Source organism: Rattus norvegicus, chromosome 1, assembly GCF_021556685.1.
Source record: "Rattus norvegicus strain SHRSP/BbbUtx chromosome 1, alternate assembly SHRSP_T2T, whole genome shotgun sequence".
Lineage (NCBI taxonomy): Eukaryota > Metazoa > Chordata > Mammalia > Rodentia > Muridae > Rattus > Rattus norvegicus.
In genome coordinates, this window is record NC_141534.1 from 70,454,333 (window position 1) to 70,526,421 (window position 72,089).

A 72,089-nucleotide genomic window follows, 5' to 3' on the forward strand; every position below is an offset into this window, starting at 1 on the left:
CAGATGGAGCCCTACCGAATTCCTTCTACGAAGCCACAATTACTCTTATACCTAAACCACACAAAGACACAACAAAGAAAGAGAACTTCAGACCAATTTCCCTTATGAATATCGACGCAAAAATACTCAATAAAATTCTGGCAAACCGAATTCAATAGCACATCAAAACAATCATCCACCATGATCAAGTAGGCTTCATCCCAGGCATGCAGGGATGGTTTAATATACGGAAAACCATCAACGTCATCCATTATATAAACAAATTGAAAGAACAGAACCACATGATCATTTCATTAGATGCTGAGAAAGCATTTGACAAAATTCAACACGCCTTCATGATAAAAGTCCTGGAAAGAATAGGAATTCAAGGCCCATACCTAAACATAGTAAAAGCCATATACAGCAAACCAGTTGCTAACATTAAACTAAATGGAGAGAAACTTGAAGCAATCCCACTAAAATCAGGGACTAGACAAGGCTGCCCACTCTCTCCCTACTTATTCAATATAGTTCTTGAAGTTCTAGCCAGAGCAATCAGACAACAAAAGGAGATCAAGGGGATAAAGATCGGAAATGAAGAAGTCAAAATATCACTATTTGCAGATGATATGATAGTTTACTTAAGTGATCCCAAAAGTTCCACCAGAGAACTACTAAAGCTGATAAACAACTTCAGCAAAGTGGCTGGGTATAAAATTAACTCAAATAAATCAGTTGCCTTCCTCTATACAAAAGAGAAACAAGCCGAGAAAGAAATTAGGGAAACGACACCCTTCATAATAGACCCAAATAATATAAAGTACCTCGGTGTGACTTTAACCAAGCAAGTAAAAGATCTGTACAATAAGAACTTCAAGACACTGAAGAAAGAAACTGAAGAAGACCTCAGAAGATGGAAAGATCTCCCATGCTCATGGATTGGCAGGATTAATATAGTAAAAATGGCCATTTTACCAAAAGCGATCTAAAGATTCAATGCAATCCCCATCAAAATACCAATCCAATTCTTCAAAGAGTTAGACAGAACAATTTGCAAATTCATCTGGAATAACAAAAAACCCAGGATAGCTAAAACTATCCTCAACAATAAAAGGACTTCAAGGGGGAATCACTATCCCTGACCTCAAGCAGTATTACAGAGCAATAGTGATAAAAACTGCATGGTATTGGTACAGAGACAGACAGATAGACCAATGGAATAGAATTGAAGACCCAGAAATGAACCCACACACCTATGGTCACTTGATTTTTGACAAAGCAGCCAAAACCATCCAATGGAAAAAAGATAGCATTTTCAGCAAATGGTGCTGGTTCAACTGGAGGGCAACATGTAGAAGAGTGCAGATTGATCCATGCTTATCACCCTGTACAAAGCTTAAGTCCAAGTGGATCAAGGACCTCCACATCAAACCAGACACACTCAAACTAATAGAAGAAAAACTAGGGAAGCATCTTGAACACATGGGCACTGGAAAAAAATTCCTGAACAAAACACCAATGGCTTATGCTCTAAGATCAAGAATCGACAAATGGGATCTCATAAAACTGCAAAGCTCCTGTAAGGCAAAGGACACTGTGGTTAGGACAAAACGGTAACCAAAAGATTGGGAAAAGACCTTTACCAATCCTACAACAGATAGAGGCCTTATATCCAAAATATACACAGAACTCAAGAAGTTAGACCGCAGGGAAACAAATAACCCTATTAAAAATGGGGTTCAGAGCTAAACAAAGAATTCACAGCTGAGGAATGCAGAATGGCTGAGAAACACCTAAAAAAATGTTCAACATCTTTAGTCATAAGGGAAATGCAAATCAAAACAACCCTGAGATTTCACCTCACACCAGTCAGAATGGCTAAGATCAAAAACTCAGGTGACAGCAGATGCTGGCGAGGATGTGGAGAAAGAGGAACACTCCTCCATTGTTGGTGGGATTGCTGACTGGTAAAACCATTCTGGAAATCAGTCTGGAGGTTCCTCAGAAAATTGGACATTGAACTGCCTGAGGATCCAGCTATACCTCTCTTGGGCATATACCCAAAAGATTCCTCAACATACAAAAGAGACACGTGCTCCACTATGTTCATCGCAGCCTTATTTATAATAGCCAGAAACTGGAAAGAACCCAGATGCCCTTCAACAGAGGAATGGATACAGAAAATGTGGTACATCTACACAATGGAATATTGCTCAGCTATCAAAAACGAGTTTATGAAATTCGTAGGCAAATGGTTGGAACTGGAAAATATCATCCTGAGTGAGTTAACCCATTCACAGAAAGACATACATGGTATGCACTCATTGATAAGTGGCTATTAGCCCAAATGCTTGAATTACCCTAGATCCCTAGAACAAACGAAACTCAAGACGGATGATCAAAATGTGAATGCTTTACTCCTTCTTTAAATGAGGAAAAAGAATACCCTTGGCAGGGAAGGGAGAGGCAAAGATTAAAACAGAGACTGAAGGAATACCCATTCAGAGCCTGCCGCACATGTGGCCCATACATATACAGCCACCCAATTAGACAAGATGGATGAAGCAAAGAAGTGCAGACCGACAGGAGCCGGATGTAGATCGCTCCTGAGAGACACAGCCAGAATACAGCAAATACAGAGGCGAATGCCAGCAGCAAACCACTGAACTGAGAATAGGTCCCCCGTTGAAGGAATCAGAGAAAGAACTGGAAGAGCTTGAAGGGGCTCGAGACCCCAAAAGTACAACAATGTCAAGCAACCAGAGCTTCCAGGGACTAAGCCACTACCTAAAGACTATACATGGACTGACCCTGGACTCTGACCCCATAGGTAGCAATGAATATCCTAGTAAGAGCACCAGTGGAAGGGGAAGCCCTGGGTCCTGCTAAGACTGAACCCCCAGTGAACTAGACTATGGGGGGAGGGTGGCAATGGGGGGAGGGTTGGGAGGGGAACACCCATAAGGAAGGGGAGGGGGGAGGGGGATGTTTGCCCGGAAACCGGGAAAGGGAATAACACTTTAAATGTATATAAGAAATACTCAAGTTAATAAAAAAAGAAAAGAAAAGAAAAGAAAATACAATGTCCTAAACATGGTGGCATACCTTTAATCCAAGCACTTATGCAAAAGGGCCTGGTGGTTCTTTGTGAGTTTAATGTCAGCCTGGTCTACATGGAGAATTCTAGGCCAAAGTCATAGTTTGACCTCCTCTATAAGAGAACCAATGGAGACAAAGGGAGAGGTGATGATAGGGCAGAGGCAGAGGAGTGAGAGGCAAATTAATCAGCAGAGGCTGAATGCCTCACTGATTAAGAGATGTCTGCTTTTATATGTCATTTTGACTTTGTTCTTAGCATCTGTATCAGGCAGCCCCCCATCTCCTACACTTGAGTTCCTTGAGTGTCTGATGGTCCTTGGATTCTGCAGGTATGTGCTGTCATATGATGCAGAGAACTCTGACAAACATAAAAACATATATAAGAAAATAATAAATACACGTAAAAGTTAAGAAAAGAATGGATGGTAACTATTTGAGACATAGAGCATGGAATGTAAAGCAAGTTAAAGAAATGAGATTCAGTTGTCCCAGTCTAGATTTAAAGAGGGAATTTGATGTCCATACCTCTAAGAGTAATTTCTAATAATTATCTTGAGGGACTTACTACATATTGCAGCAGGCAAGAATCTTTCTACAGGGGAAGCAATGAATGAGAAGAGACAAAAACCAAGAATTTATGTTATCTCGTTCAAATCAGAAATACCTGGAGAGCAATAGTGGTCATAGGGAGTTGATGAAACATATGTGTTTATGGACAGACATAAACATGTTATTGCATAGATTGGCATTCCTTATAATAGAGGAAGAGGATTTCAGGATGAATGGAGGTGGGCTCATAGATTAATTAGTATGTTTTCTGTAACTGTGAGTTAATTGAATTTTGCAAAGAAATTTATCATGAAAAAATTAACAAATACCTATATGTAAACGACATAATGATCTAGATGGACATCATGAAAAAGTCAGTTTTGCTTTAACCATAGAACAATTCTGGAGAAAAACAAACTGTAAAAATCATGAAAACACACACACAATTAATCAATCAATTTGTCTTATTTGTGGCTAGGGCTGTAGCTCAATAATGAGCAAATTCTTGCATAGTCTTCTGTTTTTAAACTGGGTGTTAGTTGTTGTCAATTTGAGATTACCTATGGACGTCTGGTAAGAAATTACTGTAATTGAGCATATAGTTTTAATAAATTTACTGGAAAAGACTGATGCATTTTCTTTATGGATTTTTAAGGCAAGACAAACTAGCCCTCTGTTGGTGATATAATCTCATGGCAAGGTTGTAAAAACAAACAAAATGAGGATACCATGAAGTGCAGTCAAGTAATAAGTACACCTAGCAGTGAGCAGTTATAGTGCAGTGTTTCTGTTGATTACACAAACATTTGTCATTACTTAAATTCATATATATATATATATATACATATATATATATATATACATGAAACAAGAATAAGAAGTTATGTTATCTCTTTGAATTCAGAAATACCCGGAGAGAAATAATTGTGGTCATAGGGAGTTGATGAGACATGTGTGTGTATGCACAGTCATAAACATATAATCGTATGTGTATGTATATGTATATATACTCTCTGTATTACTTTTAACCTAATGTCATTGCTACATTCCTATCATCTTATGTAAACAATTTTGAAAACTGGAGCCTTCTGACTCAGGACATCTGGAAAATCATTAATTTAATATCATCATTACCAAAATACAAGAATGCATTCAATATATTTGATAAAACTAGTTGAATCAGGATAGCAACAATATATAAAATGACATCAATGGTAACAGCCCATAAGGCTTCTATTCATAAGGAACCCTAAGATCTAGAAAAAATTTTCTTTTCAAAGATAAGATGCTTCCAACTGTTTATCCAGTACTAAATAGTTCAGTCCTAAAAATGCATATTCAATAGATATTATATAGACTGAGCAGGGGGCAGTCAGTTATATACATATATATATATATGAATGCAATGCATATTAATGAAAACAGAGACCATTAATTTGATAGCAAATGAGAGGTAATATGGGAGTGGTTGGAATTAAGAAAGAAATGATATGTTTATATTATAATCTCAAATATGAAATATATTAATATTCAGTTAGCAAGATAATTACAATATTATTTAATAAGCAACGAGTACCACCAAGTCTTTTTACCTTCTCCTAATGTAAATAAATCTAATAGTACAGAAGAGAGAAGAATAACCCACAAAAAGTATCATTTTGCTACATGTAGAATGTTTGACTTTCAGAACTACTGTATGTAATCCTAATTTGGCATGCTATACTTATTTACCATAATCATAAATAGGCACTTCTTTCCCCTTCGAAGGAGGCTGCAATACACAGAAAGATGGAAAAAGAGAAGTGATTCTATAAAGTTGTCTTATGTCCCTCATCTGTGTACTAATGTATGCATTTACCCACCCCACCCATAATTCTACCTCTGAGTACTCATTTGAATCACTACAAATTTTTACCTATTTTTCTCTGTGTATGGTTCTGTATTGCATATACACAAAATAATTAATTAATTAATTAATTAATTAAAAAACTCAATAAGTGATAATTATTCAGTGCCTGATTTGCACATTCAAATGTATCTACTTCACATGAATAAATATCCTATCTTGTATAAGGAGGGGGTCTTATGATTTTGTGTGTAGTATTTTCATATCAGAGACTGTACCTTGAATCAGTTACACCTACCTTACCTAAGTCCTAGAATAAGTAGCTTACAAACAACAGAAAATCCCTCAGTGCTGAAAGTTGGTGCAGGAAATGAAAATAGCTTTGAGTACTGGGTGAGAGGGGTGGTTGAGTGATGGGATATCATCTCTCTTGAGGAATCTTCAAGATTTTCACTCTCAAATACTCACTCCTTCCTGTCATGATAGAAACTAGAATAAGACACCTCTCTGAGATCCATTTTAGGACATTAACTCTACCCAGGAGGCATCATTTAAGGAAGCATTACTGTGTTCCCAATAAAGAAAAAGTAAACACAAAAGCAGGAATTTTAACTAGAATTGCTCCTGTGTAAAAAGTTGTAAATACAAACCTTCAAGAATCTTCTAGAGAACCAAATTGGCTAAAGATTCCAATTCTCATTTTAATGTGACAATTGATAGGAATGTCACATGGAAAGCTAAAATAAGACACTGATTCACTCAAAGTAATACAGCTATGTGCTAATTGACAATGGAATTTAACTTAGCATTGCCTTGCAAATTTCTGTCTCTCTGTCTCTCCATCTCTCTGTCTCTCCATCTCTCTCTCTCTCTCTCTCTCTCTCTCACACACACACACAAACACACACACACACACACACACACACACACACACACACACACCAGGATTCTTCAAACCATTCTTTCAGCTGGATTTGATATTTTCCAGCTGTTTTCCCATAGTTTTCTCTATGGAAAAGAAAAACAAGATCAGTAACAAAATGAGGCAAAACAAGTCAGCATGGAAACTTGAGACCTGTGAAGTGTTGCAGTTAATGAGTACACAAAGAGATAACAGTAAACCAGAATTATACAGAGACATACTAGAACAAGAGAGCAGACATTCAGACTTAAATGTAAGGTTTGCCTATGTATTTTAAAGGGTCTTGGGATAGGAATCAGGAGGTAGATTACATACAATTTTTACATAGCATGTATGAATGCCTTGGTTGAGTTGCCAGCACTACATTGATGGGGTATCTAAAATCACATCAGTTAAGATATAGACTAAACAGAAGATCCACATCATCATAAGCTCCATCGTAACACTGAGGTCAGATTATGTTATGTAATACCAACTTAAAACCAAATTGATCAAACAAACAAAAAACAAAAAACACATGCCACAATGCACAACATTTGTATTTTGCAGCCTTTTCCTCAATAAATTATCTTAACTTCATTTCAGTGAACAAGAAAGTTTTATTTCATCTATGTTGGATTTTGCATCTGAGTACAGAACTCTCATGCTGATCCATACTGAATGTCCATGTCAAGTAAGACACTTGAGAGATTTTCACTTTTTACATTTATTTTAATTGTGTCTCTATGTGTTTGAATAGGTGACCCTGTGCAAGTGTATGTGTCATGTGAGAAGGCAAATGATGTTATAAGATTCCCTTAATCTGCAGTTATTGGCAGCTGGCTTGTGCCAAACAGGAGTCATGTGGACACAGGTTAGACCTTCTGAAAGACCAGGAAAACTCTTAAATGCTGACCCATCTCTTCACTTTTCCTTATCCTAATTTACACAGGTCAAAAGGGAAGTATAGTTGTGAAAAAATGGCTCGGTGGTCAAAAGTACTTGTTACTCAATCAGTACCTAAGTTCAGTTTCCAGCTTTCATAGTAGACAGAAAAAAATTCCTGTAGATTCAGAATCAGGGTATGTGACAACTTTTACAATTTTATGTCTCCAAAAGTGTGGAACTCTCACACACACATACGAACACATACAAAAACATGCAAGCATGCAGAAAGAGAGAGGGGAAGATGAGCGAGGAAGGGAAGAGGAGAGATGAAGATAGGATGAGGAAGAACATAATATAGATAGGAGTAGAGATAGAGATATCAGAGCAAGTATTTTGCAGCTAAGAAAGCATATAGTGCAGTGCAGTTTCCATGCAACTATATAACCCTACTGATGAACTTCGCTTTTTTTTTATCTTGGTTTTGATAATTGCTGATACTTTGTAAGCGTATTTTGGTATCTATATGTACATTTGTATACATTCGCAAACACATACACACACACACACACACACACACACACACTATAGAGACATAAAGAAGCTCACTATATGCCTTGTGTCTGAGTGAGGCCAACAGAGCAAGTGTATTATATGACAGTAAGAAAATGGACAGGATTTGTAGCTATGTTCATAATTTTAGCTGTGATACCTGTTAAGTATAAGTAATGGCTGATTACTTATACTTCAAAAAAGTCTTGTCACTAATTAAATATGCAAAACAAAATATGAATGGCAAGTTCTTAGATTATGGGGTACATTTGTCTATACCAACGAGCATACTGGGTCTGATATGTCCATAATGACAGGTTACTGTGGTATGACCTGTCAGCTGGTGGTTTCTTGTGCTTACAGTTCCTGGAGTAAGCTATTCATCCCTTATTGTATACAAGAGTATAGTTTATATTTCTCCTATCTTTGTTCACCTGTGTCTCACTAACTGAAGATCATGTAGATCTCTAATGTAGAACCTCTAAAATAACAGCAAACAGGGATGAACATTAGGGGTTATGTAGTTGCATGGAAGCTATAGTGAACTCTCTGGCTCTTGAATCTTGCCAGAGGAACACACATGATAGTTTTCAAGATGCTAGCTGTGTACATGAATTTGTACCTTTGTATCATTGATTTAGTATATATGACACCCAAATTATTAAGAGCCTCTATGCCTTTAATTCATTCGAACTGTGTCAGGAATTACAAACTCTTTTCCTGGCTTCAGAAGCTGGGTTTTTTTTCAGTGTCAGGTATAAACTGTGTATTTCAGTACTGAAATGATTGGGGTAAAATTAAGTTACTCCATATTTACTTACAACAGCTAAATATAAGTAAACCCAAGATATGTGTGACTATGTGTTTTCTATGTGTTATTGTTTGTCTATATTTGTGTGTGTGTGTATTTACACATCTGTGGATGAGAGTATAGATCAGGTACCATCGTTTTATAGTCTGTACAAACACCCAAGACTCTAATTTATGAGTATGTTCTGCATACATGGAGCCCCTGAAGAACAGCTGTATTAAGTGTGAAACGCAACTAGAATATTGAAACATTCTGATCCAGCATGACCCCTCAGGGCAGATATCCTGACATCCTTATACCTTGCCTTCTGTACTTCACATTCTTGCACATTTCTACTACCACAGACCACAGTCTTTCACAGGACAACCTCTCCCGAAGCTGGTGAGAAAACTTCTACCCTTTACAATTCTATTCATGTACTCCTTTTGTAATCATCCACATACCTAACTTGAAATGAACCAAATAAATCACTCACCAGGGCTGAGCTCTGAGGCTGGAATGGAGTCAGGAATGTGGCCTAAGTATACTTGGTCTATTTGCAGCCAGTGAGTGCAGTTATAAGTCCTGAAGCTCTCTAATTTCACCTCTGGACCTGAACTACAATTTCCTTGTCAGCAGCTGAGCAGTGACACCTTCATCAAAGGGACCTTGAGGCCATCATGCACCTGAGAATTAGATATAAATTCAGTTCCAGAACAAGTCAGTAGGTCCTGGGGAATATTAAGAGCTGAGTCAATTAACATCATTGAAGACTTCCCTAAGTCTATGGCAATGAGCTGTCTTACAAATACAGAAAATATTTAGTAAGTGGGTTAGCTATGCTTTTGGTCTGACCCCCTCAGCAGGTGTTAATGTTTCAAACTATGTATAAGGAGACTGTCCTGACAATATATGTGTGAATACTAGCAAGGATTATACATACACTCACAATTTTAAAATTGTGAGGCTCACAATTTTAAAATCTTTCAGAAATCCTACTACACTAAGATACTCAAATTTCTGCTTCTAGAATGTCATGGAACTAGAGCAGCAGGAACAACAAAGGACCTCATATTCTACTTCTGGAAATATTTCAGCCTTCTTATACTGATATTTTATAACTCATAGCCAGAACAACTTGTACTGAGGAAAAGGTGTAGTGGGCAAATGCTCTTACAATGCAAACATGAGGACCTATGTTCAAAACCTCAAAACTCACGTAACAATCTAACACTAGGGTAAATATCTGTAACATTCAGTGTGCTGCACATCAGATTTGAAGTCATGACTAAAGAGTTCATGAAATCTTGATTGTCAGCTAGCTTGATGTACACAGCAGGGAAATTGATTTTAAACAGGTTGTACGTATGTGGTACATTAAAAATGTTCACTAACTGCCAGATGTGTACAGTAGCATACATGTGTCACATTAACATATATGCCTACAAATAAACTCACACACATGCACATACATAAGAGAATGAATGAATGGAAGATTGATAGATGGATGGATGGATGGATAGAAAGAGAGAGAGAAAGAGAGAGAGAGAAAGAGAGAGAGAGAGAGAGAGAGAGAGAGAGAGAGAGAGAGAGAGAGAGAGAGAGGGGATAGGTGGAAAGATGGTTAGACGGAGATAGAAACTGGGAATTTTACAAAAGACATCCCAATTCTTAACTATTTATTAAGGTCATAATTTTCACAATATTTCTCTTCCTGATGTTCCTCTTTTTCTTGCCCTTAAAATGTTACTTTTCCTTTGTTTTTATTATTCCAAAGTTTGTTTTGTTTTTTGTTTTTTGTTTTTTAATTTTTTTTGCTTACCTTGAACTTGTTGAACAACCAACTGGTAATTAATCAAAATGGACTACCTGTCTCATGCTGCCCAGTTCTTGCGCCAGCCCATCTGACCAATATCCATAAGTACCTGTGGGATGTTTTTCAATAACAGTTCTCACTCATGTATGCTCTGAGTGGTGCTTCAGGTCAAATGTTGCTGTTCGGTTTGGTGGAACAGGAACGGAATTTATTCATTACTTTATTTTTGAGGTCAATTTTTTCTCTGTAGTCCAGTCTAAATGTAACATTTGCTTCCTCTGCCTCATCTTAAAAAATCCTGGAATTAAGAATGTCATGTCACCACTCTCCCAATTTCTAGTTTATTTAGCAAATTAATGTTATTCATGTACTTTCTTTCCAAGGATTCATATATAGTTTATTTCAGTGATTGACTTTTGTTTTACTTTACATTCTGATAGCACTATTTCCATCCTCTCCTTCCAATTTCATCTTTACAAATCAGTCCCCTAATTATAGCACCCCTAATTCTCAAAGGAGAGAGAGCCTCCTTTTGGTACCACTTCACCCTGAGTCATCTAGTCATCTAGGACTAGGCATATCGTCTTCCACTGAGGCCCAATCAGGTAGAGTAATGGGATTCAGTGGCAGGCAAAAGAGTCAGAGGGAGCCCAATGTATGATTGTTATGGTACCGCCATTTAGTGGAAGGTGCACATCTGCTATAAATGTTTAGGGGGGACCTAAGTCCAGCACCTGCATACCCTTTTGTTGGTGGTTCAGTCTCTGAGCACAATGAGCCAAGGTTAGTTGAATTCATGGGTCTTCTTGTAGTGTCTTTTACTTTCTGTCTTATTCGCTCTCCTATAATCTTCACAAGACTCCTGAGGTCGTGGTTTTGTTTTGTTATGGGTCTCTACATCTGTTTCCTCCAGCTGCTGAATGAAGCCTCTAATGAGTCTGGTATGCAATTTTCTCTCTTCATGAATAAAAACATATCATTATTAATGTCAGTTGATGGCTACCTCACATGGTTTGAAGTTGCAACAGTATTTGGTTGTTCAGTAACTAAATCTCTGTTACATCTTTGTCATTGTACATCTTGTAGGTAGGACAAATTTTGTGTTGAAGGTTTTGTGAGTGGGGTGATGTTCCTAACTCTCCTCTGGAAGTCCTGCCTGACTATAGGACGTTGCAATTTCTCTATATCTTCCAGTCGTAATAATTTCAACTATAGTCAGTACCATACATTCCTCTTATTCTACCCCAAGCTAGGCCTACAGCTAAGCCCAGAGATGGCCACCAACAATTTCCATTCTCTGTCAAATCCCTCTCCTTTCCCTTCCCACACCAGATTACCACCAGGAATTCCAGGAAAACATAAATAAACATGTAGAAACCTATAGAGAGGAATCACAAAAATCCCTGAAAGAATTCCAGGAAAACAAAATCAATCAACTGAAGGAATTAAAAATGGAAATAGAAGCAATCAAGAAAGAACACATGGAAACAATCCTGGATATAGAAAACCAAAGGTAGAGACAAGGAGCCATAGACACAAGCATCACCAACAGAATACAAGAGATGGAAGAGAGAATATCAGGAGCAGAAGATTCCATAGAAATCATCGACTCAACAGTCAAAGATAATGTAAAGCAGAAAAAGCTAGTGGTCCAAAACATACAGGAAATCCAGGACTCAATGAGAAGACCAAACCTAAGGATAATAGGTATAGAAGAGAGTGAAGACTCCCAGCTCAAAGGTCCAGTAAATATCTTCAACAAAATCATAGAAGAAAACTTCCCTAACCTAAAGAAAGAGATACCCATAGGTATACAAGAAGCCTACAGAACTCCAAATAGATTGGACCAGAAAAGAAACACGTCCCGACACATAATAGTCAAAAAAAAAAAAAAACGAATGAACAAAACAAAGAAAGAATATTAAAAGCAGTAAGGGAAAAAGGTCAAGTAACATACAAAGGCAGACCTATCAGGATCACACCAGATTTTCGCCAGAGACTATGAAAGCCAGAGGATCCTGGACAGATGTCATACAGACCCTAAGAGAACACAAATGCCAGCCCAGATTACTGTATCCTGCAAAACTCTCAATTAACATAGATGGAGAAACCAAGATATTCCATGACAAACCCAAATTTACACAATGTCTTTCTACAAATCCAGCCCTACAAAGGATAATAAATGGTAAAGCCCAACATAAGGAGGCAAGCTACACCCTAAAAAATCAGGAAACTAATCGTCTTGGCAACAAAACAAAGAGAAGAAAAGCACACAAACATAACCTCAAATCCAAATATGAATGTTACCGTAAGCAATAATCACTATTCCTTAATATCTCTCAACACCAATGGTCTCAACTCGCCTATAAAAAGACATAGACTAACAAACTGGATACGCAATGAGGACCCTGCATTCTGCTACCTACAGGAAACACACCTCAGAGACAAAGACAGACACTACCTCAGAGTGAAAGGCTGGAAATCAACTCTCCAAGCAAATGGTCGAAAGAAGAAAGCTGGAGTAGCCATTCTAATATCAAATAAAATCAATTTCCAACTAAAAGTCATCAAAAAAGATAAAGAAGGACACTTCATATTAATCAATGGAAAAATCCACCAAGATGAACTCTCAATCCTAAATATCTATGCCCCAAATACAAGGGCACCTACATACGTAAAAGAAACCTTACTAAAGCACAAAACACACATTGCACCTCACACAATAATAGTAGGAGATTTCAACACACCACTATCATCAATGGACAGATCATCGAAACAGAAATTAAACAGAGATGTAGACAGACTAAGAGAAGTCATGAACCAAATGGACTTAACAGATATTTATAGAACATTCTATACTAAAGCAAAATGATATACATTCTTCTCAGCTCCTCATGGTACTTTCTCCAAAATTGACCATATAATTAGTCAAAAAACGGACCTCAACAGGTACAGAAAGATAGAAATAATCCCATGCGTGCTATCAGACCACCACGGACAAAAGCTGGTCTTCAATAACAATAAGGGAAGAACGCCCACATATAAGTGGAAGTTGAACAATGCTCTACTCAACGATAACCTGGTCAAGGAAGAAATAAAGAAAGAAATTAAAGATTTCATAGAATTTAATGAAAATGAAGGTACACCATACCCAAACTTATGGGACACAATGAAAGCTGTGCTAAGAGGAAAACTCATATCTCCGAGTGCCTGCAGAAAGAAACAGGAGATAGCATATGTCAGCAGCTTGACAGCACACCTAAAAGTTCTAGAACAAAAGGAAGCAAATACATCCAGGAGGAGTAGAAGACAGGAAATAATCAAACTCAGAGCTAAAATCAGCCAAGTAGAAAAAAAAGGACCATAGAAAGAATCAAAAGAACCAAAAGATGGTTCTTTGAGAAAATCAGCAAGATAGATAAACCCTTAGCCAGACTAACGAGAGGACACAGAGAGTGTTTCCAAACTAACAAAATCAGAAATGAAAATGGAGACATAACTACAGATTCAGAGGAAATTCAAAAAATCATCAGATCTTCCTATAAAAGCTTATATTCAACAAAACTTGAAAATCTGCAGGAAATGGACAATTTCCTAGACAGATACCACGTACCAAAGTTAAATCAGGAACAGATAAACCAGTTAAACAACCCCATAACTCCTAAGGAAATAGAAGCAGTCATTAAAGGTCTCCCAACCTAAAAGAGCCCAGGTCCAGACGGGTTTGGTGCAGAATTCTATCAGACCTTCATAGAAGACCTCATACCAATACTATCCAAACTATTCCACAAAATTGAAACAGATGGAGCACTACCGAATTCCTTCTATGAAGCCACAATTACTCTTGTACCTAAACCACACAAAGACCCAATAAAGAAAGAGAACTTCAGACCAATTTCCCTTATGAATATCGATGCAAAAATACTCAATAAAATTTTGGCAAACCGAATCCAAGAGCACATCAAGACAATCATCCACCATGATCAAGTAGGCTTCATCCCAGGCATGCAGGGCTGGTTTAATATATGGAAAACCATCAACATGATCCATTGTATAAACAAACTGAAAGAAAATAACCACATGATCATTTTTAGACTCTGAGAAAGCATTTGACAAAATTCAACACCCCTGCATGATAAAAGTTCTGGAAAGAATAGGAATTCAAGGCCCATACCTAAACATAGTAAAAGCCATATACAGCAAAGCAGTGGCTAACATTAAACTAAATGGAGAGAAACTTGAAGCAATCCCACTAAAATCAGGGACTAAATAAGCCTGCCCACTTTCTCCCTACTTATTCAATATAATTCTTGAAGTTCTAGCCAGAGCAATCAGACAACAAAAGGAAATCAAGGGGATTCAGATTGGTAAAGAAGAATTCAAAATATCATTATTTGCAGATGATATGATAGTATATTTAAGTGATCCCAAAAGTTCCACCAGAGAACTACTAAAGCTGATAAACAACTTCAGCAAAGTGGCTTGGTATAAAATTAACTCAAATAAATCAGTAGCCTTCCTCTACACAAAAGAGAAACAAGCCAAGAAAGAAGTTAGGGAAATGACACCCTTCTTAATAGACCCAAACAATATAAAATACCTCGGTGTGACGTTAACCAAGCAAGTAAAAGATCTGTACAATAAGAACTTCAAGACACTGAAGAAAGAAATTGAAGAAGACCTCAGTAGATGGAAAGATCTCCCATGCTCATGGATTGGCAGGATTAATATAGTAAAAATGGCCATTTTACCAAAAGCGATCTAAAGATTCAATGCAATCCCCATCAAAATACCAATCCAATTCTTCAAAGAGTTAGACAGAACAATTTGCAAATTCATCTGAAATAACAAAAAACCCAGGATAGCTAAAACTATCCTCAATAATAAAAGAACTTTAGGGGGAATCACTATCCCTGAACTCAAGCAATATTACAGAGCAATAGTGATAAAAACTGCATGGTATTGGTACAGAGACAGACAGATAGACCAATGGAACAGAATTGAAGACCCAGAAATGAACCCACACACCTATGGTCACTTGATGTTTGACAAAGGAGTGAAAACCATCAAATTGAAAAAAGATAGCATTTTCAGCAAATGGTGCTGGTTCAACTGGAGGTCAACATGGAGAAGAATGCACATTGAACCATGCTTATCACCCTGTACAAAGCTTAAGTCCAAGTGGATCAAGGACCTCCACATCAAACCAGATACACTCAAACTAATAGAACAAAAACTAGGGCAGCATCTGGAACACATGGGCACTGGAAAAAATTTCCTGAACAAAACACCAATGGCTTATGCTCTAAGATCAAGAATCGACAAATGGGATCTCATAAAATTGCAAAGCTTCTGTAAGGCAAAGGACACTGTGGTTATGACAAAACGGCAACCAACAGAATGGGAAAGGATCTTTTTTTTTTTTTTCATACAAATTTATTTTTTTGTCTTTACTAAGCATTATGATTTTTTTTATTAACTTGAGTATTTCTTATATACATTTCGAGTGTTATTCCCTTTCCCGGTTTCTGGGCAAACATCCCCCTCCACCCTCCACCCTCCCCTTCTTTATGGGTGTTCCCCTCCCCATCGTCCCCCCCTTGCCGCCCTCCCCCCAACAATCTAGTTCACTGGGGGTTCAGTCTTAGCAGGACCCAGGGCTTCCTCTTCCACTGGTGCTCTTACTAGGATATTCATTGCTACCTATGAGGTCAGAGTCCAGGGACAGTCCATGTATAGTCCTTAGGTAATGGCTTAGTACCTGGAAGCTCTGGTTGCTTGGCATTGTTGTATATGTGGGGTCTCGAGCCCCTTCAAGCTCTTCCAGTTCTTTCTCTGATTCCTTCAATGAGGGGGTCCTATTCTCAGTACAGTGGTTTGCTGCTGGCATTCACCTCTGTGTTTGATGTATTCTGGCTGTGTCTCTCTGGAGAGATCTACTTCTGGCTCCTGTCCGCCTGCACTTCTTTGCTTCATCCATCTGGTCTAATTGGATGGCCGTATATGCATGGGCCACATGTGGGGCAGGCTCTGAATGGGTATTCCTTCTGTCTCTGTTTTAATCTTTGCCTCTCTATTCCCTGCCAAGAGTATTCTTGTTCCCCTTTTAAAGAAGGAGTGAAGCATTCACATTTTGATCATCTGTCTTGAGGGTCATTTGTTCTAGGCATCTAGGGTAATTCAAGCATTTGGGCTAATAGCCACTTATCAATGAGTGCATACCATGTGTTTTTTCTGTGATTGGGTTACCTCACTCAGGATGATATTTTCCAGTTCTGACCATTTGCCTAGGAATTTCATAAAGGCATTGTTTTTGATAGCTGAGTAATATTCCATTGTGTAGATGTACCACATTTTCTGTATCCATTCCTCTGTTGAAGGGCATCTGGGTTCTTTCCAGCTTCTGGCTATTATAAATAAGGCTGCGTTGAACATAGTGGAGCACGTGTCTTTTTTATATTTTGGGGCATCTTTTGGGTATATGCCCAAGAGAGGTATAGCTGGATCCTCAGGCAGTTCAATGTCCAATTTTCTGAGGAACCTCCAGACTGATTTCCAGAATGGTTGTACCAGTCTGCAATCCACCAACAATGGAGGGAAAAGATCTTTACCAATCCTACAACAGATAGAGGCCTTATATCCAAAATATACAAAGAACTCAAGAAGTTAGACCACAGGGAGACAAATAACTCTATTAAAAATGGGGTTCAGAACTAAACAAAGAATTCACAGCTGAGGAATGCCTAATGGCTGAGAAACACCTAAAGAAATATTCAACATCTTTAGTCATAAGCGAAATGCAAATCAAAACAACCCTGAGATTTCACCTCACATCAGTGAGAATGGCTTAGATCAAAAACTCAGGTGACAGCAGATGTTGGTGAGGATGTGGTGAAAGAGGAACACTCCTCCATTGTCGGTGGGATTGCAGACTGGTAAAACCATTTTGGAAATCAGTCTCGAGGTTCCTCACAAAATTGGACATTGAACTACCTGACGATCCAGCTATATCTCTCTTGGGCATATACTCACAAGATGCCCCAACATATAACAAAGACACGTGCTCCACAATGTTCATAGCAGCCTTATTTATAATAGCCAGAAGCTGGAAAGAACCCAGATGCCCTTCAACAGAGGAATGGATACAGAAAATGTGGTACATCTACACAGTGGAATATTACTCAGCTATCAAAAACAATGCCTTTATGAAATTCAAAGACAAATGTTTGGAACTGGAAAAATATCATCCTGAGAGAGGTAACCCAATCACAGAAAAACACACATGGTATGCACTCATTGATAAGTGGCTATTAGCCCAAATGCTTGAATTACCCTAGATGCATAGAACACATGAAACTCAAGACGGATGATCAAAATGTGAATGCTTCACTCCTTCTTAAACGTGGAAGAAGAATATCCTTGGCAGGGAATAGAGAGGCAAAGATTAAAACAGAGACAGAAGGAACACCCATTCAGAGCCTGCCCCACATGTTGCCCATACATATACAGCCACCCAATTAGACAAGATGGATGAAACAAAGAAGTGCAGGCGGACAGGAGCCGGATGTAGATCTCTCCTGAGAGACACAGCCAGAATACAGCAAATACAGAGGCGAATGCCAGCAGCAAACCACTGTACTGAGAATAGGACCCCCCCAATTGAAGGAATCAGAGAAAGAACTGGAAGATCTTGAAGGGGCTCAAGACCCCTTATGAACAACAATGCCAAGCAACTAGAGCTTCCAGGGACTAAGCCACTACCTAAAGACTATACATGGACTGACCCTGGACTCTGACCTCATAGGTAGCCATGAATATCCTAGTAAGATCATCAGTGGAAGGGGAAGCCCTTGGTCCTGCTAAGACTGAACCCCCAGTGAACTAGATTGTTGGGGGGAGGGCGGCAAGGGGGGGGATGGGGAAGGGAACACCCATAAATAAGGGGAGGGGGGAGGGGGATGTTTGCCCAGAAACCGGGAAAGGGAATAACACTCGAAATGTATATAAGAAATACTCAAGGTAATAAAAAAAAACAAAAAAACAAAAAGAAAAACTGAGTGCATGGGTCGTGTACTCTTACGGAGACATACCAGCAGCAAAAAAAAAAAAAAAAAAAAAAAAAAAGAATAGTAGGTGTAGTAGAGAACGAAGATTCCAAAATTAAAGATCCAGTAAATATTTACAACAAATAATAGAAGACTTCCAAACCTAAAGAAAGAGGTGCCCATGAACAAACAAGAAGCCTACAGAACTCCAGATTGGACCAGAAAAGGAATTCCTCCTGTCCCATAATAGTCAAAACAACAAATGCACAAAATATAGGAATAACATTAAAGCAGTAAGGGAAAACGGTCAATTAAATATAGAGGAAGACCTATCAGAAGTACAACAGACTTCTCAACAGAGATTATGAAAGCTAGAAGATCCAGGACAGATGTTAAACAGACCCTATGAGAACACAAATGCCAGCCCAGACTACTCTACCCAGACAAATGCTCATATGCCATAGATGGAGAATCCAAGACACTCCGTGACAAACAATATATACACAATATCTTCCAACAGATCCTGTCTTACAAAGGATAATTGATGGAAAACTCCAACACAAGGAAGAAAACCACATCTTCAGAAAAGCAAGAAAGTGATCTTCTTGCAACAAACCCAAAAGGAGATAGGAATACAGAAATAATTTTTTACCTCTAACAACAAAAGTATCAGGAAACATTCACTATTCCTTAATATCTCTTAATATCAATGCACTCAATTTCCCAATAAAGAAGCATAGATGAACAGACTGGATATGTAAACAGGACCCAGCATTTTGCTACATACAGGAAACAAACCTCAGTGACAAAGAGGAAAAGGCTGGGAAAAGTTTTTCCAAGCAAATGGTCCCGAAAAGCAAGATGGAGCAGCCATTTTATTATCGAATTTAATTGATTTTCAACCCAAAGTTATAAAAAAAAAAAGGTCACTTCATGCTCATCAAAGGAAAAATCTAGCAAGGTGAACTATCAATTCTGAACATCTATGCTCCAAATGGAAGGGAACATTCATAAGAGAAATTTTATTAAGGCTCAAAGCATATATTGCTCCACATACAATAGTAGTAGAAGACGTCAACACCCCACTCTCATCCATAGACAGATCATGGAAACAGAATCTAAGAAAAGAGACATATTGAAACTAAAAGACTTTATGAAACAAATGAATTTAGCAGACATATATAGAAGAGTTCATTCTAAACAAAAGTATATACCTTCCTCTCAGCACCTCATGGTACCTTCCCAAAACTTGACCATTATAGGTACCAGGAGATTAAAATAATTCCATGCATCCTATCTGATCACCATGGACTAAGGCTGTTCTTCAATAAAAACAAAAACAACAGAAAGTATTCATACACACGGAAGCTAAACAATGCTCCGCTCAATAAAAACTTGGTCAAGGAAGGAAGGAAAGGAAGGAAGGAAGGAAGGAAGGAAGGAAGGAAGGAAGGAAGGAAGGAAGGAAGGAAAGAAGAAATTAAATACTTTTTAGGATTTAATGAAAGTGAAGACACAACATACCCAAACTTATAAGATAAAATGAAAGCAGTGCTTAGTGGATAACTTATAGCTCTGAGTGCCTCCAAAAAGAAATCGGAAAGATCATACACTAAATATCTTGACAGCACACTGGAAAGCTCTAGAACAAAAGGAAGTAAATTAACTCAAGAGGAGTAGACAGCAAAAAATAATCAAACTCAGAACTGAAATCCACCGAGTAGAAACAAAACCAGGACTTGGTTCTTTGAGAAAATCAACAAGATAAATAAATCTTTAGCCAGACTAACCTGAGGGTGAAAAGAAAATTATACGAATTCTAGGTTTAGAAATATAAAATTAAAAGAGTTAGCCCCAAAAGCCACAAACTCAGGGCTAAGCCCTGCCGCCAAGAATAGCAGGCCATAAAGATAAAGAAAAGGAATACAAAAACCAGCTCAGGCTATCGAGGACTGACCCATAAACCATCCAAAGACATCCCCCCAACTTACTCAGAGTCATACTTTAACCAGATGTCCTCCAGAACCTGATAAGCCCCTACTTGTGCTTTTCAGCCATTGTGTCCTGCAGAGAGCACTCCAAGAAACCGGGCAGCCCAAGCCTAACCAGAGGTGTTTCAAATACAAATGCTCCATCAATTTTGACAAACTTTTAAAAATAATGAGGACCTGAAGACCCTTCTCCTGATTTAGTAGCTCTGTTCCAGGAACCAGGGGACCATAAAACCTTCTGGCGTCCCCTTATCTCCTGGAGCCATAAAACAATCCTGTAACTTGCGGTGCATTCCCCGTTGACATCAGCCATCCCCTGGTGCTCACAGCCTCTGCCTTTAAATACTCTTTCTCCCAGCCTCTCGGGGTCGACACCTCTGTCTCCTGCATGGGATATGTGTCGGCCCGGAGATCTCTGTAATAGGTCTCTGTAATAAACCTCGCCTTTGCTTATTACATCCAAAATGGTCTCTCTGTGTCTGGGGTCCGCGATTTCCCAAGACTTAAGTAAGGGTCTCTCTGCGTGGGATTTTTCAAGGGCAAACAGAGAGTATCCAAATTAACAATATCAGAAATGAAAAGGAAGACCTGGCAAGAGAAACTGAGGAAATTTTAAAAATTATTAGACCTTTTCGGAACCCAGATGTCCTCAACAGTTGAATGGATACAGAAAATGTGGTACATCTACACAATGGATTACTACTTAGCTATCAAAAACAATGACTTCATGAAATTCATAGGCAAATGAATTGAACTAGAAAATATCATCTTAAATGAGGTAACCCAATCACAGAAAAGTTCACACTTTTGGTATGTACTCACTGATAAGTAGATATTAGTCCAAAAGCTCGAATTACCCAAGATACAATCCACACACCACATGAAGCTCAAGAAGAAGGATGACCAAAGTACATAAGCTTCTCTCCTTCTCAAAAGGGGGAACAAAAATATCTATAGGAGGGGATATGGAGGCAAAGTTTGGAGCAGAGACTGAAGGAACAACCATTAAGAGCCTTCCCCACATGTGGTCCATATATATACAACCACCAAAACTAGATAACATTGATGAAGCTAAGAAGTACATGCTGACAGGAACCAGATATAGATGTGTTCTGAGAGACACAGCCAGAGTATGTCAAATACAGAGGCAAATGCAAGCAGCAAACCACTGAATGGAGAACAGGACTCCCTATGTGGGAATTAGAGGAAGGAATGAAAGAGATGAAGGGGCTAGCAAGCCCATGGGAACAACAGTGTCAAGCAACCAGAGCTCCCAGGGTGTAAAACACTACCCAAAGACTGTACATGGACTGACCCATGGCTCCAACTACATAAGTAGCAGAGAATAACCTTGTTGGGCACCAATGGAAGGAGAAGCACTTGGACCTGCCAAGGTTGGACCCCCCAGTGTAGGGCAATGCCAGAGAGCAGGAAGGGAGTGGCTGGAGAGGTGAATGTTCTTATAGAAGAAGGGGAGGGAGTGGGATTGTATCCAGGGGTGGGTTTATATCCAGGAAACCAGAAAAGGGAATAACCTTTGAAATGTAAATTTAAAATGTTCAATAAAAGACAAATAAAAATAAAATTTAAAAATGACTACATGAAATTCAAATAAAAAATGGATGGAACTAGAAAATATCATCCTGAGTGGGGTAGCCCAGTCACAAAGTACACACATGGTGTACACTCACTGATCAGTGGATATTAGACCAAAAGCTTGGAATACCTAAGAAAAAATTCACAGATCTATGAAGAAACAAAACCAAAATGTAGATGCCTCATTTCTTCTTAAAAGGGAGAACAAAATACTCACAGAAGGATATATAGGGACAAAGAGTGGAGCAGGGACTGAAGAAAAGGTCATGCAGAGACTGCCCCAAATGGGGATCCATCCCATCTGCAGCCAGAAAACCCCATTACTATTGCTGATGATAAGAAGTGCTTGCTGATAGGAACTTGATATGGGTGTATCTGGAGAGACTCTGCCAGAGCCCTATTCATACAGATGAGGATGCTTACAGCTAACGACTGGACTGAACAAGGGGACCCAAATGGAAAAAATTAGAAAAAGTACTGAAGGAAACTGAAGGGTTTTTGCATTACCTTAGGAAGAAAGACAATATCAATCAATATCAACCAACCAGACCTCTCCTGAGTTTCCAGGGATAAAACAACCAACCAATGAGTACACACTGAGGGACTCATGATGCCAGCAACATACGTAGCAGAGGATGGCATTGTCCAGCATCAATAGGAGGAAAATCCCTTTGTCTTGTGAAGGCTCATTTCACCAACGTAGTAGCAGGGCATTGAGATGGGGATGGGTGGTTGGGAGTGGGAGCATCTTCATAGAAGCAGGTGTAGTGGAAGAGGGTGTACTGGAGAGGGATAAAGAGGATTACACTGGAAATATAAAATAAAAAATTTAGGTTTTGAAAAATGCAAGCCTATACAATATTGTCATTCACTAAACAACAGTAGTGATGTAATGATCATAGATTTTGAAAAGATTTACAGTGATCACATAATATGTAGGAGAAGGGAGATCACATGTCATTAATCTGAGGTCTAGAATTTCAAAGTATATTTGCAACTTCTCAAATTCTGAGCATTAATTTTTCCACAGCTTTGCAATTCTTGTAACTATTCATTTTGAAAGGTAATGGAACACATAGAATTAGAGGAGAGGACTAAATATTCCAGAATACCACTAGGTTTATGGAGATCAAAAATTATGTTGTAAACTGAATAAATTCTATAGATATAAAATCATGACATTCATCATAGTTTGTACTGTCCTAGATGAGACAATACACATAGTTATTAACTCTGCTGTGCTAGAGGCTCTGACACATTGTCTCATTGTTATGAAAGCCAGTTGTGAAACTTAAAGAATTAAATCATTGAGTTCTTATGAGTTTGAATTGAAATTAGTACATATTGCAACTCCTGTTTGCCAATTTACAATATTTTTCTACTTTCATCTTTGTTCTGGTATATCTTGAAAATATTTTAGCATATCTCAAAATCATTTCTTCTCATCTCTCTCAGAAGTAGAGAAAATAATAAAAAAATGGAACAATACATGATTTACAAACAAAAACAGGGAAAGTGTCACCAAAATATTAAAAGGCTATGTATCAGGGATGGGAGACATGGCTAAGTAACTACTAGATTGAATCATGATCAAATGAGAAAATAAACATCAGCACAACTTTAAAATTTTCTGATTTCTAAAGATGTAGTCTTACATATTCCTCTATGATCTATGACTTCACTATTCCTCAGCAGTTTGCTACTATTCCAGTACTTGATAGAATTATCCTTATAATGAATAGTTCTCATATATTAGATTGAAAAGTCAGTTATAAAAATATGTAATAAAATGATGAGTTAAGAGTTACATATGTATTATATTAATTATTAATCAGAATGATGTTTATTAAAATAGCCAGTTTTATTCTTAAGTTTTCTTTATGACTAATGGATCTTGATTTGAAAGATATTGAAAATATATAAATATGAAATATCAAGGAACTAAACTTTGATATCAATTACTTTTATTTTGATGGAATATTCAAACAATAGTATTTGAAATGATTGAGTTTATGGAAGTTATACTACTTAGTTTATTGTACACAAAGTTTTCATTTTTTGGCTGGTTTAGCTAATTAAAAATTTAGTGAAGTATATGGATCTGGTTTTTGGCTGTAATTTTGGAAACATTCAAGAATTATAACAAGGTTATTATGTGCTTTTACAGAAGATATTGATTGTTGAAAATAGTAACTGCTTACACAAGGGACGTGTGTGAAGAGGTAAGTTGTTCATGCAATGTGATTTATTTTCTGTATCTATCAACAGTTCTGAAGTCCTGATACTTAAACTGTGATTTGGATATCTGGAGCAGAGCAAACAATAGAAACTCAGAAGAAGAGTGTCTATCTGTGTGGGTAAGGTGTGTTTCTTCTATGCAGCAAAATTATGGATTCTCTTTGTATATCCAGTCTGTTGGCCTATGCATTATTATTGGGGAACTGAGTCCGTTGCTGTTGAAGGCTATTAAAGACTGATTGTTAGTTCCTGTTATTTTTTCTTGTTAGAGGTAGCATGTGTGTATTAGTGTGATTCTCTTCTATAGGGTTTGTTGTGAGATGGTAAATTTCTTGTGTTTTTCTTGGCGTAGTTACCCAAGATATGTTGGAGCTCTCCTTCTAGGATCTTTTGTAGGCATGTTTGGTTTTGTCATGGAATATCTTAGTTTTTTCATCTATGGTGATTGAGAGTTTTCCAGGTTATACTAGCCTGGATTGGCAAATGTGTTCTCTTAGGGTCTTCATTATGTTTGCCCAAGGTATTCTGGCTTTTAGATTCTCTCTTGAGAAATCTGGTGCAATCCTGATAAGTCTGTATTTATGTGCTACTTGGCTCTTTTTTATTACAGCTTTTATGCTTTTATCCCAAAGAATACAAAACAATCACAGAAAGCAGAAGGAGGGAACTAATTAGAAGAGGGAAGAGAGAGGGCACATGGAGCAGGATCAGGTATAGGGATAAACACGAGAGAAGCCCAGAGGGTCAGGGGAGTGATGGAAATATACAGCTGCAGGGAGTGGATGGAGAGAGAAAACCTAGAAATTCTCAAAGACCAGGCAGTGGAGAATCTCCCAGACTCAAGCAGGATGGCCTTAAGTGAAATGCCCAACAGTGATAAGATGGAACCTGACGTGACCACATCCAGTATATAGACAAGGCCCCCAGGAGAGGGATGGGGTCATCAATCTACTTTGAAAATTTTGGACCTTTATAAAAGAAATGGAGGGACAAAAATGTAGCAGTCTGAAGGAGAAGCCATTCAGGGATCGAATAAGTGTGTGAGCAACAAACCATGACATTTTTAATGATGCAATGCTGTCGTGCAGAGAGAACCCTGGCCTGGCTGTCCTCTGAGATAATCTACCAGCATCTGAGTAAGACAGCTACAGATACATACAGCTAACATTGTACTGATGTCAGGGACCCCTTTAGAAGAGTTAGGAAAGCAGCTGAAAGAGATGGCAACACCAGAGTAAGACCAACAATCTCAAATAACTGGGAGCCCTGGGAACACCTATGGCACCTAGCACATATGTAGGAGAGGACTGCTGAGTCTGGCCTCAGTGGAAGAGGAGATACATTAGCTTTTAGAGACTTGATACCCCAGGAAAAAGAAGTTTGTGCGGTGAGGTAGGGGTAGGTAGATGGGGGGTTGGGTGGTGAGGGGTGGGTTAGATGGGATGAGGCATGAGGGATGGGGTAAGGGATTATGGGTTGGGGATAGATGCCTCTCAGAGGAAAAGGTGTATGGGGATGGGCTGAAGAAATCTTGGAGAGCGAACCAGAAAAGATCCAATACTTGTAATATAAATAAATGAAACAATTTAAAAAGCATGGTGTCTAGAGATAAAGGAGTAGAGAAAGCAAAGCTTGTGATATGTCCGATGACTTTCTTCTTCAACTAATTGAAATGTAGAAAACTTGAACTCAGTGCAGTATAGAAGACTCAAGAGGATATAGGATGGTGTGAGAAATGTATAGGGCCAATCATGAAGCTGCAAATAATTGTCGAGAAGTAAGAAAATTGAAATGATGTAAATTTACTGGGTTTTTTTTTTTGTTATTTTTGTTTACACAGTCTTATGCTGTGTCAACTAGCCTTAAAATTTTTGTTCCTCAGTTTAGACGGAACTGCTGATCTGCTCTCAAGATACAAGCAATATCAGTATGTTTGCTTTAAAAGAGATATAATTTCACAATATTATTCAATATGGTGGTCTCTATTTCAAAACTCCATAATGACAGGATTCTTCTTTCCAACCCACTCAGCTCTGTGTCAAGATCCCATGCAGGAGAGAGCTGGACTCTCAGAAGTGCAGAAAAGCCTGAGAGCACAGACAAGACCACCACTTCTGCTCACATTCCTGGCCCAAGAGGATTGCGTCTAGAGCCCTCTGGAAAGAGGAACCTAGGAGCAGTCAGGGACAGGATGCATCTGATCTCTGCTTGTGCCCGGGACTGAAATCCAGTGAGCAGGACCACTGACACACCTGAGAGCAGATGTAAGACCAACAATTCTGCTCTGGGGGACCTACCTGGAGCCTCAGGACACAGAAACCCAGGAGCAGTCTGGGAGAAGATTCATCCAATTTCTGAACACACCCAGAGCTGTCCCAGTCCATGGAGGTAGAAATCTAGGAAAAAGATCAGTACTCATAGATAAAAGCATCACCAACAGAATACAAGAGATAGATGACAGAATCTCAGGGGAAGAAGATACCAAAGAAAACATTGGCAAAATAGTCAAAGAAAATGTAAAACACAAAAAGCTCCTAAGCCAAAAACACCCAGGAAATCCAGGACACAATGAGAAGATCAATCCTAAGGAGAAGAGGTATAGAAGAGAGAGGGGTTTCCAATATAAAGGGCCAGAAAATATTTTCAAAAAAGTTATAGAAGAAAATACCACTAACCTAGAGAAAGAGAGGCCTATAAACATACAAGAAGCCTACAGAACTACAAATACATTGGACCGGAAAACAAATTCCTCTCATGACATAAGAGTCAAAACACCAAATGCACAAAACAAAGAATATTTTAAAAAGTAAGTGGAAAATGTCGGCAGACCAGCAATATACTTCTCAACAGAGACTATGAAAGCCAGAAGATCCTGGGCAGATATAATACAGACCCTAAGAGAACACAAATGCCAGCACAGGGTACTATATCCAGCAAAAATCTCAATTAACATAAATGGAGACACCAAGATATTCCATGACAAAACCAAATTTACACAATATATTTCCACAAATCTAGCCCTACAAAGTATAATAGATGGAAAACTCAAACAGAAGGAGGGAAACTACATCCTAGGAAAAGCAAGAAAGTAATCTTGCAACAAACCAAAGACAGCCACACAAACATAATTCAACCTCTAAAAACAAAAATAGGAGGGACAACAATCATTGGTTCCTGATATCTCTCAACATTAATTGCTGTTGTAAAAATTTAAAGTTAAAGAAAAGTAAGGTTGTCTTTTATCCCCACACCAGCCACTCCACATTCCCTTACACTTAAATCTCCACATGAAAGAACACACAACACAATAACCTTTGACCCAATTGATAATATATAATTGTCCACCAAAACATACAAAACCCTGTACACATCCATCCCTTAAAAACATTTGTAACAACCTGTAAAGGTACAGCGTGGAATCTTAACATCACCTGCCATGTTGTCTACCAGCTACTCTCTCTCCTCTCTGTCTCTTCCTCTTCCCATTCCAGTCTCCTCCTCTTCCTTCAAATTTTTCTCCTGCCCATCCTTCCTTCTCATCCAATGACAGGCCTCCTTCTATCCTGTACCTGCCTTCACCTGTAATTTAGAAATTAAATGGGGAGAAAGTTCTGGTGAAGTCACCTGAGTCTGAGTACGTGACTAGGCACCGTCCTTGGGGCAATGGAATTAGCATAAAAATTCAGATATCTCCAGGCCAAACCACAACAATTAATGTAATCAATTTACCAATAAAATGACATAGACTAACAGACTGTACATTTAAAGATAACCCAGCATATTGTTGCATACTAGAAACACACCTCAGTGACAAAGACAGACACTACCTTAGAGTAAAATGTATGAGAACAGTTTTCCAAGCAAATAATCCAAGGAAACAAGCTGGAGTAGCCATTCTAATATTTAAAAAAATGACTTTCAACCAAAAGATATCAAAAAAGATAAGGAAGGACACTTCATGTTCATTAAAGGAAAAATCCACCAAGATTAACTCTCATTCCTGAATATGTATGCTCCAAATGCAATGACAACTACATTCATAAAAGAAACCTAACTAGAGCTCAAAGCGCAGAGTGCACCTCACACAATAATAGTGGAGTTTTAAACAACCCACTCTCAATAATGAACATATCAGAGACAGAAACTAAACAGAGACATAGGAAACTAAAAGAAGATAGGAACCAAATAGTTTCAAATATATTTATAGAGTATTTCATCCTAAATTAAAAGAATATACCTTCTTCTCAGTACCTCATGGTACCTGCTCCAAAACTGACCTTATAATTGGTCACAAAACAGACCTCAACAAATACAAGAAGTTTTAAATAATCCCATGCATCCTGTAAGATCACCAGAGACTAAGGCTGGTCTTCAATAAAAACAAAAATGACAGTAAGTCCACATACAAATGGAAGTTGAACAACACATTACTCAATAATAAATTGGACAAGGAAGAAATAAAGGTATTAAAGACATTTTAGAATTTAAGGAAAACAAAGGCACAACTTATCCAAACTGACTATATACAATGAAAGTACTGCTAAGAGGAAAACTCATAGTTCTGAGTGCCTGCAAAATTAAACTGAGGAGAGCATACATTATCAGCTTGACAGCACAACTGAATGCTCTAGAACAGAAAGAAGCAAATACACACAAGAGGAGTAGATGGCAGGAAATAATCAAAATCAGCGTTGAAATCAACTAAGTAGAAATAAAAAGGACTATACAAAGAATCAACAAAACCAGGAGATGGTCTGTTGAGAAAATGAATAAGACAGATAAACCCTTAGCCAGATAAACCAAAGAGCACAGAGATAGCATTTAAATTAACAAAATCATTTCTGAATACAAAGAGAGATATAAAAACAGAATATGAGGAAATTCAAAAAATCATCATATCCTACTACATAAGTTTATATCAACAAAACTAGAAAATCAGGAAGAAATGGACAATTTTCTAGACAGATACCAAGTTAAATCAGGATCAGATACACTATAACTCCTAAAGAAATAGTGAAGAAATAAAGTTTCATATATGTGAAAAACAAAGTTGCAAAAACAATGTTATAAGAAATACATCTGATGTCAGGATGCCTAGTGATATGACAAAGTTTTGGTGATCAAGATGTCAGTCAGAATTATCAAGCTAAGTTAAAACAAAATAACAATAACTGTTCTCAGAAAGACTCCCTACCCCTCCCTGTGGTAAATTCCAAATACAACCACAAGATATCCTCCTGGTCCTGCCTGAACATCCAATTCCTCCCCTCACTCCACTAAGGAACTTTGCAATTAGTCCTTTCTGAAGGACTTTCCAAGGCCAGGTGAAGGACTGGATGAAGAAAGTGACTAACTAAGCCAAGAACAGCCCCTTGAGCAGGCCAGCCAATACCTGAAAAGATCCTTTGCCCTGTGTTCCTCCAATGAAAATAAGCCAACTAGCCTTCTTGCTGAGGTCTGCCCTCTGTAAAGAATAAAAGATGTGTGCTTTTTTGAGTCTGGGGTTGCCTCTCCCTTGCATGGATGAGGAAACCCACGTACATGGCAAACTTCTTGCCAGTGCATCGATCTATTCATCAAGCTGTGTTCTGAGGGTTGCACATCTGAGCTAAGACCACGTCGGTGGTCTTACAACAATAGAAGCAGTTATTAAAAGACTTCCAACCAATAAAACCTCAGGTCAAGATGAGTTTAGTGCAGGATTCAGTCAGACTTTCATGGAAGACATAATACCCACAATGTCCAAACGATTCCACAAAGTAAAAACAGAAGAGTACCCAATTCCTTCTACAAAGTCACAGTTACACTTATACCTAAAGCACACAAAGGCCCAACAAATAAAGGGAACTTCAGACCAATTTCCCTTATGACTATTGATGAAAATATATTCAATGAAATTCTTGTGAAGGAAATCCAAGAAAACATCAAATGGAATAACCATCATGGTCAAGTAGGGTTCATCCCAGGGATGCAGGGACAGTTAAACATACAGAAATCCAATAATGGAATCCACTTATTAACAAACTCAAAGAAATAAAACACATGATCATCTCATTAGATTCTGAGAAAGCAATTGACAAAATTCAATTGTGTGTCATGTTAAAAGTCTTGGAAAGATCAGGAATTCGAGGGCCATAGTTAAACAGTAAAAGTAATGTAACAGTAATTGAGTAGACAACATCAAACTAAAGGGAAAGAAACTTGAAACAATCCTGCTGAAATCAGGGACTAGACAAAGCTATCTACTATCTCCCTACTTATTCAATATAGTACTCAAATTCCTACCCAGAGCAATCAGACAACAAAAGGAGGTCAAAGGGATACAAACTGGAAAGGAAAAAGTCAAGCTATCACTATTTGCAGTTGATATGATAGTATACTTGTGATCCCCAAAGTTCCACCAGAGAAATATTAAGCCTGATAAACAACTTCAGCAAATGGCTAGACATACAATTTACTAAAACAATTCAGTAACCATCCTCTACTCAAAGGATAAACCAGCTGAGAAAATAATCAGGGAAATGACACCATTAACAATAGTAACGAATAACATAAAATACCTCAGTATGACTCTAACCAAGCCAAGTGAATGATACTTATGATTAGATCATCAAGTCTCTGAAGAAAGAAATTGAAAAAGACCTCAGAAGATGGAAAGACCTCCCATGCTCATGGATTGGCAGAATTAATATAGTAAAAATAGTCATTTTGCCAAAAGTTATCTACATATTCAGTGAAATCCCCATCAAAATTCCAACTTAATTTTTCATAGAGTTAGAAAGAGTAATTGGCAAATTCATTTGGAATAAAAAAAAACAGGGTAGTTAAACTATACTCAACAATAAAAGAACTTCTAGGGGAATCATCATCTCTGATCTCAAGCAGTATTACAGAGCAATAGTCATAAAAACTGTATGGTATTAGTACAGAGACAGGCAGATCAGTGAAACAGAATTGAAGACCCAGAAATGAACCCACACACCTATGGTCACTTGATATTTGACCAAGGACCTAAGACAATCCAGTGGAATAAAAGATAGCATTTTCAGGAAATGGTGCTGGTTCAAATGGAGGTCAGCATTTGGAGGAAGGGTGCAAATCAATCCATTCTTATCACCCAGTACAAAGCTTAAGTCCAAGTGGATCAAGGACCTCCACATCAAACCAGATACACTCAAACTAATAGAAGAAAAACTAGGGTAGAGTTTTGAACACATGGGCACTGGATATAATTTCCTGAATAAAACAGCTAGGGCTTATGCTCTAAGATCAATATTCGACAAATGGCATCTCATAAAACTGCAAAGCTTCTGTAAGTCAAAGGGCACTCATTATAATAAAACTAGCAACAAACAGATTGGGAAAAGATCTTTACCAATACTACATCTGATAAAGGGCTAATATCCAAAATATAGAAAGAACTGAAGAAGTTATACTACAGAGAGTCAAATAACCCTATTAACAAATGGGATACAGAGCTAAACAAAACATTCTCAGGTGAGGAATATTGAATGGCTGATAAGCACCTAAAGAAAGTTCAACATCTTTAAAATACAATTCTAAACAATTCTATATGCTAACTTCAATTTAAAATCACCATACAATGGCTGATAAAATGTTGTCAAACTGAAGGATGTCATTGAAGTATAAAAGTCTGAATTTTTTTTGTAAACACTAAATGAAATAAATGCATAATAAATTAGTAAACTCCGTTGAGGAATTCAAAAGCATATATATATATACATATATATATATATATATATATGTATATATATATATATATATACAAGTGTTTCTCTTGAAACTTGAAAAAAATGAAAAACAAAACTAAAATCTGTATTTATCGATCTTGAACTTTCATTGCAAAAGAATAAAGAGGAAAATAAATTTGTGTCAGAATCCACTTTCAAAATTATTAAAAGGCATCTAAAATATACAGGTATAAGAGAGAATAAACTTAGATTTCATAATAATTATAGCTATAATAAAACATTAAATGTTTTATATAAAAGGCTGATATAAAATATTCAAACATAGACCAAAACAGCCTAGGACACATCATTAATCTGTAAACTTCAGACACAAGGTTAATCATTACTCCATGAATTTAACGTCATTGTTCTTTAAACACTTATTTGAAGGACAAACAAGGATATCTCGTTAATCATTATAATATTAAAACATTACAAAATGTATTTCAAACGTGAAAATATTGAAGGGGCCAATGTAAAATGACTTTAAGACAGTTAGTGAAAAGAGAATAGTCATGACTGAAATCCCTTATTATGGTTACATAATTGATATTTTGAATAAAATAAAACTGGCTTATATCTTTCTATAATGGATGTTTTGAAGTTTCATTATACAAGGTTATTGTTAAAGTGGTTATTTTTTTTTTGAGTATGCTGTGTTCCTAATATGATGAAGTGAGTTCTGGTCTGGTCTTAGCAAAATAATATAGCACTTAGGTGCAAAGATAAAGTCTAAGATTCCTGCACTGGAAGCTAAGATAGAGGAGACTTGCATAGCTACCATGACCTTTCCCTTGGTGCTGTGGTAGACAGGTAGAAAAGTAACCCGGACACAGAAAAACACCTGCATGCTTGCTAAATGACAAGAATTTGCTTCATTGAAAGTATCTGGAAGATTCCTGGACAAGAAGGCCATGTTACAACTTCCAAGTGCCAAGAAGCAGAGGTATCCCAGGATGCAATGAAAAACAATATCTGAACCCTTCTTGCATATAATAAAGATGTGATCTTGGTCAAGGAAGGGAGGAGAGGTTCCCAGGTAGCTGTCACAAAGCACAATTTGGATCAGGGTACAGATGGAAATTATGCAGTTTGGGGCCCTAGATACCATTAAACACCTCATTATTCTCCCTGTTAAAGTGACCTTAAAAGCCATAACAACAGTAACAACTTTGGCTAAGACAGTAGAGAGAGCCACAGTGAACACAACACCAAATGTGGTCTGCTGCATGAGCAGGTTGCTGTGTTGGGATGACCAATGAAGAGTAAGGAACAAAGAAAGCAGGTAAAAAGTGTCATGAGCAGGATGTAACTGAGAGTCTGATCATTGGCCTTGACAATTGGAGTGTCTCCGTATTTCACAAAGTCACCAAGAACTGCAACTGTTAAGGCAGAGAAGCAAAAGGCTATGATAATAAGGACCATGCCCAGACGGTCATTATATGCAAGAAAGCTCATAGATTTCTGCAGACAGTTGCACTTCTCTGTATTTGAAAAATGAGTTTCTGGACACTTCATACACTGTTCAACATCTGGTAAGAAATTAAGACAATTTAAAGACAATGAAGTCACTGCATAGTTACTCCCTTTTATACTAAAACATTTATGACTACCTACAAGCCTTACGGTTGCCTAAATCATCTTCCTCTCCTTCTATAGAGCAATTAAACAAATGCCTTCAAGTGAATAATTAATAATTCATGTAGTTTAACTTCATTTTATTATTTTAGTATTTAAACATGGTATAATACATTTGTATCCAATCCAGCATCTATCCTGTAACTCCTTCCTTACAGATGCACATTTATCATTCCAAACATTATATGATCTCTCTCCTTCTTATATTTACTATGTAATACATACTTAATTGACTTAGGGTAGATAGTATGTTTGTAGATGTAGGACAACTCCAGAAGCAAAGCCAATCTCTCTTTTTTTTTAACATTAAAAATTCTTTTTTTTTGTTTTTTTTTTGTGTTTTTTTTTTATTATTATTGACTTGAGTATTTCTTATATACATTTCGAGTGTTATTCCCTTTCCCGGTTTCTGGGCAAACATCCCCGTCACACCTCCCCTTCCTTATGGGTGTTCCCCTCCCCACCCTCCCCCCATTGCCTCCCTCCCCCCAACAGTCTAGTTCACTGGGAGTTCAGTCTTAGCAGGACCCAGGGCTTCCCCTTCCACTGGTGCTCTTACTAGGATATTCATTGCAACCTATGAGGTCAGAGTCCAGGGTCAGTCCATGTATAGTCTTTAGGTAGTGGCTTAGTCCCTGGAAGCTCTAGTTGCTTGGCATTGTTGTACATATGGGGTCTCCAGCCCCTTCAAGCTCTTCCAGTTCTTTCTCTGATTCCTTCAACGGGGGACCTATTCTCAGTTCAGTGGTTTGCTGCTGGCATTCGCCTCTGTATTTGCTGTATTCTGGCTGTGTCTCTCAGGAGCGATCTACATCCGGCTCCTGTCGGTCTGCACTTCTTTGCTTCATCCATCTTGTCTAATTGGGTGGCTGTATATGTATGGGCCACATGTGCGGCAGGCTCTGAATGGGTGTTCCTTCTGTGTCTGTTTTAATCTTTGCCTCTCTATTCCCTGCCAAGGGTATTCTTGTTCCCCTTTTAAAGAAGGAGTGAAGCATTCACATTTTGATCATCTATCTTGAGTTTCATTTGTTCTAGGAATCTAGGGTAATTCAAGCATTTGGGCTAATAGCCACTTACCAATGAGTGCATACCATGTGTGTTTTTCTGTGATTGGGTTACCTCACTCAGGATGATATTTTCCAGTTCCAACCATTTGCCTAGGAATTTCATAAAGGCATTGTTTTTGACAGCTGAGTAATATTCCATTGTTTAGATGTACCACATTTTCTGTATCCATTCCTCTGTTGAAGGGCATCTGGGTTCTTTCCAGTTTCTGGCTATTATAAATAAGGCTGCGTTGAACATAGTGGAGTAAGTGTCTTTTTTATATGTTGGGGCATCTTTTGGGTATATGCCCAAGAGAGGTATAGCTGGATCCTCAGGCAGTTCAATGTCCAATTTTCTGAGGAACCTCCAGACTGATTTCCACAATGGTTGTACCAGTCTGCAATCCCACCAACAATGGAGGAGTGTTCCTCTTTCTCCGCATCCTCGCCAGCATCTGCTGTCACCTGAGTTTTTGATCTTAGCCATTCTGACTGGTGTGAGGTGAAATCTCAGGGTTGTTTTGATTTGCATTTCCCTTATGACTAAAGATGTTGAACATTTCTTTAGGTGTTTCTCAGCCATTCGGCATTCCTCAGCTGTGAATTGTTTGTTTAGCTCTGAACCCCATTTTTAATAGGGTTATTTGTCTCCCTGTGGTCTAACTTCTTGAGTCCTTTGTATATTTTGGATATAAGGCCTCTATCTGTTGTAGGATTGGTAAAGATCTTTTCCCAATCTGTTGGTTGCCGTTTTGTCCTAACCACAGTGTCCTTTGCCTTACAGAAGCTTTGCAGTTTTATGAGATCCCATTTGTCGATTCTTGATCTTAGAGCATAAGCCATTGGTGTTTTGTTCAGGAATTTTTTTCCAGTGCCCATGTGTTCGAGATGATGCCCTAGCTTTTCTTCTATTAGTTTGAGTGTATCTGGTTTGATGTGGAGGTCCTTGATCCACTTGGACTTAAGCTTTGTACAGCATGGATCAACCTGCATTCTTCTACATGTTGACCTCCAGTTGAACCAGCACCATTTGCTGAAAATGCTATCTTTTTTCCATTTGATGGTTTTGGCTCCTTTGTCAAAAATCAAGTGCCATAGGTGTGTGGGTTCATTTCTGGGTCTTCAATTCTGTTCCATTGGTCTATCTATCTGTCTCTGTGACAATACCATGCAGTTTTTATCACTATTGCTCTGTAATACTGCTTGAGTTCAGGGAGAGTGATTCCCCCCTGAAGTCCTTTTATTGTTGAGGATAGCTTTAGCTATCCTGGGTTTTTTGTTATTCCAGATGAATTTGCAAATTGTTCTGTCTAACTCTTTGAAGAATTGGATTGGTATTTTGATGGGGATTGCATTGAATCTGTAGATCGATTTTGGTAAAATGGCCATTTTTACTATATTAATCCTGCCAATCCATGAGCATGGGAGATCTTTCCATCTACTGAGGTCTTCTTCAATCTCTTTCTTCAGAGTCTTGAAGTTCTTATTGTACAAATCTTTTCCTTGCTTGGTTAAAATCACATCGAGGTGCTTTATATTTTTTAGGTCTATTATGAAGCCTAATTTCTTTCTCATCTTGTTTCTCTTTTGTGTAGAGGAAGGCTACTGATTTATTTGAGTTAATTTTATACCCAGCCACTTGGCTGAAGTTGTTTATCAGCTTTAGTAGTTCTCTGGTGGAACTTTTGGGATCACTTAAATATACTATCATATCATCTGCAAATAGTGATATTTTGACTTCTTCTTTTCTGTTCTGTACCCCTTGACCTCCTTTTGTTGTCTGATTGCTCTGGCTAGAACTCCAAGAACTATATTGAATAAGTAGGGAGAGAGTGGGCAGCCTTGTCTAGTCCCTGATTTTAGTGGGATTGCTTCAAGTTTCTCAACATTTAGTTTAATGTTAGCAACTGGTTTGCTGTATATGGCTTTTACCATGTTTAGGTATGGGCCTTGAATTCCTATTCTTTCCAGGACTTTTATCATGAAGGGGTGTTGAATTTTGTCAAATGCTTTCTCAGTATCTAATGAAATGATCATGTGGTTTTGTTCTTTCAGTTTGTTTATATAATGGATCATGTTGATGGTTTTCGGTATATTAAACCACCCCTGCATGCCTGGGATGAAGCACACTTGATTATGGTGGATGATTGTTTTGATGTGCTCTTGGATTCGGTTTGCCAGAATTTTATTGAGTATTTTTGCATCGATATTCGTAAGGGAAATTGGTCTGAAGTTCTCTTTCTTTGTCGGGTCTTTGTGTGGTTTAGTTATAAGAGTAATTGTGGCTTCATAGAAGGAATTCGGTAGTGCTCCATCTGTTTCAATGTTGTGGAATAGTTTGGATAATATTGGTCTGAGGTCTTCTATGAGGGTCTCATAGAATTCTGCACTAAACCCGTCTGGACCTGGGCTCTTTTTGGTTGGGAGACCTTTAATGACTGCTTCTATTTCCTTAGGAGTTATGGGGTTGTTTAACTGGTTTATCTGTTCCTGATTTAACTTTGATACCTGGTATCTGTCTAGGAAATTGTCCATTTCCTGCAGATTTTCAAGTTTTGTTGAATATAGGCTTTTATAGTAAGATCTGATGATTTTTTGAATTTCCTCTGAATCTGTAGTTATGTCTCCCTTTTCATTTCTGATTTTGTTCATTTGGACACACTCTCTGGGTCCTCTCATTAGTCTTGCTAAGGGTTTATCTATCTTGTTGATTTTCTCAAAGAACCAACTTTTGGTTCTGTTGATTCTTTCTATGGTCCTTTTTGTTTCTACTTGGTTGATTTCCGCTCTGAGTTTGATTATTTCCTGCCATCTACTCCTCCTGGGTGTATTTGCTTCTTTTTGTTCTAGCGGCAAAGCCAACCTCTTAAGGAATGCAAACCTAAAGACAAATGACTATCTTGTGTACATAGCCTACAACTACCAATATCACATCATATGGCCAATCTTCCTTATAGTGATATTACTAATAAAAAAAGACAAATTTTTTTATCTCTTGCATTCTGTGCACTTTCTGGGATTTTTTTGATACTGTTACTGTGTTTTGAAAATCACTGTATGATGAAATTCTATTGCATGAATATATTTGGGCACTGATATCAAAAATCATAAAATGTTTATTCAACTGTACATGTGGATTCTTCACAAAAGAGATAGTCATTGGATGTTTATTTCTCATAATATCTGAATATCACCTTCAATTTCAAAAGAAGACAGTGAATTTAAAAGAGAGAAATACTGAGTATATGGGGGAATATGCAGGAAGGAAAGAAACGGGTTAAATGACGTAATTGTGTTATAATATCAAAAACGTTAAAACTCCCATGAGGTTTTAGTTTTGAAATGCTTAACACAGATGTATTTGCCTCTTTTCTGAGCAACATATTTTTGCAAAGTGTATTTCTTAAGCAAGATCATGCAGTATCTGGTTGTAGTGTGTGAGGTAATCTATCTGCTCAGAAAATGAATTCATGTTCATACACAAAATGTGCATGTATATTAAAATGGATTCCTTGAAAATTAGAAACATTTCAAAAGTCGTAGACAACAAATATGTACAAGGAACGGATGCTCTCCTGACAGTAGGGTATTTTCACATATAAAATCACTGTAGGAGTCACACATAAAAAATACCCATAATTGCTCAAATGAAGTTGAATCCAAAGAGGAAGGATGAACATGGGTACAAATTTCTTCAAGTATTGAGAAGCAAATTGTATATAATTGTTTCAGAGAGAGAAAGACCCAATGTTCTTTAAGAATTGCCACTATGATAGGATGAACATCTTTGATAGCAGACTGTACAACCTAAAAATATTCTGTCAAATTGGACTCCCTAGGTTTAAAATCTATGGAAAGAACATGGAGATTTAGCGGGTTAGTTATATCTGAGAAGATTTGAGGAGGAAATATGATCACTATCCATTTTATGTATTCACATAAAACTAATGAAATACTATTTAAAAGAATTTCCAAAATTATATAACTGGAGATTCAACATTATTCACACACACACACACACACACACACACACACACACACACACACACACTGGAAATGCAACCATTAATCACCTGCTGTATAAAATGAAGGAAAAAATTAATAGATGTGCTCAATTGATAAATTATTCTAAGAATCCTAGAAATACGTTCCCACATTAATGTTCATGGTAAAACGAAATGTGTAAATAGTGGTATATGGGGAAGTACTCTACTATAGTAATTAATATCATCAGAAAACCAACAATGTTGTCGTCTATGAATGCCAAGACATTAAAAAAAAAGTTACTTTAAAGGAAAATAAAATATGGAGTAATATTTAAATTTCCAAATAAATGATTTTTTTATACTTTTATCCAAATATTTTTCAATTACTTGGATATCACAGAAGTGGAACTGCTTTCTGTTTGACCTCTGTATTTATTTACCTGTTTCATTGGAAATTTCATTGTCTAGGCAAGGAATGCAGTCATATCAGCATACAGTCCTACCTTTCTGAGTAGCCTTTCTGAATCCTGGCCAGCAGCTGATATAGCATGCAGACTGAGGAATCTTAAAAAAAAAAAGATGTTTTATTTTGCACAGAGTTTTATGATAAACTGTAGTAGTCTGACTTTGAATGTTAAACAACTTATTTGTAATCTATATAGCAATGAATTAGACAATATAGGTCATTAATTGTTCCGTGTGTTCAAAGCTTAGTCAGAAGTCCATCACTAAGTTTGATAGTTTGGAATAAAGAGGATATAGGGCCAAGTATTCAGAAGTTAGATAATTTGAAAATATGAACAATATTAGTATGTAGGAATGTCAGACAGACAATGTCTCTGTACTGTCTGCATACATAGTTGATATTTCAGTTTCACCATGATAATGCATCAAGATGGTAAGCTGAACAAGGTTGAGAATCATCATGGTAAGAAATTTTTGGACATTTGTTACAGGGATTTTATCAAAAAAATTATCTGAGGTAGAAAAAGACATTCTGAAATACCCTTGAACTCATTTACAAAGAAAAAAAAAAGAATTTCTGAATAGATCACCAATGGCCCAGCACAATGGTATACAATGAGTTAATGGGACTTATGAAACTGAAAACCTTTTGTAAAGCAAAGGACACCACCAATCAGACAAAGTAGCAGCTTATAGATTGGGAAACTTTTATTCCAACACTGTATCTGATAGAGGACCAAGTCTTATATCCAAAATGTATAAAAAACTCAAGTAATTTGGTATCACAAAGACAAATAATCTAATTTAAAATGATTTAATCAGAGAAATTTCAATAGAGGAAACTCAAATGGCTGAGAAACACAAGAAAATGTTCAACCACCTTACATATCAAGGGAAAGAAAATCAAAACACTTTCTACATTTCATGTTTCACACATCAAAATACCCAAGATTAATAACACATGTGACAGTTCATGTTGTCAAAGATGAGGAATAAGGAGAAGTCTCATCTATTGCTTGTAGGAAAACAAACTTTAAGCCCACCATGGGAAACAGTATAGCACCAATCTACCAAAAGATCTTTCTATACCAATCTTGGGCACATACCCAAAGGATTTTAAATCCTACCTCAAGAGTAATTGATTATCCATGTTCATTGCCTCTCACTTCATTAGAGCCAGGATTCAAAGGTAAACAAGATGTACCAAAAGAGAGTGGATTTTTAAAGAAAATGTGCTAAATTCACACAAGTTTATTCATGTGTCAAAAATGGCATTGGGAAATTTGCAGGCAAATGGATGGAACAAGAAAAGTATCATCCTGGGTGTAAATATGGAAGTTTCATATTATTAGACCTTACTGGAAGAAATATGGAACTTGAAATGGGTTTTGAAAGATTTTTAACTGTCAACCCATTTCTACTTTGCTGTATATATTTTCTATTTTTGTATCAAGATGTGATCACTAAGCTTCCTTCTCATGATTTGTGTGTGCTGCTTGGTTCATTGCATTGACGGATTATGTTATATTGAATCTAACATTGAAAATAATGTTTCTGTATAAATCTCTAATACATATAATGTTTGGTCATGCTGCTTTTTCTCAGCAAACAAAAGTAACTACTACTGAGGGATTTCTACATCATGAAAGTTCATAGGTATTTAGGGGAATAAAATTTATTATCTCTATTTTAAACCAGGTTGTACCTAGTTCAGTAAATCTAAGTGGCACAGGGATGTACATTTGAAATACATTGGGACAGAAAAGATTATTAGACTTAGGGAATCAGGAAATTCTCTGCATTGTCATTATTCTTGACTATAATTTTATAGTGCATAGAACAATTTTAATTACTCTTTATTGGTAGTTTTATAGTGATAGGTTTTGTTGAGCAACCTAGAATGATTATATCAAAAAAAAATTTAAATAAAAGTAAGCTCAAAGCATTAAGACAAGATGCAATTCACCTGTGTAAATTTTTTTGGCCATTGTATCATATGCTCAAATAAAGACAACTGTTCACCCTGGGGAGCATTCAGAGAAAAGGTTCCTACTTTCACCTTTAATCCAAGACTCTTTGGAAACTTCCAGAAATTGAGAATATTATATTCTTCAATGAACCTCCATTTCCATTCTAAACTCATACGGTCACTTCATGAATCTTCCTCAGGAAATGGTGAAGCTGAATGATAAATGCACTTATATCAACACATGAACAGGTCTAAGGATATAACTTTTTGGTGGAAAGTATAGTATTATTTTTAATGTCTGATATAAAAGCCAACCTTATTGTAGCTATCAGTGAAGTTAGTCAATTCCCTTTTGTGGGTGGGAAAGAATTCTGTTACCTCCAAGAAAAAATTTGAACCAATGTCGAGTAAACAATAGCCATTTTTTTTCAGAATATATTTATAGGTTCAGTGTATAACATGAAGGCAGGGTTCTTACTTTTAAAATAATAAAAATTTCATTTTAAAGAATAATGTACATATGTAAACACTGTAATGAAGAATGATGTTGTGAAATTTAATGATGAGCTTTTTTATTTCTAATGTGAAAAATGTGAAAAAATCTCTTTTACTATAACTATTAGGATGAGATTGTTTTGGAGATATTAATGTCACAGTCTTGGTAGTGAGTGTACTGGATAGTCTCATGTCAATTTGACACAATATAGGGTTATCTGAAAAGGAAAGACATTAACTGTAACAATGCATCCATAGGATCTGTCTGTAAGCTAGTTTCTTAATTACTGTTGTCAAGGGTGAAACAACTTATTGTGTGAAGGATCAGCCCAGGACTGGTAGTATATGAGAGAACATGGTCGTATAGAAACAAGAAAGCTGCAACCTCCACAGATTCCATATAAATTCCTGTCTATATATTCCTACCTCATTTGAGTTGATGGACTGAATTCCTTAATGAGGAGCACTGATGTGGAAGCATAAGCCAAATAAACACTTGACTCTCCACCTTGATTTGGAACCATTTTTTTTTTCATCACAGCAATGATGGACTGAAATCTTAATGAGTACTTTAGCTTCTTGCTGCCACTCTTACTACAATCACAAGGGCACAAACAAATAGATCTGAATTGATCACTAGAGGATGGAACTAAATTTGTGCTAACTTTTTAAATGCACTGAGCTTTACAATACCTAGTTTGAAAGATTTGTTAAACCTTCAAAATGTCACAATGCCGATATTACAATACAATGGAAGGGATTTTACCTGCCAAGGAAAGAAGGTCAATTCTTCCCCTTTTAAGTGTCATTGCATTTGACATTGTTGAAGACTCATCTCATGAAGAGTGTGGGCCACAGAGCATAAATAGAAGTGTATAAGTTATAACTCTCTTCACTCATGCTAATGTAAATAATGGTTGTAGGGCACAATTCCAAGGAAGCATTTGGCTGACAGTTCTCTGAAATTTGACAATCAAATTTAGAAAATGAACAGTTGAAAAGTGCATACCACAACTTAGGAAGATAAGGGTCTTCTGGGTATTTGTAAGGATTTACCATTCAGATACAATTAAAGAACTCAAAACTCTCCTCGTGATGGTGTGAAAAAATGAGACTTCCATGGGATAAGTCTAACAGAAAATAATCAGCTTGCTTTGTACTATCCCATTGTAAGTTCATAATCCAAACTTTCCATGTTATTAATTGTTGTCCTAGATTGTCCATTAACCCTTGGAGAGAATCAATGTACCCATAAATAATAAAAGCATTGGCCAATGATTCCTGAATCTTCTTTAAATTTTTCCAGAAGATATAGGAAAATGAAGTCCAGGTGACTGGGATCTTTTCCAGAAGAGCTAGACATATTTTATTCCTATCTATTTCTTCTCTCAAGTGTGAGAGTATCTGAGTCCCTTTGTCATAATTTATGAGAAGGAGGCCAATTCAGAACCAATTGAAATGAAACAGCAGAGAAAAGATGGCAAGTGACAGAGCTGTGTCATTGGGAGCCATCTGGTAGAAAGAGGAAAACTGACCTCTGTCACTTAAAGTAGGATCTGAAGGCCCAAAAGTAAGCTGAAGAGAAAATAGAATTGGAACTAAGAGGAAGAATACTTGTATCAAACACAATCTCAGTCATGAAACATAAGATGAAAATGGTTGCAATTAATGTGATTTCATTCTGATTTAAAATATTAGACTCTATTACTGATATTTCTGAAAAATTACAGAAAAATTCTTCCAAGATCTATCGCCTTCCTGTTTACTCCACCCTCATCTTCTAGTCCAAACCAAAAAAAAAAAAAAAAATTGGATTGATCACCTTTTGCCTGAGTAATTACCTTCCATAATTCAGGTATAGTTTAAGTGTGTCTTTTTTTTAACCACTGCAGAGACCTTAAATGTCCACAAGGTATATCTTGAGCTTTTTTCCCACACAATATTCTCCCTCACCTGTGGGAATTTGTACAGTTGCAGCAGTGTCCCAATTTGAGCAGATGTTGCCCATGATGTACCTGTGAGTGCAGCAGCTGACATTCTATTCATTCTACAGTTGTAATTAGGCATGAAGTTTCTCTGCCCTGTGAGCCAAATCAAAGTATTCATAAGAGTGTTCTTTTCAGTGTATGGAACACTATAAACATGAAATACCAGGGATATGTTGGATAGAAGATGGAGATTCTTATTGATCTCCTCAATGGCAAATACCAGGGCCAGAACAAACTGGTAATTCTTAAATTTATACCTGCACAGGTGACATGAAAACACATGTGAACAAGATATAAACTTAAAACATTCGGAGGTGTAATATAATAAAATTTATGGTTCAATGTCTTTCTTTCTATAAAATCAATATTTTACTGATCCCAAGCATACTTGAAATGAAATAGAATATATTTCCCCATTAAGATTTATTTAATATCCAATAGAAATGATAATTGTTATTAAAATCTGTTGTTGTAAAAATATAAAAAATAAAAAAAAGGTATGGTTTCTTTTACCCCGCTATGTCCGCACCACAGTGCCCCAAGATATCTGCTAGATATCTTGGTGGAAACACATCCCAACCTCTCAGCGGCCCAGTGTGTCCTGCTGCCGCACGCTTTGCTACACTCAAATCATCACATAAAAGAACACACAACACAATAACCTTTCACCCAATTGGTAAGATATAATTGCCCAACTAAGCATACAAAGCCCAGTACCATCCATCCCTTAAGAACATTTATAACAACCTGTAAAGGTACAGCATTGAATCTTAACGTCACCCACCATATAATCCTGCACAGATTCTCTCTCTCCCTCTACTCCTCCTCCTTTCCCTTCCAGTCTCCTCCTCTTCCTTCAAACTTCTCTCCTACCATCCTTCCTTCTTCTCCAATGACAGGCCTCCTTCTATCCTGTACCTGACCATCACCTGTATTTTACAAATTCAATGGGGAGAAGTTTCTGGTGAAGTCACCTGATTCCTGAGTATGTGATTAGGCAGCTATCCTTGGGGCAGTGGAACTAGCATCAAAATACAGATAACTTCAGGGCAAACCATAACAAAAGTCCCATAAGATGTTTATTGTCTATTTCTCATGTGTGGCTAACATTAAAAATTATACCTACAAATCAAGGAAAATGTTTTTCCAATATATCAGATTTCCTGGTACATGGATCTTTAAGCCTCTGCATTTATGAAAATCCTGGGTTTCTTATTGTGCTACTGCATTTTCTAAGACAGTGTGTTAGAAAATAAACAGAAGCTAAATTTATCCCATGTTTGGTATTGGGTGTCATTTCACTGTTTTCATCTTACTGTCTGCTTTTATTGTGTGTGTGTGTGTGTGTGTGTGTGTGTGTGTGTGTGTGTGCGCGCGCGCGCGCGCGTGCATGCACATTGATGCTCATGCAAAATATTTTAGCATATGTTAACAAGTTTAATTAAAGGCCAATTTCAGGGTCAGTCAATACTAGCTTTCCACATTTTTAGCACAGTTGTTTTATCTTGGGAATTTTTCTTGGATTTTTAAAGTTTCATAAAATGGTTTCTATATAATCTCCATCTCCTCCACTATATCCAAATTCCAGCACCCTGCTTTCCCTACCACCCAAATTTGAACCTTAATTTTTATAATTTACCAAGCCAATTTATGCTTCTCATATAATTTTTGATGTGTGCTTTTGCATTTGAGTATGGACTTCCTATAAAAGAAAACACACTTACTAAAACAAATATGAAATAACTATTCTACTTTTAGGTGCTATGAGTTGACAATAGATCCTTTGTTATGGGTAAGACTTCATGTCCACCTCCTGTCTGAATGACAGTTCTTGGTCTAGCTTAAGATTCCATAAAGTTTGTACATGATATTATTGGCCATATGAATTTTTCTGTGTATCTGCCTTGCTCTGTCTGAAAGACATTATTTCCTTATGCACATCCAGTATTTCTGTCTCTTACATTGCTTCGGCCCCACTTTTTGCAATAAACTTGAGAGGGAAGACAGCAGTATAGGTATTGTATTTAGAGCTAAGAATTCCAGAGCTTCTTATTTTCTGTACCATGACCAGTTTTAGGTCTTTGTGAAAACCTCCATCTACTGCAAATAGTAGTTTCTCTAATGAGCACTGAGATGAACATTAATCTATGGTTATAATAATAAATGAAGATGTTTGATATCAATATGTTTTTAATAGCGGAAGAATATTAGTAGATTCTTTGGTAGTATCTATGACCTCTTTAACAAAAGGTTCTTGCCCCACCAATAGTGTCATATATGGTGTTCATATGGATGAACAGGCTTTAACTAAAAACATAAAGTGGTTGGTTAATATTCTGATGTTCAATAAACTTATGAAAGGGTAGACATGTCTAACCAGATTACTCACAATTAAAGCTATGAAGGTTCACAGTTAGGTAAGATTTATCATTCTTATCTTATAGCATTATGCATAACACTTTCTGGTACTAAGAAAGCTAGCCAGTTAGGATGCTTTCTCGGATTACTATAACTTAACATCTGCATGTTCTGCAGCTCAGTCTGAGTACTTGGTGGCCTTGGAAATAAGATCTTCCAGTCAAGATTGTGTTTCCATTTTTAGACAATTAGTCTATAAATATGTATGTATAAACTTCAACAAAAATATCTAGTTTCCATGATGTTTCCAAGCAATGCCTTTATTTTAATTATCCAGTTCCATGTTTTCATGATCTACTCAGTTCACCACCTAAAATATGCCTTCCACTATTCTACTCAATCAGTTTATTCTTTTCTACCATTGCTTCTTATCTCCCCTCTTTTGAATTACACTGACTCCCACCATTGTCCATTTCCCTTAGAAATTCTCTGCTATTTAAGTATAGTCCAAATGAAATATAACTATCTGAATATAAAAACACACAAATGAAAAAAATAACATATTACTTTGATAATTGTACATCCAGTTAACTTGCTCAGAATGATGGTTCCCAACTCTTATTTATTTGTTAATATTATACTCTCAATTTTATTAGCAGGTGAATAATATTGCATTGTATATATATATTCCCTTCCTCTACATATGCCTGGCTATCTGGCAGGCAAACTTACTGGAATTGTCTTGTGTCTGTCTTCCATCCTGTATGGAATCACTGGTTAACATGTATTCACTCTAGTTTCTGGAGAATTTTACTTTGGCCCTCATGCTTGTATCTGAAATCTATTCCCTTCTGAACCATATCCTCATCTTTATAACCAATATTTAAGAAAATAATTTGCTCTCTGAAAAACTCCAAGTTCCATGTACATAGAAGAATTTACTTCACATTAGAATAAGTGTTCCTTTTCAAAAGAAATATTTCATTAAGGTTATAAATTTTTCTTTGATTTGAAAGCTATGTACTTCATATCAGACATACTTTAGAATTTCACAGAAAGTAAGTCTTATTATATTACGTTTTAGGAATCCATATGGAAGAATATTAATATGTCTATAAACATATGAGAAAGAAGGAAGGAAGGAAAGAAGGAAGGAAGGAAGGAAAGAAGAGGACATGTTGTAGAAGAGAAAACTGCCCATGTGGTAGAGTTTTAGTTATTCCAGATTCAGTAAAATTGACAAATAAAATTCACTACCAGTCCTCCATATCACTTTGGGAAAGGCAGGAGAGATGGTTTGAGAGCAAGTAAAATGCATGGAAATCTGTAGCTGGGGTGATGGGTATCCTTGATCATCCTCTTTTGGTCAGATGCTGAGATTTTGAGCTTTTGTACCATTAGATGCATCTCTTTTAAACCCAGTGAACATTTTCTTCAAAGTTAACAACAGAGAAAAAATGTCTTTGTACCAAAAATTTTTGGAAACCAAAAACTAAGAACTACATGACGTTAATTAGGATGCCTACATATGAGTAATACATTTGAGAAATACATGAAAGACTAAAAAGATTAAAATAAGGAAAAGTGAGAAGCAGTCAAAAAAGTTTTGTAAATATTTTCCAACACAACAAACCGTGTTCGTGGAATTATTCCAGTTAGCTAAATGTTTGCCATGTGTGCACTAAGTACATGAGTTCACTCTCCAGTACACAGTACTAATAAAAATGCAAATATGTAGTGTTGCTGGTGAATCTTGGTTGGCGATCTTGCTGAGTCTGAAATTAACTAAAACCCCACTGGATAGGAAGTTTGTTTATTGTTGTTGTTGCTATTTTTTGGGAGGGGGAATATTTGATATGAGAAGACGAACCATATATCTTAGCAAAAGTCTTTGATGACAGTCCACATAAAGGAATATGGAAGAAAGAAATGTTATTACTTTACATTAATGCATAATTATATTTACATTTTTTGTTCCATATTTAATATTTGACCAGTGGTGATTTTCTGGAAGAAAATTCCAATTAGAAAACTGAACTACACAAATCCTAATACAAAGAAACATGACTTAATCCCACAGTATCTTTTGTACTCTTTATTATTGCAACAAATAAATTTATGCATACTAAAAAGTGAGGAAAAGGCATTGAATCGAAGGAGGGTGAGAGAGACCATTTACACATACACACAGAAGAATAAAACACCATATTTAAAACATTTACAGTGCATACACCTAAAAAAAATTTAAACAAAAAAAAGGCAGAAGTATTTTAGTTTAAATGCATTTGTATGCTTAAGTGCCACAACAAATAAATATACTCGACTGAGAAATGTGTTGTATAAGAATCCATATTAACATTTTAGAATAAAAATAAAATTAATTTATAATATAATTTTCTTTTCCAACTTTATGAAAAGTTAAATAATTCTTTGTGTCTATTGTCCTGTTGGACATAACAGACAAGACAACCATTAAAAAGTTCACATAAGGTGGGATTGCAGACAGGTACAACCATTCTGGAAATCAGTCTGGAGATTCCTCAGAAAATTGGATATTCCACTACCTGAGGACCCAACTATACCTTTCATGGGCATATACCCAAAAGATGCCCAAACATGTAACAAAGACACATGCTCCACTATGTTCATAGCAGCCTTGTTTATAATAGCCAGAAGCTGGAAAGAACCCAGATGCCCTTCAACCAAGCAATGGATACAGAAAATGTGGTATATCTACACAATGGAATACTACACTCATTGATAAGTGGATATTAGCCCAAATGCTTGAATTACCCTAGATGCACAGAAGACAGGAAACTCAAGAAGGATGACCAAAATGCGAATGCTTCACTCCTTCTTTAAAAGGTGAACAGGAATACCCTTGGGAGGGAATAGGGAGGCAAAGATTAAAACAGACACAGAAGGAACACCCATTTAGAGCCTGCTGCAAATGTGGCCCATACATATACAGCCACCAAACTAGATAAGATGGATGCAGCAAAGAAGTGCAGGCTAACAGGAACTGGATGTGGATCTCCTCTGCGAGATACAGCCAGAATACAGCAAATACATAGGCAAATGCCAGCAGCAAACCACTGAACTGAGAACAGGACCTCCGTTGAAGGGATCAGAGATAGAACTGGAAGAGTTTGAAGGGGCTTGAGACCCCATTATGAACAACAATGCCAAGCAACCAGGGCTTCCAGGGACTAAGCCACTACCCAAAGACTATACATGAACTGACCCTGGACTCCAACTGCATAGGTAGCAATGAATGGCCTAGTAAGGGCACCAGTGGAAGGGGAAGCCCTTGGTCCTGCCAAGACTGAACCTCCAGTGAACATGATTATTAGGGGGAGGGTAGTACTGGAAGTAGGATTGTGAAAGAAGGGAAGGGAGAGGTGTTAGGGAATGTTGGCCAGGAAACTTGGAAAGGGAATAACAATCGAAATGTAAACAAGAAGTACCCATGTTAATAAAGATGGGGAAAAAAAGACTCTTCCCCACTTTTTCTTATATTAGTTTGAGTGTATCTGGTTTGATGTGAATGTCTTTGATCCACTTGGACTTAAGCTTTGTACAGGGTGATAAGCATGGATCGATCTGCATTCTTCTACATCCTGACCTCCAGTTGAACCAACACCATTTGTTGAAAAAGCTATCTTTTTTCCATTGGATAGTTTTGGCTCCTTTGTAAAAAATCAAGTGACCATAGGTGTGTGGATTCATTTCTCAGTCTTCAATTCTATTCCACTGGTCTATCTGCCTGTTGCTGTACCAATAAAATACAGTTTTTATGCCTATTGCTCTGTAATACTGCTTGAAGTCAGGGATGGTGATTCCCCCAGAAATTCTTTTGTTGTTGAGGATAATTTTAGCTATCCTGGGTTTTTTGTGATACCCAATGAATTTGCAAATTGTTCTTTCTAACTCTATGAAGAATTGAATTGGAATTTTGATGGGGATTGCATTGAATCTGTAAAGTGCTTTTGGTAAAATGTCCACTTTTTACTATATTAATCCTGACCATCCATGAGCATGAGAGTTCTTTCCATCTTCTGAGATCTTCTTCAATTTCTTTCTTCAGACACCTGAAATTCTTATCATAAAGATCTTTAACTTGCTTGGTTAAGCTCACGCTGAGGTATCTTATATAATTTGGAACTGTTATGTAGGGTGTAATTTCCTTAATTTCTTTCTCAGCCTGTTTAACCTTTGAGTAGAAGAAGACTACTGATTTGTTTGAGTTAATTTTAAACCCTGACACTTAGCTGAGGTTGTTTATCAGACTTAATAGTTCTCTGGTGGAACTTTTGGGGTCATTTAAGTATAGTATCAGATCATCTGCAGATAGTGGTATTTTGACTTCTTCCTTTCCAATTTCTATCTCTTTTACCTCCTTTTGAGGCCTGAAGTATCTGTTTGGGACTTTGAGAGATATATTGAGTAAGTAGGGAGAGAGTGGTCACCCTTTCCTAGTCCCTGAGTTTAGTGCGATTATTTCAAGTTTCTCTCCATTTAGTTTAGTGTTCGCTACTCGTTTGCTATATATGGCTTTTACTAACATTAGGTATGGGTCTTGTGTTCATGATCTTTCCAGGAATTTTATCATGAAGGACTGTTGAATTTTGTCAAATGCTTTCTCAGCAGCTAATGAAATTATCAGTGGTTTTTATCTTCAAGTTTGTTTATATAGTGGATTACATTGACAGATTTCCCTATATTGGACCATCCCTGCATCCCTGGGATGAAGCCTACTTGTTCCTGATGGATGATCATTTTGATGTTTCTTGAATTCAGTTTATAAGAATCTTATTGAGTATTTTTGCATCAATATTCACATGGGAAATTGGTCTGAAGTTCTCTTTCTTTGTTAGCTCTTTGTGTGGTTTAGGAATAAAAATAATTGTGGCTTCATAGAAAGAATTTGGTAGGGCTCCATCTGTTTCTATTTTGTGGAAGAGTGTGGACAGCATTGGTATGAGGTCTTCTACGAAAGTCTGACAGAATTCTGCAATAAAACCAACTGGTCCTGTGCTCTTTTTCTCTTGGGAGACTTTTAATAACTGCTTCTATTTCTTTAGGAGTTGTGGGCTTGCTTATCTGTTCCTAATTTAACTTTTGTACCTGGTATTTGTCTAGAAAACTGTCCATTTCCTCCAGATTTTCAAGTTTTGTTGAATAGGGGTTTTTGTAGTAGGATCTGATGAATTTTTTTTTTTTTACTTTCCACAGATTCTGTTATGTCTCCATTTTCCTTTCTCATTTTGTTATTGGACACATTCTCTGGGCCCTCTGGTTAGTCTGGCTGAGGATTTATCTATCTTGTTCATTTTCTCAAAGAACCAGCATTTGGTTCTGTTGATTCTTTATATAGTCCTTTGTGTTTCTACTTGGTTGATTTCAGCCCTGAGTTTGATTATTTTCTGCCTTCTACTCCCCTTGGGTGCATTTGTTTCTTTTTGTTCTGGCATTTTAGGTGTGCTGTCAAGATGTATGCTCTCTCCTGTTTCTCTCTGCAGGTACTCAGTGATATGAGTTTTCCTATTAGTATAGCTTTCATTGTTTCAAGTTTGGATAGTTGTACCTTCATTTTCATTAAATTTTAAGAAGTCTTTAATTTTTTCTTTATCTCTTCCTTGATCAGGTTATCACAGCATAAAGCATTGCTCAACTTCCATGTATAGGTGGGCATTCTTTCTTTTTTGTTATTGAAGACCATGCTTAGTCTGTGGTGGTCTGAAAGGATGCATGGGATTATTTCTATCTTTCTGTATCTGTTGAGGCCTGTTTCGTAACTGATTATATGTTCAATTTTAGAAAAGTATCTGAGGTGCTGAGAAGAAGGCATATCCTTTTGTTTTAGGATGGTATATCCTATAATTATCCATTAAGTCCACTTTGTTCATAACTTCTGTTAGTCTCTCTATGTCTCTGTTTTATTTCTGTTTCCATGGTCTAACCATTGATAAATATGGGGTGTTAAAATCTTTTACTATGTTGTGTGAGGTGCAATATGTGCTTTGAGCTTTAGTAAGGTTCCTTTTATGAATGTAGGTTTTTGGAGCATAGATTTTTAGGATTGAGAGTTTGTCTTGATGGACTTTTCCTTTCATGAACATCAAGTGTCATTCTTTATCTTTTTTAATGTCTTTTGGTTGAAAGTAGATTTTATTCGATATTAGAATGGCTACTCCAGCTTGCTTCTTCAGATCATTTGATTGAAAGTGATTTTCCAGCCTTACACTCCGAGGTACCTTCTGTCTCTGTCTCTGAGGTGTGTTTCCTGTAGGCAGCAAAATGCTGGGTCTTCTTTACATATGCAGTCTGTTAATCTGTGTCTTTTTGGGGGGTGGGGGAGGAGATTGAGTCACATTCAGGTTGAGAGATATTAAGGAATAGTGATAGTTCTTTCCTTTTAGTTTCATATTTAGAGGTGGGATTATGTTTTGTGCTTCTCTTCTTCTGGTTTTGTTGCAAGGATATTAGTTTCTTGCTTTTTCTAGGGTGTAATTTGCCTCCTTTTGTTGGGCTTTCCCATCTATTATCATTTTTAGGGGTGTATTTGTAGAAAGATATTGTGTAAATTTGGTTTTGTCATGGAGTATCTTGGTTTCTCCCTCAATGTTAATTGATAGTTTTGTTGGATATAGTAGTCTGGGGTGTCATTTGTGTTCTTTTAGGGTCTGTATGACATCTGTCCAGGATCTTCTGGCTTTCCTAGTCTCTGGTGAGAAGTCTGGTGTACTTCTGATACATCTGACTTTATGTTACTTGACATTTTTCCCTTAGTGTTTTAATATTATTTCTTTGTTTTGTGCATTTGGTGTTTTGATTATTATGTGATGGGAGGAGTTTCTTTGCTGGTCCAATCTATTTGGAGTTCTGTAGGCTTCTTGAATGTTTATGGGCATCTCTTTTTTAGGTTAGGGAAGTTTTCTTCTATCATTTTGTTGACGATATGTACTGGCCCTTAAAGTTGGGAGTCTTCACTCTCTTCTATACCTATTATCCTTAAGTTTGATCTTATAATTGTGTCCTTGATTTCCTGTATATTTTGGACCAGTAGCTTTTTATGTTTTACATTTTCTTTGACTGTTGTGTAGGTGATTTCTATGGAATCTTCTGCTCCTGAGATTCTCTCTTCTATCTCTTGAATTCTGTTGGTGATGCTTGTATCTACGGCTCCTTGTCTCTTCCTTTGGTTAATACATCCAGGGTTGTCTCCCTTTGTGCTTTCTTTACTGCTTCTATTTCCATTTTTAATTCCTTCACCTGCTTGAATGTGTTTTCCTGTAATTCTTCCAGGCATGTTTGCATTTCCTCTCTATAGTCTTCTGCTTGTTTATTTGTGTTTTCCTGCATATCTCTAAGGGAGTTCTTTATGTCTTTCTTGAAGTCCTCTATCATCATGATCAAATGTGATTTTAAATCTATATCTTGCTTTTCTGGTGTGTTTGGATATTCAGTGTTTGCTTTGGTGGGAGAATTGGGCTCCGAAGATGCTGTATAGTCTTGGTTTCTGTTGCTTGGGTTCCTGCGCTTGCCTCTCACCATTAGTTTGTCTCTGCTGTTACCTTGTTCTGCTATTTCTGACAGTGGTAAGACCGTCCTATAGACCTGTGTGTCAGAAGTGCTGTAGACCTGTTTTTCAGTTCTCTTTCAGCCAATTATGGCTGCTTTTAGGTGTGTAGTTTTTTCCGTCTACTGGTTTTCAGATGTTCCTGTGGGCATGTGTCCTGAGTCCACCAGGCAGGTCACTGGGAGTAGAAAAGTTACCTCTGGTCTCAGGCCTGGAGTCTCTTCTCAGAGCAGGGTTTCAGCTCTCCATGGAGTCAGAAACCAGAAGGGCCTGCCCCGCCTTCACTGGGGACAATGTGCATGGGGTCCCAGATGGAGCTAGGCGTTTTCCTCAAGAGTCAGAATTGTGTGCAGAGAGTAATCTCTTCTGGCTTCCCAGGCATGTCTGACCCTCTGAAGGTCTAGCTCTCTCTCCCACAAGATTTGGGTGCAGGGAGCTCTTTGACTAGGTCCCTTCAGATCCGGGCGGTGTCTGGATCACACTGTTAAGTGCACCATCTTCCTATTCCCAGAGTCCCTGTACAGTTCCCTCTTGTGCCAGGGATATGGGCAATGGTGGGCAGTACTGGCGGTCTCCCCTGCCCTGCAGTCTGTGGAGTGTCCACCTTTCTGGGTGATGAGCACTCTCTCCCATTGGGGTTTGGGAGCATGGAGCTGTGGGATGGGATCAGCAAGATTCAGGCGCCCTACAACAGCTTTTTCAACAGACTCTAAAAACCAGTAGAGAAGTTCCTGGGCAGATTTCATACAGACCCTAAAAGAACACAAATGCCAGGCCAGGCAACTATACCCAGTAAAACCCTCAATTGCCATAAGTGGAGAAACCAAGATATTCCATGACAAAACAAAATGTAAATAATATCTTTCTACCAATTGAGCCCTAGTGAGGTTAACAGAAGGAAACATCCAACAGAAGGAGAAAAACTACACCCAAAAATTTCAAGAAATTAATCTCACAATGAACTCTAAAGAAGAAAAGCTCCCAAGAATAATTCCACCTGTAACAAAAAAAAAAATACAGGAAACAACAATCATTGGTCCTTAATATCTCTCAATATCAATGGACTCAATTACTCAATAAAAAGACATAGACTAGCAGGCTCGATATGTTAACAGGACCTAGTGTTTTGCAGCATACAAGAAACATACTTCAGTGACATAACAGACACTACCTCAGAGTAAAAGGCTGGAAAAATATTTCCAGGTAAACGAACCCAAAAAACAAGTTGGAGTAGCCATTCTATTATCAAATAAAATCAACTTTCAACCAAAAGTTATAAAAAGAGATAAGGAAGGACACTAAATGTCCATTAAAGAATAATCCACCAAGATGAATTCTCAGTCCTGAATATCTATGCTCCAAATGCAAGGGCACCTTCATGCATAAAAGAAACCTTACTAAAGCTCAAAGCATACATTGTACCTCACACAACTCTCATCAACAGACAGACCATAGCAACAGAAAATAAACAAAGAAACAGTGAAACAATAGAAGTTATGAAACAAATGGGCTTAGCTGATATCTTTAAAATATTTTACCCTAAAGTAAAAGCTATATCTTTTTCTTAGCTCCTCACAGTACCTTCTTCAAAATTGACCATATAAGCTTCAACTGATACAAGATAATTGAAATAATTCCAGCTTCCTTTTAGTTCATTGTGGACTAAGGATGGTCTTCAACAACAAGAACAACAACAGAAAGCCCATGTACATTTGGAAGCTAAATAACTATCTACTCAATGATAACTTGTTCAAAGAAGAAAGAAAGAAATTAAAGACTTTTTAGAATTTAACAAAAAAGAAGGCACAATACACCCACACTTATGGGACACAATGAAAGCAGTGTAAGAAAAAAATTCATAGCACTGAGTGCTTCCATAAAGAATTGGAGAATCCTTTGTTTAGCTTGGTACCCATTTTTTAAATAGTGTTATTTAATTCTCTGGAGTCTAACATCTTGCTATATATAATATTAGCCTGCTATCAGAGTAGGATTGGTAAAGACCTTTTCCCAATATGTTGATAGCCAATTTATCCTATTGACATTGTACTTTGCCTTACAGAAGCTTTCCAATTTTTTTTTCGGACCTGGGGACTGAACCCAGGGCCCAGCGCTTGCTAGGCAAGCGCTGTACCAATGAGCTATATCCCCAACTGCAGCTTTCCAATTTGACGAGGTTCCATTTTTGTATTTTTGATCTTAGAGCGTAAGTCATTTGTATTCTGTTCAGGAAACGTTCCTTCCCTTGTGTCATGTGTATGAGGCTCTTCTCCACTTTCTCTTTTATTAGTTTCAGTGTATCTTGTTTTATTGGAGGTCCTTGATCCTCTTGTACTTGAGGGGAGAAGAGTCCCTTGGACTTGTCAAGGTTTGATGTACCAGTGTAGAAGAATGTCAGAAGTAGGAGGGAAGGAGTGGATGGGTGAGTGGGAGAGCACCTTCATAAAAGCAGGGAGGTGGGGGGGGGCAGGGACCTGGAAAGGGGATAACATTAGAAATGTAAATTGAAAAAACCCAGTAAAAGAAAAATGAAAGGAAAACAATTGGAGGGTTTTCAGTCTTCTACTTGCTGACTGCCAGTTGAAACAGCACCATTTGTCGAAAAATGCTCCATTTTTTTTCACTGAATGGTTTTAGCTTCTTTGTTAAACATCAATTGACTGTAGGTGTGTCGGTTCATTTCTAGGACTTTAATTCTATTCCATTGATCTGTATGCCTGTCTCTGTACCAATACCATGTGTTTTTTCCTTTGTTTGTTTTTTGTCTTTTTTGTTTGTTTGTTTGTTTTTTATCACTATTGATCATTAGTAAAGCCTGGGGTCAGAGATGGCGATTCCCCCCAAAATTCTCTTATTGTTGAGAATAGTTTTCACTATCCTGAATTTTGTTATTGTTGTTGTTGTTGTTGTTGTTGTTGTTGTTGTTGCTCCAAATGAATTTGAAAATTGTTCTCTGTGAAAAATTGAGTTGGAATATTGATGAAGATTGCATTGAATCTGTAGATTACTTTTGGTAAGATGGCTATCCAAAATGTAGCCACCAAACCCAGTCATTATTGCTGATGTCAAGAAGTGATTGCTGACAGGACAGGTTGTCTCCTGAGAGGCTTTTCCAAGGCCTTGCTGATACAGATGTGTATGCTTTCCACCACATCATATTGAGCACAAGGACCCTAATGGAAGAAATTGGGGAAGGACTGGAGGAACTGAAGGGGTTTGCAACCAATAAGAAGAACAATAATGTCAACCAACCAGATCCTTCAGAGTTCCCAGGGATTAATCCACCAACCAAAGAATAAACATGGAGAGATGCATGGCTCCAGCTGCATACGGAGCAGAGGATGGCCTCATCTGGCATCAATGGGAAGGGAAGCCCTTGGTCCTGTGAAGGCTTTGTACCCCAGAGATGGGGAATGAGGACGGAGTATGTTGGTACCTTTGGGAGCACCCTCATAGAAGCAGGGGGAAAGGGTGTTTTATAGGGAATTTTCATAGGGGAAACTAGGAAGTGGGATAACATTTGAGATGTAAATACATACCCAATAAAAAATTTTTTAAAAAATTCTATAATCCTGCCCCTCACTATCTTACAAGTGATTTGATAAACTGCATGAATTTCTATGTGTCTTACTTATTTTTGTTTTATTTTCAGTATACACACACACACACACACACACACACACACACACACACACACACACATATATATATATATATATATATATATATATATATATATATTAACCTGTGTAGTATACAATGTGCTCTGCATGCGGTAAAGCTCAAAGTTATTTTTAAGGGAGTAGAAAGTCAGTTTAGCCTTTAAGAACATTTGGTACTTGTCCAGAGGGATTCAACTTTGTAAGATCCATTACTAGCATGATGACTCACTAAAAAAAATTAAAAGATACACAATAATAGAATGCCGGAAGTCTTGCCTGCTACTATTTAATATCTTATATGGTTTCTGTTGGTGGTGTTGGTAGTGGTGGTGTTGTTGTAGTGTGGGACTCACTCTCATTTTGCAGATTAATCTGCCCTTGAATTTACCATGTACCTCAGGCTTGGTCCACATGTTCAACTCTTCTATTACCATTCCCTGTGTGTTGGAGTTGAAGATTTGTAGCACAATGCCCATCTTTTTCCTGTATTTTGTTGTCAAAGAGGGATAATGAATATTTGTACAAATATCTTATTGTGCATTCAGAAAAATCATTCCTGCTTTAAGTGTTTCCATTTTCCATAGGGGCTGTACTAATCCTCATCTCCTCTAGCAGCATATAAACACACCATTTCTTATACATGGTGCCACTGCTTCATACCTCTTACTAATTTTATGACAGTATATAATTATGACCTTTAATTTCATTCTCCTTTTTGAAAATGATCAGCACTTCTGCTGAGAACCATGAAGTAAAATTGAGATTTTTTTCTGTCCAGTATCAAAAAACATTGTTTTATTTTTTTAACCTATTTCTGCTCATTGCACTCCACCCAATTACCCCCTACCACAATCCTTCCCCCTTCACCTCCCCTTCTTTGAGTTGGGTATGGTCCATCACAGAGTGTCTCCCCCACCATGGCACTTCAGATCTCTATAAGGCTAGAAGCTTCCTCTTCCACTGAGATAGGACAAGGCAGCCCAGATAGTTGAAAATATCCCATGTACACACAACAGCTTTTAGGATAGCTCCTGTTCCAATTGCTCAGGACCCACATGAAGGTCAAGCTGCACATCTGCTACATTGATGCCTAGGACCTGCCCATGCATGTTCTTTGGTTGGTTGTTCAGACTCTGAAAGTAACAAGGGTTCAGGTTAGTTGACACTGTTGGTCTTCCTGTGGAGTTCCTATCCACTTGGGCCCAAAATTTTTCCTCCTATTCTTCCATAAGTGTCCCCAAGCTCCATCTCCTGTTTGGTTGTGAGTTTCTATATATGTCTGTGTTAGCTGCTGGTTGGAGCCACTCAGAGAACATGCTCCTGTGTGCAAGCATAACAGACTATCATTAATAGTGTTACAAATTGATGTTTGCTTATGGGTCTCAATTTGGTCCAGTTATTGGTTAGCCATTCCCTTAGTCTCTGCTCTCCCCCCCCCATATTCACATTACTTGGAGACAGGATACATTTTGGGGTGAACCTTATAAGTGGATTGAGGTCTCTATGGCTCCATTGGGATTCTGTCTGGCTACATATGGTGGTCACTTCTGGTTCCATATCCAAACGGCAGTGGATTATATCTAGGGACACCCCTATTGATTCTTGGACAACTTTCTTATTCCAGGTCTCTGTCTCATTCTGGAGATGACTACCCCACCTCATCACCCCTGTCAGTTGCAGATTTCTATTCATTTTCATTACTATCTAGGCATCTCTCTTAGCCTTTCCCACACCTGATACAAAAATACCCATTGTATTAAAAGCATAGCGTATTTGACAACAGATTGAGTCTTCCGTTTACTTTTTCCTCATTATGGTATACTGCCTCCTTTTATCAGCACTTTACTATCTAAATATCTATACATCTCTATAATCTATATCTGTCTATATTTATATCTATGTCTATATTTATATCTATATCTATATTTATCTATCCATATATACATATACACACATGTATATATATGTATATATATACACACACATATATATGTATATATATATATATACACATATGTATACACACACACACATATATATACTGTCTTAAGCATCACCATATTTTCCTCCCTCCACTCTCCCAAATCCTTGCATAACAAGCAGAATCCACATGTAGTGGCTGTAGTTACAACTGAGATCCTCTAGCACTATGGAAAAAGCTTTCCATCAATTAATTCAAGTCTCTATTAAGAAGACCTTAAGTGATCTCTGCTTTTGTTAATATTGAGTATCATCTCTATAGGTAATGCCTCATTATTAATAATTAATTCTTTATTTTACTCCCACCTAAAGTTGCCTGTGGTTTACGGGTAAGGATTTTCTCTAGTACCCCCACTAGATCCAGCAACATAATGACTTAAGATATCTGATAGATATCTTAATCTCAGTCAGCAAATCATCTCACCCACTTTTCTTTATCCCATATCACTCTGCTGAAGGCTTCTCTCTGAGCCTCGCAACAATCTCTCTACACATCTAGTTCCAAGACAGGCTGCCACCATGTCAGAAATATACATCCCAATTCCATGGCAGCCCAGTGTCACCAGTCACCACATACTCTCTTGAATTCAAATTGCCACATGAAAGAACACATAACACAACAACCTCTAATCCAACTGATAAGATATAATTGCCCACCTAGAAACACAAAGCCTTATAAACATCCATCCCTTAAGAATATTCATAACAGCCTGTAAAGGTGCAGAGTGGAATTTTAACATCAGCCTCCATGTCCTCTTGGCAGCTTCTCAGCTCCTCCCATTCCATTATCCTCCTCTTCCGTCAAACTTTTCTCCCATCCATTCTTCCTTCTCATCCAATTACAGGCCTCCTTCTATCTTATACCTGCCTTCACCTGTATGACATGATCCTATATGCACTGTCAACTTTGTTTTCTCATGAAGCAGACAGAGATAGAAATGACCCATGTTCTGTAAAGTAGAGATTTTTCGTTTCTTTGGAGACTCAGTTGTGTCATGATATTTTCTGGGAAACTGTCTCATAAGAAGATGCTTTGCTGAAACAAACCCATGAGAGGAAGTTTTGCTTAGAACAGACACATGGTATTTTTCTGGAAGCTGCCTGGTTAAATGTTATGTGATGTTTTGCTATATCTGATGCTTGAGAGGACATGTGATGTTTGAAAAGTGTTTAAGTATAATCCAATGGAGAGTGGATGATGCTCTGGCATTGATTTGCTTTGCAGCCATTTGTTTATCTCCACTGGACTTTGCTGATACTAGTCTTCCCTGAAGATACACTGTCATTGGTTCATCTTGCCCCACATCACTGATCTTCACTTGCCTTTTTAGAGTGAAATGCACAAAAGAACTTCTGGTGATATTCTGGTAGCTTCTTGTCTTGTCTGCAGATTTTTGTCAGTTGGTAGAACCTAATGTTTTTTTCTGGACCAAGCTGCTGCTATTGATTCATAAACTGGAGTGTAATTACTCATTCGTGTTTGGTGACGCTATTAATTGGACTATTGATATCCTGGCAATGATTATTGGAATGGCCCAAAAGAACTGCTTCTAAACAGTTCCATGACACCCTTGTCCTATTTCTTTTTCCCCCACCTCTCTGCTTGATGGTGAAAGACCCCCAGAGAAGGGAGGCCCTCCCTCAAGTCTCAGGATGTCATGACCCCACAAAACTCATGTAAGACCGTCCTTGCTGTAATCACATGAGGTTTATAGATAGGAACCAGTGCACTGGGGTTGAGACTTGTATCCCTTGCAGGGGCAGAGGAGTTCGACCTGGAACTCGATTTTGGGGCTTATTTTATAGAGAAAATCACTCAGGCGGGAAGCAGTAGGCCTGTAACAATTTCACTGGCTCGTTCAAATTGGCACACTCTATCTATAACACAAGTTTAGTCAACTTATCTGAGCAACCCATTTCCCTGCTCTTGTCTTTCTCAGAATTACTGAACCAGACCTAATCCTGGCCAGATGGACTTGTGGTTAACCTATTTCTTGGAACAAGAGGCCATGTCCCCAGGCTGGGTATGAGTGGGTCTCTGAGTGCTTGTAGTGAAGTTAACTAAAAAAATTTTATTTTTACAATGGACTATTAGGAAGATTGAAGCATTTAAGAACCCTTATTAAAGTAGGTTTGTGAAAAACCTACCCCTACCTAGTAGATACTGATTTATTAATATATTTAATTATTGATTTAAAGCTGTGCTTGCACTGTCTATTTGCCAAGGATTAGTTTACTAGCTACCTGCAACAAAATGACCTGGAGAAATAGATAACATAATGGAACTTTGTTCTTAAATACTTGGCTGACTGCCAAATACAGGCCTGTAAAATCTTCTTTGTTCCCAGCCCATTGTGGTTTTGAGAGTATAAAATAAGAATGCAAATGGAACTCATTATCAAAGTTTTCAGCAGCTATCTTGGCTTTGTTCTAAAAAGGATATTTCCCTCTTTGTGTTAGTGGGTTTATTTTTGAAAATTTCCATAACATTGAGGCCTATGCTAGATACCACAGGTGTCTTACTTTTCTTGGTCAGTCACTGATCTCTGAAAATAAATATTTCCAGTAAACAGAAGCAAAAAAATTCTTTTAATTTAGGGTTCTGCTTACATTCAGTGGTGCTTCTTAGTCATAGTGGGCATGACCTCATTAGGCCATGAGTTGTATCTACATCCTGATCTCAGAGCTCCTATATCTGTGTCCACCCAAGATTATAGAGGTAGTCAGAGGTCTTCAGGTTTCAAGGCCACTGGAAGTCCTGGTTTCTTTCAGACTTTCCACCTGAGAGTGTGTAGAAATGCCTGGAGCACCAAGAGTGTCCAACACTTTCAGGGTTGGATGTGAATATCAAACATAAGGGTTAGGAGAACCAAAAGTCTAGTCAGTCCATACATAAGGTTCATCACCATAGCCCTTCCTAGAAATACTTGGTGTGTTTGACTCTCTCTCTCTCTCTCTCTCTCTCTCTCTCTCTCTCTCTCTCTCTGTGTGTGTGTGTGTGTGTGTGTGGTGTGTGTGTGAGGGTCATATGGTGAAAGTCATTCCAAATTAAGACTGGAGTCCGGAATATGAGTTTTCAAAAATCAGACGCTAAAGGCCCAAAGAGCACACAAGAAGCTCTAAGAATACCAGACTATCTCTGGTGTTGCATTTTTAATTAGAGATGAATACTTGGAAAGATACTGATGGGTTAAGTGCCCAAAAACTTCAGGTAGATTGAGAAAGCCAGACAGGAAAGATGACTTGACTGATCATCTGCTAAAGCTTCAGGTAGAGTTCCATATAAAGAATCTTCTCCTATCTATCCCTTTCAGTCTCCAGAGGAACTGACTGCAAATGAACTCTTTCCACTGGACAGTTCTCCCCTTCCATTCATATAAATCCTTAAGACCTCATATCTCTGTGCACAGGCTTACATCCACGGAGCAACTACTGACCTTGAGAAGAAGAATTCTGCTTCTGGGAAGGGCCATTTTCTTCCCTCTATTTCTATGTCTTCTCAACAATATCTAACATTACCCCATGCTTATAAGAAAATAGAATAATTTGTTTAGTGGAATACCAATGAGAACAAAGATAAGGAAGAATGGAAAGCATATGGGAGTAATACTAGCCTTTACCTTGTAACAAATAGCACATTTCCCTATCTTAGAGGTGAAAACTGAAGTGCTCTAATAAGCCCAAACATGTCAATCATGGCACTGGCAAGTCTGCTCTGCCTACTTCCCTCTTCCTTGCTAAAGTGTTAGATGTCCTTACTTAGAAACTTATAAGGGTCGTTTACAAGAACTATTTCCTTATTTGTCCACTTTTTTAAGCCTGTCTAGTTCTTGAAACTGATCATTAAGGTCCAATTATAAAGAAGTTAAGGTCTACCAAACAACAACTAGCATTTGGCTATGATGAATAACATTTCCACTCAAAACTCCCCAGCTCATCCTAGGTCATTATCATGCAGATCTCCCCTTTTTCTTAAAATTATACCTGCAAATGTATTTGCTATTGTTTCAGCCTGATTCAAATTCACCCACCTGGTCTCTTTGCCTTGCTTAAAAAGGATCTCTTTGTGTTGGAAACTGATGCTTGGATGTTGGAGATCTATGGCTAATGGGTCCAGAGGGGAGCTCTGCAGGTAGTCCAGGTGTCTTCAAAAACATCTATTGAATGGATACCTTCCCGCAGTTTTTACTCTGTCAGTATATTTGAGATAATGAGTGTGTGTGTGTGTGTGTGTGTGTGTGTGTGTGTGTGTGTGTGTGTGTGTTTTGTTTTGATTTGTTTTATTATTTTCTCACAGAAGATCTTGGAAATACTTGTCTCCTCAAATCCTTAGGGTCACTGATTGAATATAGTGTACTTAATTCAGAGTGATTTGGTTCTGTGTTTATTATGGAAAGTGTAAGCTTTATCCTTCTTGCCTCTAATTTGACTATGGTCTTTAAATGAAAACAAAAAACAGGAAAGGAAAGGCCATCCATGACTACTCCTAGGTATGGTGTAGGAGAAAAGATTTTATAGTTATAAGGGGATATAGTCATTAGAGGAGACATCAGAGAGTCTAGAGCTATCATGACCCTGAACCATGTGGGGAGATGGGGAAAGGAAGGGAGAGAAGGGAACTAAGTACAGCAGTCAGGAGACCAAAGTTGCAAAAGGATTCAAATGAATGGTGGGTAACCAAATGCTTGGAATATATAGGAAATGGACTCTGGGGAAAGGGCAGTTTTGGGCTGGAGAGTTCAGGACAGAGGGCAGGATATACCAGACATACCCTGTAACCTGTATGGACTGAGTGATACTGGGAGAAACTGATGGCCAGGTCCTCTTTGATACATTTAAAAACAACTTAGAGTCCTGTCCTGTGCTTGAAATTTAACAGTTTAGATTTGGATGTTTGTATAGGGGATCATTTTTAATTTTTAGAAAACCCACTATTTATTTCACTCTGCTTTATGTGTGCATTTCATTAATCTTTGGCAATTATTATTATTATTTTTTTTTGGTACCAAACAGGCACCTTGCTTAACTAACATGTAAAACTGAAACATGATAAAAATTAGTAATGGACAATGAAAATAGATCTTTTCAGAAAAAGTACATGTGAGTAAATTAGATGCTGCTAAAGATTTAATTAAATGAATGCTTAAAGTTGTTTTTTTTTTTATTTTCCAACTAAATGTAAACCAAAGGAACTCCCTATCTCTGATCTTGCTTCTTGGGCTCTGACTTAGTTTTCTTTGAACAGTACTTTTTATTTTTTTAACCCTTTAATGCAGACAGAAAGTACATATATTCTACAAGCTAGTCCTAATATTCCTTTCAGCCTGAAAATCAAAACTCACAGTTTGGCCTGTATTAATGTCCCAGTGTCTTAGGGGGACTCTTCAGACTGTTAAAGATAAACAAATTGTTAGTTGAAAAGCAGCTTGTTTCTTGAAAGATCACACTGAGCCGGTTTAGGAAAGAGGTCCTCTTTGAAAGGGGGGAGAAGAAGGGGAAAGAGAGAGGTAGGGCAGAGTAGGAGTTTTTTTCCTTAAGAGGTCAGAGATGATAGGCTTAAATGCCCTAAGGCTCTGGCAGAAAAGACTGAATTAAGATTGGGTGATATACTTGGTATGGTTCAGTAATGGGTTGACAACAGTAGAATGATGTTAAGCAACAGAGAGGTCTGGACTTCCCAGACTTCAGGGTCTACCTGAGAAGCCAGCAAAGGAAACAAGTTAGAGTTAGTAGGTTGAATGGCTAGAAGGAAGAGCAGAGGGGCTGCTGGCAAGATCGAGTTTAGGAGAATGGGGTAAGTAAAGGAAATAGCGTCTCCCAACTTAGCTAGAACATCCCTTCCTAATAAGAAACCAGGACAGGTTGACACTACCAAAAAAGGAATGGATGAGAGGAACACCCGTAAAAATTTAAATAAGTGTTAGAGTCTGGTGAGGAACATAAGCTCATCCTCTTATCCCGGCAATATGGGAACAAGATGGAGAAGTTGGTCCCAAAAATTCCATCAGGACTGAGTAAGTGGCCCCAGTGTTAAAGAGGAAGGAGTTGGACCACTTTCAAGTACCATGATGACTACTGGGACTCCTTGCTGGTGATGGAAGTAGTCAGGTCAAGAGAGCTTGGACCTCTTCAGTTGTCCATAGCTAAGCCTAGGAAATGATCTGGAGGGTGACCTGTCCTGAGGGGTGTGAGGGCAATCAACAGCCCAATGTCTCTCCTGATGGCACTATGGGCATAGCCATTTTGACTTCCAGGGATTGGAGAAAGCCCTCATCCAGTGACCTTGTTGTCTACATTTATAGCAAGTACCTGGTGGTCTCTGAGCCTTAGAAGACCAGGATTCCCCGACAGTGGCTAAGACTGGTCTCACAGCCTTTGACAGCATGTTATTTTTGTCTGTGGGCCTCTTGATCTCTCTGATGGTATATTTTGAAGGCCACCATCAAGAATTCGGTCTGTGGAGTTAGGGGTCCCTTCTCCAAATCTCTAAGTTTGGATTTAATATCATGGTACCTCTTTGAAAAGAATCAGGCCACAAGGTATTGTTTACCTTCCGGGTTTTCAGGGTCTAAATTAGTATATTATAATAGGGCTTTTTTAAGGGACTCTAAAAATTGAGAAGTGTTTTTTGTTTTGGTCTATTCAATGTAGTACTCAAAGTTCTAGCTAGAGCAATAAGCCAACAAAAGGCAATCAAGGGGAGGCAAATTGTCAAAGAAGTAAAGGTATCACTATTTGCAGATAATATGAGAGTACACATAAAAAAATCTACCAGAGAACTTCTCCAGCTGATGAAAAACTTCAGCAAAGTGGCTGGATATACAAATAACTGAAACAAATCAGAAGCCTTCTTTTATATAAATGATAAACTTGCTGATATAAAAACTAGGGAAACAACATTGTTCACAATAGTCCCAAATAATATAAAATGTCTTGGGGTAACACAAAACAAGTGAAAGATGTGCATGACAAGAACTTCAAGTCTCTCAGGAAAGAAATTGAAGAAGAGCTCAGAAAATGGGGAAATCTCCCATACTCATGTATTGGCAGGATTAACATAGTAAAAATGGCCATCTTACAAAACGAAATCTACATGTTCAACTCAATTCCCATCAAAATTCCAATGCAATTCTTCAAAGACATGTAAAGAACAATTTTGCTCTTCATATGAAAAAGCAAAAAGGCCCAGGATTGGGAAAACAATTCTTAATAATAACAGAACCTTTGGGGTAAATCACACCATCGCTGACCTTATGCTGTACTACAGAGTAATAGTGATAAAAACTGCATGGTATTGTTACAAAGACAAACATATGATCAATGTACTTGAGAAAGACACATACAAACACACACACACACACACACACACACACACACACACACACACACACACACATACACGGACACTTAATCTTTCAAAAAGAAGCCAAAGATATACAATGGATAAAAGGAAGCATCTTCAATAAATGGTGTTCATCTAACCGGCTGTCTGTATATACAAAAGTGAAAATAGATCTAGTTTTGTCACATTTCTCAAAGCTCAAATCCATGTGGAACAAGGACCTCAACATAAAACCAGATAAATTGAATGTAATAGAAAAGAAACAGCTTGAACTCATTGGCACGTGGCAAAATTTCCTAAACAGAACTCCAATGACTCAGGCTCTAAGATCATGAGTTAATAAATGCAATCTGATGAAACTGAAAAGCTTCTGTAAGTCAATAGGACAAATTGGCAGCATATGGATTGGTTTAAAAAAAAACTTCATTAACCCCACAACCAATAGAGGACAAATATCTAAAATATATAAAGAACTCAAGAAGCTAACCTCCAAAAAAAAAAAAAAACCAAATAACCCAATCAAAAAATGGGGTGTATAGCTAAAGAGAGAATTCACAACAGAGGTATCTTGAATGGTCAAATTTAAAGAAATGTTCAAAGTCCATAGTCATCAAGGAAATGCAAATCAAAGTGACCTGGAGTATCCTTCCACCTTATACCCATCAGAATAGCTATGATCAAAATTCAGGTGACAGCTCATATTGGTGAGGTTGTGGAAAAATTGGGACAATCCCCCATTGCTGGTATGACTGCAAACTGGTATAACCACTCTGAAAAACAATCTGGACATTCCTCAGAAAACTAGAAATAGATCTACCAGAAATCCCAGCTATACTACTCTAGGGCATATACCCAAAAAATGTCCCACCATGCCATAGGGTACCTGCTCCATTATGTTCATAGCAGCCTTATCTATGATAGCCAGATGGTGGAAAAAGTCCAGATGATCCACAATGAAAGGATGTTTACAGAAAATGTGGTTCATTGACACAATGGAATACTATTCTGCTATTAAGAACAAGGCCACAATACACACACACACACACACACACACACACACACACACACACACACACACACACAGTGGAGAACTGACTGGTCTGGCCTAAGTGGGAGGAGAGGTGCCTAACCTTTGAGGCCAAGGGAGTGGGGAACCCTAGCAGTAGGGTATGGGGAAGACATGTTTTTCAACACAGGGGATCAGGAACTGTGGGAGGCTGGGCCAAGATAGGGGCAAGGACTGGACTGTAAATAATAAAATTAATTTTTTTAAAAAAAGAAGAATGCATCAGCTGAGGCTGGAGAGATGGCTAGGCAGTTAAAAGCATTGATTGCTCTTCCCAGCAACCACATGGTGGTTCATGACCATCATGACCTCTTCTCGTCTGTCAGAAGAGACTGACTGACATACATACATACATCTATATCTATATCTATATCTTAAGAAATGTTTAAAACAAAAAAATGTGTTTTGCAGCAACCTTCCATATAGACTCATTTTAAGATTTTGTATCATATAAACAAAAAACCCCACAACTCATAAACATATAGCATGTAGAATTTTCAGTAGGCAAATTTACAAACCTATTGACAGTGTGAATCAACAGATATTGACCTTATGCTTACTACCATTGCTTTGATTCCATTGTCTCCTTATATCTTAATAAAATGAGTGTCCTTTCAGGGTCTCCAGTTATTATTCTAAATGACTTTATGACAATATTGTATATAGCAGAGCTATTCACTCTGCCTTTTAACTGGCTTTTGAATATTTTCTCTAAGTATACTACTAGTCAAATAATATAATTTCTACTTCATTATGTATAAGTCATGGGTGAGTTCAGGCTTTAATTAACCAATCTGTGAGGCTGATAATGTCATTTCTACATTCTCAGAACACATTATTGAATGTAATCAATCATCTTCAAGAATAGAGGTGAATAAATTCTTCCTGATCCAATAACGTGATCAGCCATGATGTAACACTGAGAAATTCATCCATGTTTGTTATATTTTCTTGTAATATAAATTGGCAAAACATTTCCATGCCTTTAAGTCAAAGTTGACTTCTCCAAGATTAAATCTTGTTGTTCTCAGTATAGATCCAAGTATCACTACATATTTGTAAAAACAAGACAATACATGCAAACAAACAAAAAATATGGTAATGGGATATTCTCAGGAGCACCAGTGTCTGTCCCATTAAAGTCATCAATTCCACGTGATAGCACTAGTGAATTTTGTGAAAATACATTTGTGGAAAAGGAGGAGTTAAATCATTATTTTGTCAATGAAGTTTCTGGAGGAATAGAATGCTTAACACTACTTTACTCCACTCTGTTTATTGCACCTTGTTCATTCCTCAAATTCCAAATCTTATAAGAATAAGTATGTGGAGATGGTATGTTCACTTGGGCCAATATTTATGAAATACTTATTATGATCATGTTGAAGAATTTTATCCATGTGTACAATAGTGTTGACAAAAATGTTCACTCAGGTCATCCTCTCTTTCATATCCCACACTACTTTTTACTCCCAACTTCAAGTATTCAAGTATTATTCACTTTCCACATTTACATTTCTATTTTTTTGATAAACACAATAACCAAAACAAAATAAAAAGAGGCAAGACATAATTAAAAATGAATAAACACACCAATAAAAAAGGCAAACAAAATAATTCACACTTAATTATTATGAGACAGACAGACATGACACACACCAAATCCACATGACAAATTTCATTTTTTCATTTTGTGCTACTAAGCCTTTCTCACATTTTAAAGAAATAAAGAAAAAATTTAAAACTGCATACATACACCTAATTTCATGTAATTGTGCTATGTGTCCATGATAATCTCATTAGTCTAGTTTTAGTTATTTCCATATGTTTCTTGTTTCAAAGATTTTAACTCATTATGGCTATTTCAGTTCTCTTTCTAAATATATTTTAATTAATGATAAAATTACTTTCTTTTGCATGCCAAATTAAAACATGCACACAGGTTAAAATTTAAATATTTTGATTGTATGTTAAGGTCTAATAAATATATATTACATTTTAAATATGAGCACTTTAAACATTTTGAAACAATTATCTTTTGAATATGAATATTTTATAAACTTATACTTTTAAAAAAGATTTTGATAAAGACTTCCTTGCAAAGAGATTCTATACTTACACATATATGAACAAATATACCTATATAAAATTTTGATGTTACCAGTGGTCTGCAGTAGGATGCAGAAGGCAAGCTTCATGCACAGCGATTCCTAGGTAATGAAAGGCTTCCAGTTCTTGTCTTCCTTGTTTAAACTAGTGTATCTCCTCAGGCCCCAGCTCCATCTCCACCATGAGGTTATCAAATGATTATAGGTTAAAATTTGGGGTAGAATTTTCAAGACTGAACTCTTGAACAGTGAGATATTGAGAAATCCAACTTCAAGAACTGAGCATCTACCAGATTCTATTAATCTCTAAAAGGAAAATAGCCATTGCTAATTATTCAACCCACATCATGAAAGCCAGTTATTCACACATTTTAATATATATTCATCCTGTGTTTCAATTTCCTCTAGAACCTTAACCAAGTCCCTTTCAGCAGTCAAGTAGCATGATGCGTGAATCCCATATTCCAGCATAGGTCCGGCTGGATGTTTCTCTCTACTGATTTGGTGATGTGTCATGAGTTCATTAATTGCTAAAAAATCACGAGTTATTAGAAATCTCCTCAATTGTTGTCAAGAAATTTCCTATAGACACTAATCTCTGATCACCACTATTGTCTTACTATTCTTTATAATGGAAATGTGATTGTGCTTTAGTCGTGATTAGATAACTTGGAACTCTCATGCAGCCAAAGGTATCCAGAATCAACAGCTCTTGAAACAGGATTTCCGTTTTAAAAAAATTCACCATATTAAATTTTCCTCACCTGTATAATAATATATTGAGCTTAACATTATATTTTTAAAATGTATATTTATAAAGAAATTATATATACTAATTATGTAAAAATATTTAATAAATATCCATAAGCACATAATATATATGTTATATATATTATATATACACCTATAGGCTCTATCTATCTATCTATCTATCTATCTATCTATCTATCTATCTATCTATCTATCTACCTACCTACCTACCTACCTACCTACCTACCTACCTACCTACCTATCTATCTAAGTAAATGGAAGCACAACTGATCTTCTGGACCTTCGGAGTGACCACAAGTCTGGCTTGGTTTTCTATTCTACAAGTTGCTACAAGGTACTCTGCATACAGTGTCTCTTGGCACCCAGACCATTCTCCTGAAGCCCTTTCAGTTCTGTACGGAGACTTCAACTAGCTGTAAGATGGTGTCGCCTTGTGCTTGTTTTCTCTTTATACTTGTGAAGGAGGTAGGGCATCATTATTTCAGATTCCTCCTTCCCAAAGTAGTTTATCCTAAGTCGTTTGAGTTTTTTCATGTCTGAGTTTATTTTCCGAATCATCCGGAGACAACAGCTCAAAAGACGTCTTTCGCTCCGTACCTTTGATGCTCAAAGATGGCCACAAAACAGGGCGCAGCCTTCTTGAGTCTTCGCCAACTCTAGAAACAATCTGAGCCTCCAAGGCCACCGTAACTCACAGAGCTAAGGCATTAGGGTCGCTGGAGAGGGTCATTCTGTGAGTATTGGCAGTCGGCCTGTTTATAATACAAATCCGGTCCCTTAGGTCGGCTATTGGACCACCATGGATTGTGGAGCTGCGGGAGAGCGCGTTAGTTATGAGAGTGGAATTCGGTTCAAGGGTTATTAAGATGCTGCTCTTTTGTTGGGAGCTCTGTGGAATCCGTAGTGAGTCACCTTTGGCTTCAGTCCTTACTTCGATAGGGACTGTATTTAAGGTCTCTGGAGTCCAAGCTCTGAATGCTACGGTGTTTCAGCATTTTGGCCTCTTCCTATGTAGGGCTTAGTGATTGTGAGTTGGTAGATGTTAGCACAGGGAGTATATGGTTCCAGTTTTGTGTTCTGCTTAAGCTACAAAAGAACAGTTTTGAGGGTTTTACCGGCATTCGTGGTACTGGCTTTGGAGTCTGTGTGAAACTGGTGTCTGGTGCTGCTGTGCATGTGCGTGGCAACTGTGGAGTTCCAAGGTTTGGGATTAGCCCTGTAAACCAAATTGGCAAAGAGCTCACTGTGGTCTTCTCTTTCTGTGAGTGCTGGAATTAAAGGCTTACCCAACCACATCCTGTGACTTCTATTATGTGTTTTCTATTATAATGATTCATGTACCTCTGTGCTGATCTTACATTCTGTTATTTAAGTTATCTTTGTTATATTTTAGAATATTTCAATTAACCTTATGCTACCAATAGTCATAATTCAGATGAATTGTGTGAAAACAATTTTCTTTTGTAGCTTATTTCAGGAAATACTGTAAAAGTACTTTACTGTTAGAACTGATGACATGAGTAAATTCACATTATCTATGCATGCATTTGTATAGAACTATGTGTAAAGGTATAGAGAGATCATGTTTATAA

General features: G+C 37.4%; 1 pseudogene; it reads right to left on the reverse strand.

Moving 5' to 3' along the window:
- Window positions 1-26,225: 26,225 nt before the first annotated feature.
- Window positions 26,226-46,745, reverse strand: Vom2r-ps23 (vomeronasal 2 receptor, pseudogene 23; annotated as a pseudogene).
- Between the last annotated feature and the right edge of the window lie 25,344 nt (window positions 46,746-72,089).